General features: G+C 41.3%; 3 protein-coding genes across 4 annotated transcripts; 2 read left to right on the top strand and 1 right to left on the bottom strand.

Moving 5' to 3' along the window:
* The first annotated feature begins 584 nt into the window (after positions 1-584).
* Positions 585-15029, top strand: ndrg1a (N-myc downstream regulated 1a). 2 transcript variants are annotated; one of them, XM_012878897.3, is made up of 16 exons: positions 585-754; positions 5265-5339; positions 6027-6062; positions 9265-9370; positions 10405-10525; positions 10827-10889; positions 10992-11052; positions 11488-11574; positions 12255-12311; positions 12405-12508; positions 12587-12643; positions 12734-12785; positions 13165-13212; positions 13637-13672; positions 14006-14057; positions 14600-15029. In XM_012878897.3, exons 2-16 carry the CDS (start codon positions 5283-5285, stop codon positions 14830-14832), a joined length of 1170 nt encoding a protein of 389 aa, XP_012734351.2. In that variant the 5' UTR covers positions 585-754; positions 5265-5282; the 3' UTR covers positions 14833-15029. The 2 variants fall into 2 exon arrangements, with proteins under 2 accessions (XP_012734351.2, XP_036000948.1); XM_036145055.1 differs by lacking the exons at positions 585-754; positions 5265-5339; positions 6027-6062 and adding an exon at positions 8535-8960.
* A 4188-nt stretch (positions 15030-19217) lies between these two features.
* On the bottom strand, positions 19218-36779 carry ccn4a (cellular communication network factor 4a). The gene is made up of 5 exons (XM_012878920.3): positions 36506-36779; positions 33209-33497; positions 31402-31656; positions 19689-19882; positions 19218-19611 (listed from the first exon to the last, which is right to left on the bottom strand). Exons 1-5 carry the CDS (start codon positions 36551-36553, stop codon positions 19312-19314), a joined length of 1086 nt encoding a protein of 361 aa, XP_012734374.2. The 5' UTR covers positions 36554-36779; the 3' UTR covers positions 19218-19311.
* A 22759-nt stretch (positions 36780-59538) lies between these two features.
* On the top strand, positions 59539-69248 carry sla1a (Src like adaptor 1a). The gene is made up of 8 exons (XM_012878886.3): positions 59539-59706; positions 60159-60255; positions 60851-60950; positions 61122-61208; positions 61378-61481; positions 65544-65675; positions 66065-66194; positions 66718-69248. Exons 2-8 carry the CDS (start codon positions 60183-60185, stop codon positions 66917-66919), a joined length of 828 nt encoding a protein of 275 aa, XP_012734340.1. The 5' UTR covers positions 59539-59706; positions 60159-60182; the 3' UTR covers positions 66920-69248.
* The last annotated feature ends 2222 nt before the right edge of the window (positions 69249-71470 follow it).

The following is a 71470-nucleotide window of genomic DNA, read 5'->3' on the forward strand; positions in this document are numbered from 1 at the left end:
CTGTCCATGGAACATCTGTATACCTGAACTGTCTCTGCTGTGCAGCTGAAGAACGCTTCTCCTGGACAAGAACAACGGACTGACCCAAGAAAAGAGAAAACGACCTGAGGTGAGGGAAGGGCATTCCTTTGTACATTCCTTTTGAGACCAAGGACTTGCCTTGGCCTCAAACCAAGGTTGCCGTCCTGGCTGCATCCCTTACAGTCGGCCTCATGGAGCCAGTGTCTGAAGCACATTTTTTTTACAGTAGTCAGCTGCTGAGGAATGCACTTCTTGGGAGTTGGGTTGGGGTTAAATTTAGGCTGCAAGGGACTGGAATGCTAGAGGTGTGATATTTTAAAGAGAGAACTATTCAAAAGTGTAAACTCCTCACACTTGGCGATCCAACCAAGTGTGACTAGCGCACTTTAAATTACGCATCAGATTCCCAACATTCAGAGTCCAGCTTCTTTTTCATGCAAACCTCTGCTGCTGCTGCTGCTGCTGTTGCCCAATAAACACGCAGACGTGCGAGAAAGTGGGCAGGGCTGCACGCTCCCCACCCCACCCCCATCCCACCACCAGGCTGTATAAAATTCCCCCCCTTCACATCCGGCTTGCACGCGCCGATCGTTGTAAACAAAAGCGGATCTTCTGCAGCGCAACAGAGAAAACTGCTTTGCTCCGTTTAAAAAAAAAAAAAAAAAAGAAGAGTTTTTGTGGACTTTTTTTTGCTGGGTGTTTGACTCGGGACAATCAGAAGTTGAAGCAACAGGTAGGTTGGTGAAACCGAGTAGATTTGAACTCTTGGGACCTGGGCGCCTTTTCTCCTGTCTCGGGGTGGGCTCGCAGCATGTCTGCGCACATTGGGATTACTATAGTCTGCGCGTAAAAGTAAACGTGTTATTTTTAGGGCATATACAAAGATGTGTTGTTTGCTTTTTTTTCCCTCCCCTGCTTTATTCGTGTTTGTTTTGTAAATTGCACGCGCAATGCATGTCTGTGCATGCATTATTTAGGGGGCAAATAAACTATATATGTATTTATTTCTTTTTCTGCAGGCAACGAGTAATGAAATGCACGTTAGTTTGTTGCAGAATCGGCTAAAGCGGATAGGCCCGTTTCACACGTGTCACTGGAGGCATGCGCCCACCCAGAGTATACTTGAAGGTTTTGAAATATTAGGACCAAGAAGCATGGCCTCACTCACCCCCCTTCTTTCCTTCGGGGTTCATAGAAAAGGGGAGGAACTGGAGTGGGATCACTGTTCTAAAATAATAATATTTAAAAACAAAATGCATGGAAAATTGATGAATAAGCTGAGTTCTGACGCATTCCACGTCGCATTGTTTAGATTCCCAGCCACTTCAGATGTTGACATGAAGCTTAATCCAGTCTCTTCTCGTGTGTGTGTGTGAGAGAGATTATGTGACTGATCTCAGAAGGTCTGAGTTGTGGTAAATCATGAGAACAACCCCCCCCACCACCACCACTACAAAAAAAAAAAAAAAAACACACCAGCTGTTGCTGTCATGTTTTCCCATCCTGTCTGGTTATTTTTCCAGGCCCGGTCAACCCTTAAGTGACCCTATCGATAATAACGCTAAAGTCCTAAATGTTTTTGTTTTATTGTCTGAAATGTAGGTCTTGAACAGATTAATCTGACAGGCCCTGCTGCCGCCGCCCGTGCTGGTATTTCAGAACCTGGGATTTGACAGATTAAGGGAGTTCCCAAAGATTAGAGAAGCAATCATTGTCTCTGCAGATGGGTTTGTGGATGGCAAACAGTATGAAAGCCTTTCACTAGCCTTTGATTTTTGCCTCGCTCTAAAACTTGGTGTCACTTTTTCCTAATTTTCTCAGTACACGTTTGTCTTGCAGATAAAGGATTTGAGCCTGAATTGGTTTCAAACTTGGGTCATGGTTTAAATCTGTGAAGGAACATTTTTCTTGTAAGAAATTCCCACTTTTAAGGGTTCACATAAAACAAATTCCTGATAACTATGCCCGTTGTGAAAAGTTGCGAAAGTCTGTGGCGTGTCTTCCACCCCCAGCACAACGTTTGAGCTCACCCCAAACGCCTCCCACTGTTTCCTGCTCAGAATTGCATAAGTCACTTTTACTTCAGCCAGACCGGGGCCGTTTCACTGAAATATTCTTCTTCTCCTAAAGTTCAGTTTTTAAAATATGACTTGTGCCAGTCAGGACTTTCTTGGCCAGTACCAATTTCCGGTTTTCTTTTTAATTTTCAATTTTTTTTATGGCCATGTAAAATATTAGAGATACATTGATTGGACTTTTTTTTTTGCATCACACAAGTCAAGTGATCAACAATGGGATGTTATTGCTGGCGAAAAAGACGAAGTTTTGTATTCATAGCGCTTATGTAAAACTGCAGACAAGTTTCCCAAAAACGCCTCATATGTTGCCATTGCCAAGGATGAGGGGCTAGCTAAATTTGCACGCACAAAATTTCACGATCGGATTAAAACATATTTGGATTAAATAATCGGATTGTACCGTTTATATGTGCAAACAATCAAGTAATCTGATCATCATGTGTGTGTTTATGCACCTGGCTTTATTCAGAATAGAATCACTCTGACATGCATTATCAAATCACCCCAAAAACCCCCATAGAAGGACTTTGTCTTTGCTGAACGACAAGAAATGGTAAACAAAGTAGTATTGTACAAGTTTTGTTTGTCTTCCGAGCGCCCAGGATGAACTTGCATGATGTTTTAATTACGGTTGAAAAGTTACTGAGTAAGCGATAATTTTGAGCTCTCTTTATTTTTTTCGAATAGAAAAGTTTATTGGGAGCCCTGACTAGGGATGGGTACCTTTTTTTTTTTTTTTTCACAAGGTTTTTCATAAGGAAAAACATAGCAAGAATTAGTGCAATGTTTTAAAGAAACCAATAAATAAACAGCTCAGATCCTGAAAACAGTGAGGTTAGACTTTTGTTTTGCGAATTTGCAAGCATGTAGGTGAAATTCATGAAAATATTAAGGTCACACCAAAACGCTCAGTGCGTTCCCAGGAAAGGTTTCATTTCAAGATGACAAAAGGAACAAAGTGGATTGAGATTTGGGATATATTTGGTACTGAATTGCCATGCTTGCTTTGTTTACTGGACCAGCGGCAACTGACGTCATTGCGTCAAAATCGCCCACTCTTCCATTCCCTGAGTGTCATGGTGATGCGTTTAGGTACCGAAATATGGTACCGCTTGATTTTATGTGAAGTACCGACGGGATTCGGTCGGTGCCTATAAAAGTACCAAATTCAGTACCATCCCTAGCCCCGACAGTTCTGCTTCCTGACGTATTTCCGGCAATCACCAATGCAGAAATGCGTCACGTTTACGCTGGCTGCACATGCGCACTCAGATCAGTGTGCCTCATTCGGAACAACTTGAGCCTGACAAGTGTTTATGTACACATTGATTTATCAATCGACATAAACCACCCCTCTTATTCAGAATACAATGTCAGTCAGAGTTTAATCCGATCATAATATCCTGATTGGCCTGTTGACACGACCCATTTTTATACCAATCGACCCTTTTATTCCGATTACTTTTATCCACGTAAACGTGGCTAATAAGATGCTGACGTCTCATCTGATGGCTGATGAATGCTAGTGGCGTGGCTGAAATATGAATGTCTCATGTTTACATACCCTGCCACCATGTTTTTTAATACGTTAGTTTTAATGAATTAATTTTTCAGTAGTTGGCCTGTTGATCACCCATCAGTCCAAGTCATTATCCATTTGTTGCTTCTCTGAACCGACTGCTCGTTATCTTGGCCAGGTGAAATATGCGCTGAGCAAAGCTAGGAGGTCAACAGGTGGTGGAAGGAGGGAACGTGGCCCCGGTCTTAGCTAATAGGTTTCAGTTTAGATGGTAGTTCTTGTTTAATTTAGTTGTTCCTCTAATACCTCATCACTCAGAAAGGAGGCCCTGAACAGTTGTCGTTTCTTTCGCTGTGGCTTTTCTTTCTCACATGACTGAGGAATCTTGGCGGGGGCCGATCTCTTGCCCTCTTGAACAAAGCTCCTGCAGTGCAGCGGTGGTCCCGTTTTTAGGAGAGCTGCAGACAAATGAACCTGTTGTTCGATACATCTGGCTTTGGCGCAGTACTTTTTTTTTTTTTTTTTTTCGCGGTAGGAGCAGCAAACACTCCCGTGTGTGTGTGTGTGTGTGTGTGTGTGTGTGTGTGTGTGTATACACATGCAGACATGTGCTTTGAGGGCGTTTTCTGTCAGACGGCAGTATCTGTAAATGACACAGCTGCTTTGATGAGTTCCTGGTAGTTTTTTGGAGCTTGGCTAACTTTCTGAATGTTGAAACATGGAGCACGGGTTGTGCTGGGAACCAGGGTGTCGGTTGCTTCCTGTGGATGTTGATGCGTCCTGGTCAGTCGGTCCTGCCTCCCTTCAGCTGTAGAGAAAAGAGGGCCAACTTCTCTCTGGCTCTCAGGAGTGAGCGGAGCGCTGGACAAAGAGTCCTCTTTAAATGGCTAATTTGATTTGCATGCAGAGTCGCAGCCTGCATGTTCTCTGCTCCAACAAAGCGGCGTGATCCACATAGCTCGACTTCTCTTCTTCCTTCCTTTTTTAGTCTTCTTTTTTTTTTTTCATATTTGAAATACTCCAGATAAACACTTTTTTTTTTTTTTTGTGTTGTCTTGTGAAATGCACCCCCTCTTAAAAGTAATATCAAACTCAGCCACAAGTTCTTCCGACGATCTGCTTGCGTTCAATATGGGTTGGCCTCAAGCATGTTTGGAGGTGGGGGTTGGGGTGTGGAGGGGTCGCTGAGATCACGTTACCTCTTCCCCTTTCAACTAGATTTCCTTTTGTCTGCCAGTTGCCTGAGCGCCTTATCAGCCAGGCTTTATAGTCAGTCAGCCTGTGTTTGTGGTGTGGGCTGCTCTTAGGTGTGGCCCTCTACAGTCTACATGATCCACATGTTGGTGCAGGTCACAACTGCAAGTATTTACAGGGTGTCTTTTTTTTTTTTTGTATGAATTCCCACGTGAGGCTGTGAATGGCAGCACAAAAAAAGAACACAACAAAAATAAAAAAACCTGATCTTAAAGTATCAAATTGGCAGATAAAAGAGTGACTTATTGTGGAAGTTCAAAATGACAGGAAATTTCACCAGATATATGTATTATCCGTTCCAGAGCTGTGCTTTCTCATGAACTTTTTGGCCTCGGAAAACCTTGAAGTGAAGAGAAACTTGTCTGATTATTCTCTTCTCCCTGACTCCTCAGGCTTTGCAGCTTTCTGAAATGGATGAGATCCAAGTTGTTGAGTCCAGACCCCTGTTGGTTGACAGAGAACTACCGGTATGTATGCTGAAAGCCAGTAAATGTCTGTGAATGCACATTTGAAAAGTTGTATCTCCGCACGGGCCTGTGTGAGATTCTCCTGGTACGATCACCCAGATAAACCCGTTTCATGGCTCAAACTTTTATACCAAAGATGTGCACCGTCATCTTATTTAGGGTTCCGCTATTCGTTAAATCACAAATAGTGAATCATTATCAATGTTTGCAATGCTGCAAAAAAAAAGGGACTACTGACATGCAGTATTTGTAAAGCTATTAAATCGTTTTGTTTTTTGCAACAATCATCACTTAGATGTATCTGTATTTTCTCCATAATTGTGGTGATAGAAAAATGTTAAAGCAATGTTTTTTAATTTCAACTGCCATCATCAACGTAGCATTTAAAAAAATAAAATTAAAAAAATACAATTTTCATTTAAAACTAAGACAATTATTTCTTTGGCTGCTTACACAATATAGGATTAATTTGTGCTTTTGAGTCAGTTAAATTGATTTAGTGTGTTTTTTAAATTGCAAAGCTAACCTCATGTTATCTTTTTATTATGAGAATAGCCTTTTTTCTGTCATTATTCACATTAAAAGTCCCAACTGCATTCAGTGCACCGGGTTAGGCCCTTGCAATACTCTACTTGATCATGTATTGCATTAAGCGTGCGCTTTCATTACTCTGTTCTCTCCTTGCAGGGCCTGAGAGAGGCTGTGCAGCAGCTTGTTGTCAAGGTATGGCTTCACAAACACTGATTTATGGCATTATTGCTCCCACCGGCTGAAGCTTTAGTTGAGCACCGGTTGTTTGCATGTTTAGGTTACACTTTACATGTTTAGGTTACACTTTACATGTTTAGGTTACACTTTACATGTTTAGGTTACACTTTATTACTCGCCTTTTTCTTATACCATCTAGTGGCTGTCACGAAGGGTTATAATTCCAGGCCACTGGACCAGAATAGCAGTCGTGAGGTCTCGTCAGAACTTCTGCATAGTTTTGTTTGGAGATGCAATTAATTGAGATAAATCTAATAGACTTGTTCAGTCTGGTAGGTGAAAAGAGGAAGCTTTTTTTTTTTTTTTTTGTAATAAAAGGGCCCAGACGTGCAGGCATGCACTTGTGGGCACCTGTCCTGTGGTGTCAAAGGTTAGAGCTTATAGGTTAGAGCTTCTAAAGTTAGATTTCTTTCTGATTTAAAAACAAATACTTAAATTCCGGTTGTATGTGCAGAGTTTGGTCTTCAGTCCCGTTGCCGTTATTTTAAGCCATTTGAAAAGAACAAAGTTGCCTAAAATCAAAAATTTATTCTGGACGCTTGCAAAAGTATTCACATCCCTTGAACCTTTTCACATCACAGCCGCAAGATTCTATGGATTTTACTGAATTGTATATAGCTAAACAACAAAACTCATCTTAAAGAGGAGGGGAATATTGCCTGTGGCTTTAAATACATAATTTTTTCTTTCAAATATAAACCTGGCAAACTGTTGTGCTCATTTATACTAAGGCCAGTCTTACTCCAATCACCCTAAATGAAATCCAGTGCTTATTAGGCAGAGTTCATGCAGTGTGCATTTTATTTACTGTACAATTGTGTAAAGAAATCCCATAAAAAGTCAGATCTACCATTTAGCAAAAGCCTCGCAGGGGAAGACGGCGAACATTTTTAAGAAGGCGTTGATGACAAATGAAACACAGACTGGCCTTTTGTTGTGGCCCATGTGGTGGAAACCAAACCCTGCGCTTCACCCCGAACGCACCATGACTACGGTCTGGTGCTGACAGCATGATGGCGTTCTACAGCAGGGGACAGGAAAGCTGGTCGCAGTTGATGGGAACATTTTTGGAGCCAAGTAGCCGACAGTCGTAGACAAAAATTTTTTTGGATTGTTTGAATGGTTTAAATCAAAGCATATTCACATATCAAAATGGCCCAGTTAAAGACCAGACACACACACAATGATCTTTTCTTATTTAAAAAAAAGACAAAAAACAATTGAAATCCACGCGTCCGTTTTTCCTGTTCTATCGCACAAAAGTCCTGATAAAGATAATCGAGCTATTAATCTGTAATGTGACTCAAAATGAAAAGGTTCAGGGGTTGGGAACTTTTTACAAGGCACTGTCTTGAAATTTGTGAGAAGAGAAAAGTTCAGATAACTGTAACAGCTTGTGCCGTCAGTCGGCTCTGAGGGTTGATTTAATGAGACATAACGGCTCCCTGCAGTTATTAAGCGACGAAGGAATGCTGCTCATGCAAGTTTTTTTTTCTTTTTTTTTTTTTTTCTTCCTTTTAAATCTGAAACAAGATCACCTTCAGTCCTTTTCCCTTTAGCTTAATGCTGAGTCACAACATTCTCCAGCCATCCACTTAGGCCACTCCCATGTTTAAGGGTCTCAGGGGTCAGTGTGAGGAAACCCCCCCCCCCCCTTTTTTTTTTTTTTGAGGGAAGAAATTCTTTCACATTGAATTCCTCTGACTTGGTTCTAGTTGGTTGGATCACTTAAAGTATCTAGGACATACATCTGTGGTGTCCTGCTTGCGATAATTGGTGACCTATAGGATTAGCGAGGGGGGGACGGCATCCTGCTGTTTGGCTCTGCTATCAACGTCACATGCATTCGCACAAATCGCTGTCGTGCAGTTTTTATCTTACTGCCTTTTTGATTTAATAGATATGTCTGGGTGTGCATGTGAATTTACAGGTGTGCAGTTAACACACCCTGACATGCAGTGGGATTATCCCGCCTTTGTCGCCTACGTGCCCGAGCCAGCCCTGCAGAAAGGGGCGGGAGGAACAAGACGGGAGGATTGTTGTCTGTCACGTCCTGTGACTGGGATGTACTTGTCTTTTGGAAATTCCTCCTATGGAACATGCAATTTAGTTTAAAAAAACCAAAACAAAACGGATCTATAAAGTTCCTTTTGTACAATTTATTTTTCCATTCACATTAGAATTTTCCAGTATATCAATTATTGTGGATGTTTTTTTTTTTTTTTTTTTAGATGCAGAAAGTCTTGATCCCTTTTTTTTATAGATGCATCATTGTTAAAAAGGAATTATAACAGTAGGGTACGCATCAGTTTATATGGGCTTTTTTTTAAATATATATCACTTTTTTGGCTTTTACATTAAGACAGTTTTCTCCTCTTACTTTAGTTCTGTAGCTAATGGTCACTTTTTTCTTGATTTCTAAGACTACATTGTTTTGCTGAATAATGGCAGCAGCCTTGCCCTCATTTATCCCTAATTTTTTCCCTTCTGATCATACACGCATCCTTACTCATGTTCCGGTCTCTGACGGATGCCCCTTTCAGCACGGCAGGGGCTGATCCAATTTAGGGATGTCTTCATCTAGAATTAGCTTGTTTTGACCAGCCTGCAAGGCACCCTGGGAGGCCGGGGAGCTTAAGGCCGACCGTTAAGCAGTGAGGGTATAAAAGGCAGCTCATGGCACGGGGCTGAGCAACTTTTTTAGAGGCTTAATCGGTGTGGAGATCTGTAGCTCGGGAAGGAGCCAACGTGATTTGCGGTTTTCCAAACGCGAGCGTTGCTTGAGCTTGTCCTGCAAACATGGTTCTGGAGGACTCCGACGTTGAAATGATCGTTGCTGAGATTGAAGTCAGCGTAAGTAAAGATATATAAATTTTTCTTTTTTAGATTGGGCTTTCAAAGGTTGCCAGTGGAGGGTCTTGGATCACCAAGTTCTTGTAGTTCTACACATCTGAGTGTTTGCTGGGAAGAATGGATACCCTTAATTTTAACAAGCGGGAAAACTTTAAAGCCGGGTGGTCGTCGTAGCCGATGCCAGCGTTGGATCTCTAGAAACATTTGCTTTTCTGTACACCTTGCTTTCAAAGCCACTTTTAGGAACTTCTTATCACAATTTATCACAATATATAATTTTTTTAATCTTTTTTTTTATTTATAGGAGCACGATGTTGAGACTCCTCACGGAAGACTCCATTGCACCATGAAGGGAGCTCCCAAAGGGGACAGACCGGTCATCCTTACCTTCCATGACATTGGCCTGAACCGTAAGCCCTGCGTCTTCTTCAGCTGCGTCTGAGTGAAACATCTGTTGTCCCTCAAGCCTGCGGGGTTTTTAACGACTGCGCCACGTGTGATCAGATTATCTAGGCATGGTAGTCATGGGCGGGCCAGTATCGGATTCTCACGGTATGATGACCTTGAGTAAAAGAACACCAAGGTTTCATGATATTGGCATTAAATATTTAAGCAAAAATAAAGTAAATATTTACTTTTTTTATATTGCTAAAAATAGACTATCTGTACTCATGCAAATTATCCAACTTTCTGTTCTGCTTTTTACGAGTAATACTGAGAGTCTAAACAAGCTGATATTACCTGAATAGTTGGTTGGCATCTGCACTCTTGACTAACATGGGGCTGTTGGTTTTCCAAATCCACATTTAAACCGATATCTGTCTTAAATATGTGCAGAATTCTTCATCGTAGGTTGCAATTAACATTTTTTTTTTTTTTTTAAAGATGCTCAAGTTGGATAGCTTGCATGCAAAGCTACCCAAGTTATTTTTAACTCAAGTTACCAGAATTAACAAGTTAAGGAAATTACATTATTTATTTTTTTCTTTAAGTAATTCATGTAGCTTTTAAAGTTAAATGCTAACTCTTAGTGGGATTCAAATTTAACCTGAAACTCTCAAAAACCACGTGTTGTAAGAAAGGGTACCGTTGAGGAGTTGCCTGTAGTGTGAAGCAACGAGCGTGAGAGGAGTGTGGCATTACTTTGTGCTTCAGAAAGGCAGAGAAAACTGTTCATTTCTCGCTGATGGCTCACAAAAATCAGTTTAAACCTTAGGAATGGTGTGATTAAAAAACTTTTTAGGCACTTCTGAAACCGTAACCGTTGAAAACCTTGGTGTGCCTCGATAACGGGCCTAATAAGCTTGTATTCATTTCTAGTCCGTCGCTTTAAAGAATCTGAACTTTTCGTCGTTGCTGATTGTGTAACCGTCTACACCGTGCTATATTTCTTCAAGACACCTGTTCCAACCCCCCCCTCCTAATTTGCCTTTTTTGCCTCCAGACAAAACCTGCTGGGACCCGCTCTTCGACCATGAGGACATGGCAGAAATAATGCAGCACTTTGCCGTGTGCCACGTCGACGCCCTGGGCCAACATGAAGGAGCCAACACCTTTTCCACTGGGTGAGTCGACACTCTCTGCGCTTTACCTGGGCCAGGCGGTCTGTGACCTTTGACTGGGCACAGGTAGATGGCTAGATTCCTGCGGATGTTCTTGGGACAACCAGATTTAACGAGTGTCGCTGGGGCAGGGCTTTATCACTGTAATCTCTTGCTTTGAAGTTGGTACTTTGGCTCTTGGTAATGCTGCCTTGGCATAAAACTAAAACCCTGATAGTGGGTCCATTCTGATAAGGTGCAATATTATGGTGATAAGCATAACTATAGACATTTTTAAAGGTTTTAACTATGTTCTGCTTTCAAGGTATGAGTACCCGTCCATGGACCAGCTGGCTGAGAGCCTTCCTTTGGTGCTGAAGCATTTTGGGTAAGTGGAGCTTCAGTTTCCCAACGCACCGCTCACTGTTGCACTTCAGGAAGCCTCTAACCCGTTGTTCTAACAGTATCCCCGTATCTTTGTGCACCGCAGCCTGAAGAGCGTCATTGGGATGGGCATCGGGGCCGGCGCCTACGTGCTGACTCGATTTGCTGTAAATTCACACCTTGCACTCCCGTTCACACATCATAATTCTGATTTTAATTAATCCAGGATTAAAACTTTGTTTCTTTTTTTTTTTTTTTTTTTCTTTTGTTGCTTATTTTGGTCTCTAAAGGCCGCTTATTGCCTAAGCCCTCTGAGCTACAAAAGCCTGAGGAATGCACTCAATCAGCTCAAGGCTACCACTTTGCTCAATGGGAAGTCTCCTGTTGAGGCGCCTTACTGTAGAGAATATCTCAGATTATGGCATAGGTTAATTTACCACACATGCAAGGCTGACATTTCTAAAATTGAAGGGTTGAAATGGATCTTCACTGAATTTAAGCAGCACCATAGATTGCATTTAACCCCCCCCCCCCTCCAAAAAAAGACAAAATATAGATGGAATCACTCACTTTCACTTTTTAACTGTGTCTTTTCTCTTTAGCTGGACTTTCCAAACATGATGGAAGGCGTTATGCTCATCAACATCAACCCATGTGCTGAAGGGTGGATGGACTGGGCTGCCCACAAGGTAACGTTTTCAAGAATGCCAAAAAAATATGATGCACAATATAAAATTGTTTGAGGTGTTAACCTTTGCATAAATTAAACATCATTTTCACAAATCACAAGCTATGTTCAGAATCTGTAATCGGTGTAGAGTACTCCAATTGCCGTCTTACTAGTCCATGCAGCACCAGTTTAACAATTATCTGGGTCGAAGAAAGTCCCAACACTAAAAGAACATTGAAAATACACTTTTGTGCTTTTAACATATAGGAAATCTATTTTGGTTCAAAACAATGTTTTGAACCATGTTTAAATCTCCATTCAGTCTAGAATTATACCTGAAATAATTGATTTTTGGCTCCTTGCATGTCAGTGTAACTGAGTGTTGTCAGAGGGCCTTTAACGCAACAGGACAACTTGAGAAATACTTCCTGTCGTATTTCAGTGTAAGGGTCTCCACCAATAATGCAGGGTGTCAAATTTAAAACACTCGCCTTTACATCCTGGGATCCTAATTTATAACTTGAGGGTTCTTCAGAAGAGAAGGTTGCATCGAACTAGACGGCCCTTATTTTGATGAGAAACCGTAGTGTTTCCTCATCAAAATGATAAAATCTCATCGCATATCTATGAATGGAAGCTCTTTATTTTTATTTTTTCACTTGGTTTGCTATTTACAATGCTCTTTATATCCAAATTTAGATCAGTGGCTGGACCCACGCTGAGCCGGACATGATTATCAGTCACCTCTTCGGGAAGGTACGTTTCACGTTTCTACATCCTTCGGTCTTTTAAAACCGCCGTCAACGTGGACTCTTGAGTGTAAAATGTGTGATCCTTTCCCTTCTGTAGGAGGAAATCCACCACAACCATGACCTGATCGCTAGATACCGCCACTACATCATGAACAACATGAATCAGTTCAACCTTCACCTCTTCGTCAAGGCCTATGAGAGGTAATGGCGACAGAATAAGACTACAAGCGTTTCTAAGGAGTCATGATGCCAATTTTTAATTCTTTTCTCTCGCTTCAGCCGGAGGGATCTGGATATTGAGAGGCCCGTCCCTGGAATCAATGCCAGAACTCTCAAGTAAGTACAGGCAGCCCCCCCCCCCTTACGTGTGTTGAAGAGCGCGATCGTTTGCCAAACTGATCGACTAAACGCATCTGCTTCCTCTAGGTGTCCTTCTCTGCTGGTGGTCGGCGACAGCTCTCCTGCTGTGGATGCCGTGGTGAGTTCAGGCTCTTCACACACCGGTAATGCAGATGACGGTCCTGAACTTGCTTTCCATCCACTCCAGTCTTCTGGTTGATGGAAGAAGAAATGCCAGCTTACGTGGGTTATGGCAGCATTTAAACTTGACCCGAGCACAAGAAAAAGGGCTCTAGGAATCAAGTGACTCAGATTAGATTTAATCTCCTAAAGTCAAGAGATTTGTGTAGCTGGCTTTATTTGTATCTTAGGAATTCTCTCAAATCCCGTAACAGTTTATTGAGGTCTTTATTTGTACAAGTGCTAAAACCCACTGTCTCTTTAGCGTGATGGTCATAATGCCTAGGGTGTCTTTATTTTTATTTTTTTCTTAAAATTGGACTTGTCTGTTCTTGCAGGTGGAGTGCAACACAAAACTGGACCCAACAAAAACCACCCTCCTGAAGGTGAGACTCCTGTCCCGTACCCTTTGTTCCACCCCGTGCCCCCAGTTCGGACCTCGCTGTCCCGTATTCTCGTTAAGATTATAATAGCCTTGGTGGAAACGCTTTAGCTGATAAGTTTCCAGCGGGTCAGCACTTACTTGGTGACATATTAACCCGAGCCGCCACAGCTGAGCATGTCTGTGCATACGCGGTTTTTGCCTGCGCAATCGCCATCAGCTGGCCTACTTTTGCCCGCCGTTGGCAACCTTTTTATTTTATTTTTTGTCGGTCGCACCAAAATTTAAATGGCCACTGAACTGAAAAATAAGCTCACCGTGGAGACTCGAAAGTAGCGCAAGGGGGGCGAAACGGGTCAGGTTTTGGTGGGATTTACTCTGGCAAGCAATGGTTGATTCCGTTTTTTTTTTTCTGTTTCCTCTCCTAGATGGCTGACTGCGGAGGCATGCCCCAGGTCGACCAGGTGTGTTCTCCTGTCTTATTTTTCCAGATGGACATAGTGTTTGCAGGGCAAGCAGGATGTAGCTGGATAAGGAGTGCAGAACAGTGTGTGTGTGTGGGGGGGGGGGGGGGTGGATGGTAGAGTAAGAAGGTGGCACATAAGAGCATTAAGACGCAGCAGAGATGGACCGCAGTTGTCAGGTTTTAATCCTGCACCCTGAGCCGCACCTGCTTGTGGCAGCTGTCATATCTCAGTAAGCTGCTGCATGGAGAGGAGTGTGTTGATGTCACGTAATACCGAGCGATTATTTATGACACGGACCCTGATTACCTGTGTTTGTGCTCCTCCCTGCAGCCTGGAAAGCTGACGGAGGCTTTCAAGTACTTCATTCAGGGAATGGGATACAGTAAGTAATCGACACTTTTTGGGTGACAAGACTGGATGTAGTTGTGAAAGCTTACCTTGTTTAAGGCGTTTCTACCACCTTGTGGTCAGATGAAGTTTTTTGCCAACAGGTGCACTCATTCTTTCTAAACAGTTTGCAAAGCCAATTGGGTAAACCTAGTCCTAAAAATTATTATTTTTTAATAAAAAAAAAATAACTTTAGTGTATAGCTCAACTACTTTATGTATAGCTCTGCTTCAAACTGACCTAGAGAAATCTGAAAAGGCTTGACTTCATTACATTATTCATGACAAAAAGCAGAATTACCATCCAGCAGTCGCTCCTTTTTTTTCCTTTCTACTTTGACACAGCTTTCCCAAATTCTTAGTGTTCAGACTTGTAAGTAAATCGGACTACAGCAAGAGAGATGATTACGCTATCAAACACTAGAAAAACCATAAATGCAATTTATGCAATTACTTCTTTAGTTCGAATGACTTTTTTAAGTTGCAAAAAACCGCCATGGTCGACTCCCATGTACTGACCAACTCCTCCTTCCTCAGTGCCAGCCGCCAGCATGACCCGCCTGGCCCGCTCCCGCACTGCCTCCGGCTCCAGCATCACCTCTGACGGCAACCGCTCGCGCTCCCACACCCACGACGGGAACCGCTCGCGCTCGCACACCAACGAGGGGAGCCGCAGTCGCAGCCACACGAACGAGCACAGCCGCGCGGACGGCACGGCCAACAGCAACGCGGACCAGTCTGTGCCCAAGTCCACCGAAGTCTCTTGCTAAAGTGATCCCCCCCCACCCCGCCCTTCGCCTGCCGCTGCAGACAACACGAACCTCTCAAGGTCCCATCTTGTTGTGCTGCGCTGCCTCTTAATTATACACCCACACGCAGACAAATGTATTCCTACACACTTAAAGCAGAGAGGGACACTAAGATTGCTTAGCCAGATGTTTAAACATAAACAAAAAAAAAAAAAAAACGCACAAAGGACTCTTCCCTGCAGAACTTCCACTGCAGCAGAGATGCCTAAATTAAAAAAAACAACTTTAGAGTAGAAGGTTATGGTCAACTGTTTGTCATTCAGGGACTCGCATGCACACACACACATCTGCACTCTTTAGGGGAGCAAATGGAGGCAACGCAGCATTCGGGGACACTGAAACAGAGAAAGCTGTGGCTAAAAGTACTCCATCTTGTAAACTGTCTCATGCATTTAAAGCAGAATTAAAATCCAGCATTCCTTCTGTTTTTTTTTTTTTTTTTTTTTTCCTGTACTTTTACCCCATTTTAACACAGCTTTCTCGAATGTACCCCACTGTACATGTCCTGTTCTCACTGCAATTGTCTGACCCTTTTTAGTCTTACTTTCCTTCCACGTGGTGTCGTTTGTGCATAGCAGTAGACTTGTAGTCGTGAGGGGAGAGTGAGGAGGCACTCGGATGGATGAATCATAAAGGGCTCGTATCTGTAGCTTCACAAATTTAAGGGAGAAAGTTTCAGAATATACTGTAAATAATTCTGATTTTTCTTCAGCGGGTGTTTTATCTCTGAGGTGTTGGGTTTTATTTTTTATTTTTTTTTCTAAACCCCCTTAAGGTTTTCTGGCAAACTTTCGGTTTGCGCGTGAATCACAACTTAAGACTGAGCGACTTTTCTGAGAACATTTCACTAAGAATTTGCTTTATAATGAATTAAAATGCAAATTCACCCATGCTTTTGCATTATATGCTTTACTTATTTCAGCCCCCTCTCCCCCAACCGATATGTATGCTGATGTCTATGCAATCAAGCACAAAGGAACAAAAAGAAGTGCCATGAAATTGTTCTCTTTTTGAGATGTGACGCTCCTACGTGGGTTTTTTTTGTTGGGTGAGTGCAGACGGAGGGGTCCACATGTTAACATGAGGATAGCCATAGAACTTACCCGATACAATTTCCTGTATTCTACTTTGCACTACAGCAACATATTACTTTGCAAAACGATATAACCGCAGCTTTGTAAAGATGCAATGCAACAAACCATCTATTGCTGTAGGGGAAAAAAATAGCATTAAAATGACATAACGGTTTGTATTTATTAAAAAATGCCAATAAAAAAATAACTTGTAACAGATTCCCTTTTTCTGTCATTATTGCATGTTTCAAGATGTAGCAATGAGCTTGGGATTCAGTCTCTCTACTTCATACCTGCAAAGAATTGCCAGAAAATTTGCTCGGACATCATTAGAAAATGGAAGGGGCATGCACAGCTTTACACCTACGATGAAAAAAGGGGGGGGGGGGTCCACCTAAAGTGACAGGCAAGAGATCTACATCTTAGATGGGAGAAAATCTGGTCAGGCCAATTATTAGTCATGCATGCCACAAATCTGGCCAGGAGGATGTTGCAGTTAAAAGCCATAAGTCAGTTTGCACGTCAAAAACAATGTAGGGTCAGATGAGACAAATGTGTTTGGCCTATTTTCAGAATGTGTGTGTGTGTGTGTGTGTGGGGAGGGGAGGGGAGGGGGACTATTAAAGCTGCACATCACCTTGAACATGGCATCTACTACTGTGAAACAGTGGTGGCATCATGCTGTCGTCATGCTTCAGCATAGAAAGGAAACTGAGCGGAACTAAATGCACCGTAATCTTGGAAGACCACGACGACCCTAAACGTGCACTACAGCCAGAGCTATGATGGAAAGGTTTTGATGATAGCTTATTTGTGCATTAGAACACCTCAGTCAAAGACCTGTATCTGACAATCTGTGGGCAGCAGCGTTTTGGATCAGCTACAGCTGTCTGATCAACTTTTTTTGGCAGACCTGTGAAAACACCGTTGCAGTTAATTCTACTAAAGATAAATACATTGATTCGTTTTTCCAGATCCTGCAGAGACATTAGTCCTTTAATCCTGGAAATATTCCTCAGGTGATAGCCAACTTTGTAATTGTCTTTAGATGCTTTTGGAGATTCAGGTCTGAGTCCACCAGTGAACCCAGATTTCAGGTCTGGTCTAATTTCTAGCTGAAGCTGTGCGCTAACTGTTGCTCGCTCCTCTACCGGTCCAGGAATAATTACTTCAGTTTTGTTTTTATTTAATTGGAGAAAATTTTGGCACATCCGTGCATTGATTTCTTCTAAGCATTTACTCAGAGCTTGATCTGGTTCATAGTCACGTGGTGACATGGTGATGTAGAGTTGTGTGTCGTCTGCATAGTTATGGTAGCTGATGATGTTTTTCATGATCTGAGCTAAGAGGAGCATTTAGATATTGAATAGGAGGGGACCCAGGATGGACCCTTGGGGAACCCCACATGTGATTTTTGTCATCTCTGATGTAAAGTTACCTACTGAGACAGAAAAGTCCCTGTCCTTTAAGTAGGATTTAAACCAGTTAAGAGCTGTACCAGAGAGGCCGACCCAGTTCTCCAGGCGTTCTAACAGAATGGAGTGATCGACAGTATCAAATGCTGCACTAAGGTCCAATAGAACCAGCACGGTGGTTCTTCCACAGTCTGTATTTATATGGATGTCATTAAACACCTTGATAAGGGCGGTCTCTGTACTATGGTGAGCACAGAAGCCAGACTGGAATACGTCAAATCGGCTGGTCGTTGTTAAGAAGGTGTTTAATTGTTGAAATACAACTTTTTCAATAATCTTACTGATAAAGGGGAGGTTTGAGATGGGCCTGTAGTTCTGCAGCAGTAATTTGACTAAATTGTTCTTTTTCAACGGTGGTTTGATAATTGCTGTTTTTAGAGACTGGGGTAAAACACCTGACAGAAGGGACGTGTTTATTATCTGAGTCAAATCAGATGCTATGACAGGCAAAACTTTCTTAAAGAAAGCTGAGGGTAGAACATCAAGACAGCAGGAGGAACTTAGTGTACAATTTCTTCTAAGCTTTTGTAGTTTATTTGTCTGAATTGGGAAAATTTTGTTGAGATCAGTTCTAGTTGGAGACAGCTTTGGTTCTGAACTTGATATGGATGTACAAACTGATCCTCTAATGAAAAAGTTAGCAAATTCGTTGCTTGCTCTGGTGGAGTGGAGTTCAAATGCCACGGACACAGGAGGATTTGTTAACCCGTCGACCGTGACAAATAAAGCACGAGTATTATTAATGTTTTTGCTGATAATATCAAATAAGAAAGATTCCCTTGTATTTTTCAGTTGTAAGTTATATCTGTAAAGTCTCTCTTTATAGATGTCATAGTGAACCTGTAGTCTTTCTCCACCTGCGTTCAGCTTTTTGACACTCCCTTTTTCACTTCTAACTACTGGAGCACTTCTCCATGGAGAGTTCTTCCTTCCAGATACAGCCTTCATTTTAATTTGAGCAATGCAGTCAATGACGTCTGAGACTTTAGACTGAAAGTTATCTACTAGCTCATCTACTGAGTTGCAGCATAAAGTTGAAGTGCTTCATCAAGTTCATGTAACCACGTTTCTGTTAAAAACATAACATCAAGATTATTGTCAGTAATGAAGTCATTGATAAAAAGGGATTTTCCTGGCGGAGATCTAATGTTTAGTAAAGTCAGTTTATATGACTTAATAGTTGTATCTGGCAATTTATGACTTCTAAGTAAAATTATTTATTTCTGTTTTTTACCCTTTTAGCTTTGTTCTTTCTGCCACGTGTCATCAGATATATTGCAGCAACATCTGCGCCCTAGATTGGCGAAGCTGGTAGGGATACACCGGAAAACATTTGTAGCTTTCTTTTTTTAAATATTGACCAGGGGGCTGAATACAAATGCACACCACACCTTTTTATTTTTACATGAAACAGAAAAAAACGTGCACCTTTCCTTTCACTTCAGTTATTTATCGTATGCATTCCCAGTAGAATACAATTAGGTCTGTGATTGTACCCTGATAAAAATGTGAAGCGGCTAAAGGGGACTGAATACTTTTCCAAGGCGGTGGGTATTACCTGTTACTTGCAAACAAACTAGCATAAAATACATGAGGAAAACATGTACTCCCCCGTTAAAAAAAAGTTTAGTTTAGAGAGCAATCCAAGTTGGTGGCATGCAAAACATGCTGCTAAGCAGTAAATCTACATCAATAAATTAAACATTAAATATAGGCTTTTAGTTGTCTTACCTCTTCAAATATTCTTGCTACATGAATCCATGTGGGAGGTATATTTCATATTTACACATTTTTCATATAGTAAAAATATAGAGCGCACATTAAAAACGGAAAATATCTCTTTTAAAAAAATTTAAAACAGGCATAGGCCTAGTTTGCCATGATGCTGAGCTTTAGTTCAGGACCTCTGGGTAACCATAGTAGCTCTCAAGCTCTGCAAAGATGTCGTTGGGATTTCTGCAGCTGAGGTTGCAGAAGCACGCCTGGACCCACATCATCTTCCAGGTGAAGCCGGTCATGTCCGGACACTGAAACTCCACTTCGACTGTCTTCGACTTGTACGGGATGCAGCAGCGCTCGTCGGTGCAAACGCCGCAGTATTTGGGCCGGTACCGTTTCTTGCTGGTGCAGCCAGAGATGGTGAGGTTTGAGGGCTGATCCTCCCTGTAGATATTCAGACACTTCTTTCCTGGCTGTGGAATAACAGACACTTTTAGAATGAAGTTTTTTTTTTGAAACCTTTCATGAGCCTAAAGGTGCACATGTCTACCTTGATATGTTTGGTGATGTCTGCCTCACATGGCCTCAGATTGCAGAGACGGGACTCTTGGACGAGCTCACACTGATCGTTGGCGTTGGAGATCCTCAACGACAGGCCACGCCCGCAGGTCTTGGAGCAGGGGCTCCATGAAGTGGTCTGGGCGATGCAGTTCTTGTGCCAGTTCCCGCTCTCAGTTGGGAAAACTAGATCAGCGTGAACAGAAAGTAAAGAATGATGTAGCATGTTAAACATTTGTTTTCACATTTTTAGCCCGCTTTGTACTACTTTGCAATAGCAGGTAAGGAGCAGATTTTCAAATTAAATCCTAAGGAAATAGTCACCATCAAATCTATCGTGTTATCACGATATCATGCAACATGACCTTGACCTGTCAAACATTTACCAAAATGAAGTTAATGACTGATTTAGACAAGTTCAAGGTTTTTAACCGACTGGTCAATTCTCATCACGGTTTCCTCTGAAACGCCCATCTCGCGTTCGTGAGTGGTAGAAAATTTCTCACTACAGTGAGGACAAGCTATTTGCTCCTGTGGAACCAATTCACACGATGCAGACTCCTTGCTAGTTTTTCCTACTGCTCTCCATACATGAATTATTTGAAGTTATTGCTTCCATTGCCATGTGTTTTCTGTCTGGTTATCCTTCTCATTGAAAGGACACCTTTTTCTTAAGGACTGGAGTCATTGACAGAGGTATTACTGCCATTTTTAGGTGTACTCTGACATTCACAGAAAGTACTCCTTGTTCTGTAAATTTATGTTTAGCTGTCTTTCTCCTGGATAAAACTATTGACAAAGCTTTTACTGAAAATAACTTTATTTACTCTTTTTTCTTCCTGTAGAAAGTGTTCCTGGCCCCATGTATTTATGTTTAGCTATGTCTCCAAAGCTATTGACAGTTGTACAGAGCTATTTGCGTACTCTCTTTTCACTCCATCTCCAACCCTAATCTGTCAACCCTATTCCATTTAACATGGGGGCTGTGAAATGTTTACCAGTTGGCATTATGCAGTCCTGGGGTCCGTTCTTCGTACGTTGCTTAAAACATCCGAGATCAAATGACACATCCAAGATGATTTCATCCGGCTAATCATGATCCGGCTAACTGGGTTCTTCGAACACACCTCTTGTTTACGATTAGTATCACTGGATTGAGTTATCTGAGACAACTGCGCGTTCATGCGTTTGTTTAAAAGGGGAAATGTATCGATAGTAGAAACATTGATCAGCAGCGCTGCTATTGGCTGTTCAGCATGGCCAAAGAACGCCCACAGTTTTTCTCCCAAGCAGAACAAGAGCTTTTAATGGAAGGTTATGCCGAATTTGAGTCATTAATTAAAACACCTCAAAATCTGTTAAAGCCAGGAGAGAAGGCTGGCAAAAAGCAGCAGATAAATTAATGCATAAATACTGTCCATGGTAGATGTTTCTATCACATTCTACAGTATGAATTTTTGCATTTTAATAATTTCATATTTACTTTGTTCTTTTATATCAGAGCCTCCACGGGACCCACTAGAACATGGGGACAAGTAAAAGTGAAATACAAGAATATTCTACAAAATGGTAGCCTTTAATTATTATACTTTATTTTAAAAAGGCACTTGTTATGTCAAGAGATCCAAATTTCAGTGTCATTCCTTAGACACTGGGAGTAAAGGACATGTGCAAACTGGGAATTTTACCAAAAAAAATCTTTATTCATAAAAAACGAAAATTTTCCTTTTCCAAGTCATCCACAGTTTACACGGTAAAACTGTATTGCTCCGTGTCTAGATAATCCATCCATAGTTTTTTTCTAATACAGTATACGGCTCGACAGGAAGTAAGCCTTTCAGAGTAAACTAAACTTCACAATAAAATAGCCTGAACAAATCTTCTTACTGATTATGATAAAAATAAAAAGCAAACCATCATACAAATAACTTAAATATTTTAGATTTATGGCTCCAACACCACTTTTTCCTCTTTAAAAGCCACTGTTAAATTATGTGTTTGTCTGTTTATAACAGCCACCAAGAAAATCTCTCTACAATTACACTGTTGCGCTGCGCTAAAGGATCCTGTCTATTGCGCAATACGCGATTAATTCGAAAAACTCTGCAAATTATTCTTGCACCTTCCGCAACAGGTTGCTGTTGTAAAAATGGACATGGCTACGACAGACTTCCCATCTCCTCCGCTTATACAGCCGTGATCTAATCTTGTTTACATAAAATAAGCCTGCTCTCGAGCAGGTTTAAGCTGGCGCACATGTTGCTATGACAACAAGTGCAGGAAGTCTTTCGAAGAACCAAACGATCCAAGATCATGCCAAATCGTCAACAATGAAATCCTGCTAACTGAGTTAGCGACGTACGAAGAACGGACCCCTGCTCACCATTATTGGCACCCATTCATGTTTTGCATAATTGAGTGAATATCTTCAGAAATAAATGGAAATGCACCAAAGATATATCAGGAGGATGTTTCAAATGGAGGTCCAAAGTAATTTAACAAAGACAATCGTCATGTCAACGTGTAGATATTGTAATTCCAAAGGAAAAAAAAACAGAAAACCAGCATGTGCACGAATATTGACACCCCTCCTTAAGATTTGGTTGCACACCCCTTGGCAGTGATAACAGCCTCCAAAATGCTTCTTATATCCATCTATAATATTCTTGCACTTCTCGGGTGGTATTTTCTCCAACATCTCCTTTACAATATGCTCAAGCTCTTAAACATTTGCGGGGGTTCCTTTCTCCAATTGCACATTTAAGCTGAAGACTGCTCCAGGTTGGTCTTCAGGTCTTTAGATGTCTTCTACGGGTCCGCTGTTGGGGGTGAGATGCCTGGAAAACTTCTTAGTAATATTACGCACCATTGAAACAGGGATACCAAGGTTTTTGCAAAAAAATAGCATTTATGGTGTCCTCAGACAGCTCCTTTGTCTTTACAATTGTCACACATGAATAACAGGTAGCTTTTTAAAACACCAAAGTGATCATTTATTGGATAATCCATGTCGCATGGGTGGAGGTAATTCATCACAGGTGATCCGTATTTGTGATTTGCAACCTGTGAGGCAAATTGGGTTTCCATACTGATTTGCAGCAAAGGGTGCCAATACCATTGACACGGTAAACATTATGTTTTTCTATGTTTTCCTCATGATGTTTATCTTTTTAAATGTTCTCTATCATTTGCTGTTTTGTATCAAACACAAGCTCTATGTAGTGAAATGTTGTTTAACTTGATGAATTTCCTGCAGTAGATATTCCATAATCTAAACTTAAACTTCATGGGTGCCAATAATGGTGAGCAGGACTGTATAATATAGTCTAATCTAATAAATTTGATTGTGCTGTGGTTTATTGACAACATTATTTCAGAATAGTGCACAGAGGGTAGTGCTGTTGCCTTCCAGCAAGAAGGTCCAGCACCCCTTACGACCCCAACAGGGATAAAGCGTGTAAGAAAATTCATGGATTTCAATTGAACATGAATCAAATTAGATTTATGGAGGTACATGAACACACACACCCAAATCTTGTGATCATCTTGGATCAAGAACAGTGTCCGCAAAAGTCCAGTGAGAGAACCAAAACACAGGTGTTTGTGTTTTTGCTTTGTGAATGTAATCCTATGTACTGAAGGGATGCAGATATATCAGTAATAACGTACACAACAATGCAAAAGTTTTAAACTGCTACTAATTTCCTTTGCTTCCATACTTTCCAGTCACATTTTTAATTGGATCTTTATTAATAGTTCTCCAGACCTTCTGAAGGCCTTTTTAATTGTTTTTTCTTTTGCCGCTGTTGTACTTTTGTACACCAGCACTGTGCAAAGGTTTTTACATGATACCACACAACCAGACTTTTGATAAGATTGAAACTGTTATATTTATCACCTCAACTTTATTATTTGTTATTGTCATGGTAGGCGACTTGATGTGTTTAGCCCACATGCAGAAAACCACTCGGGGAAAACAGGCAGATTCGTAAACAAGGATTTATTTAACAACGAGCTAGTGATGAAACAGTCTCTGGAGAAGAGGACACGGGCAGGAACCAGGAGGACACGGTACCGGGAAACACTAAGGGAACGAGAGGAGTGATTAGATGCGGTAAGGACACGGGGAACCGTATGATGGAACGTAAGCTTACCACTGGTCAGACGACCTAAGCCGGGGAGATGGAGTGGACTCAGTGTGATGACGGAGCTACAGGTGTCCGAGTGACCAGAGGGTGGGACTTTCGCAGGTCCGAGCAGCACTGGGGAATCCAGGGATCCAAGACAGCAGGAGGGACCAGTAGTATACCCAACAGAGAGGGGTGTCCGGGACGGATGGATTGGCTCGGGAGGAACCAGATGGTGCTCACAAGGCGGCCCTGAGGACTTAGCTTGGAGGATGCACGTAGGTGGTTCTCAGGGGGACAATTCGAGAGGGAGCACAAGGTAAACCTGGGAGACACAAAGGTAAGGACGTTAGTTCTTCTTCTTCTATAAGAATCTAGGGTGGCCAAGGCTAAATGCATACCAATACTGATAACACTCTGGCGCCTTCCTGCTGTCTGCGTGCAGTTCTTATAGTGCTGCCAGTGCCGCTCAACCACCTGCAGGTGTGTGGGCTCCACCCCCTAGTCAACTCAGCGTACCTGTGGAAAAGAAATGACAACAGGACCGGCAGCAAGCTGCGTGGCCCTGCTGACTGAGTCCTGACACCACCCCCCCCTCAAGGGTCGCCACCCGGCGACACAGAGGAAGACGAGGAAGGACGGGAGGCAAGGAAGGCATCAACAAGGGACTGGTCCGGGATGGAGGAGCCAGGAAGCCACGAACGCTCCTCCGAACCGCAGCCAACCCAATCCACGAGGTATTGGAAACCTCTACCCCGTGGACGGGAGGCCACGATCCGTCGGATCTGACGTCCCTGATGGTCCTGGGTGGGTGGAGGGGGTTCGGCCGGAGGGCACAGGGGACTGGACAGGACGGGTTTGATTTGGGAGACGTGGAAGGTCGGGTGTACACGGGAGTGGGACGGGAGACGAAGACGGACAGCGGTGGGGTTGACGATGGCGGTGATCTCATATGGGCCGGAGAAACGGGGAGACAATTTTCGTGCGGCTGCTCGGGAGGGGAGATCACGGGTGGAGAGCCAGACCCGCTGGCCAGGGCGGTAAACGGGGGCCGGAACTCGCCGCTGGTCAGCGAATCGGCGATTGCGTTCGGCAGTCTCGTGGAGGGCTTGGTTAGTCTGGTTCCAGACTTGACGACAGCGAGTGATGTGTTCATGTACCGAGGGAACTGTGATCTGCGTGTTGTCTTCAGGGAGTAGTGGGGGCTGATAACCAAGGGATACTTCAAAGGGGGAGTGACCAGTTGCAGAGGAGATGTGGCTGTTGTGTGCGTACTCAACCCAGGGGAGGTACTTGCTCCACTCGGATGGATTCTTGGATGTGAGGCATCGTAGGGTGGTCTCCAGCTCCTGGTTCATCCTCTCCGTCTGACCATTAGTCTGAGGATGATAACCGGAGGTTAGTGTGTAGCGAGCCCCAAGTGCTGCAGCAAACTCCTTCCATACTCGGGACGTGAACTGGGGACCACGGTCGGACAGGATCTCAGTTGGTATGCCATGGAGTCTGAAGACGTGACGAACCAGGAGCTGGGCCGTGAGGAGGGCTGACGGGAGCTTACGGAGAGGGATGAGGTGGCAGGCTTTGGAGAAACGATCTATGATGGTGAGTATGACAGTCATCCCTTGTGATGACGGGAGTCCGGTAACGAAGTCGAGGGCGATATGGGACCAGGGACGCTCGGGAACAGGCAGTGGCTGAAGAAGGCCGGCAGGAGGTCTATTGGTGGGTTTATTTTGAGCACAGGTGGGACAGGAGAGAACGAACTGTTTGACGTCCTGAAACATGGAAGGCCACCAGAAGGTACGGGCAAGGAAGGTCTGGGTGCGATGTATTCCGGGGTGGGCTGAGAATTTCTCAGCATGAGCCCATTTGAGGACTTGAGGTCTGACAGCAGAGGGGACGTAAGTGCGGTTTGGTGGACCGGTTCCGGGATCGGGATCAGTGGGTAGGGCACGGGCGATGAGATCTTGTACCTCCCACTGGAGAGCGCCTAACACACAGGAGGGAGGCAGGATGGTTGCTGGTTCCTCAACCGAGTCGGGGGAGGAGTGCAGGCGGGACAGGGCATCAGGCTTGATGTTCTTGGTTCCGGGTCGATAGGAGATTGAGAGGTTAAAGCGGGAAAAGAACAGGGACCAGCGGGCTTGACGGGGGTTGAGTCTCTTGGCTGTTTGGATGTACTCCAGGTTCTTGTGGTCAGTCCAAATAAGTACTGGCTGCTCGGACCCCTCCAGCCAGTGACGCCACTCCTCCAGGGCGAGCTTGATGGCTAACAGCTCTCTGTCCCCGACGTCGTAATTCTTCTCCGCCGGGGACAAGCGCCTGGAGAAGTAGGCGCACGGGTGGAGTTTCTGGTCAGCAGCGGACACCTGGGAGAGAACGGCCCCGACCCCTGTGTCGGAGGCGTCGATCTCGACGACAAACTGCTTGGAAGGGTCTGGGTAGATGAGAATGGGGGCCTGAGCAAAACGGTTCTTGAGACTGGTGAAGGCTGATTGTGCATCGGGGGACCAGGAGAATGGAACCTTGACTGAGGTGAGGGCGTGAAGGGGGGCAGCGATCTGACTATACCCCCGGATAAAGCGACGGTAAAAGTTGGCAAATCCTAAAAATCGTTGAAGGTCTCGTCTAGTCTTGGGCGTGGGCCATTCTAGAACTGCACGGATCTTTTCTGGGTCGGATCGCACCTGCCCCCCCTCTAGGATGAGGCCAAGGAAGGAGACGGTGGATTGATGGAACTCACACTTTTCTGCCTTAACGAATAGTTTGTTCTCACGGAGACGTTGAAGGACTTGACGGACATGCTGATAGTGTTCTGATGGGTTGCTGGAGTAAATAAGGATGTCGTCGAGATAAACAAAAACAAAAACGTTGAGGAAATCACGTAGAACATCATTCACCAGAGCTTGAAAGACTGCTGGGGCGTTGCACAAACCAAAAGGCATGACTAGGTATTCAAAGTGTCCAAGCGGGGTCTTAAAGGCCGTTTTCCACTCATCTCCCCGGCGAATCCGTACCAAGTGGTAAGCATTACGAAGATCTAACTTAGTGAAGATGGTGGCGGATCGTACTGGTTCTAGTGCGGAGGAGAGTAGGGGAAGTGGATACTTATTCTTAACAGTGATGGCGTTCAGCCCACGGTAATCGATGCAGGGCCGAAGGGAACCGTCCTTTTTGCCCACAAAGAAAAATCCTGCTCCTAGGGGCGAAGACGAGGCGCGGATAAGCCCAGCAGCTAAAGACTCCTTAATGTATTTTTCTAGAGCCTGTCGTTCGTTCTGCGAGATGTTGTAAAGTCTGCTAGAGGGCAAAGGGGCTCCAGGCAGGAGATCGATTGCGCAATCGTAGGGGCGATGCGGCGGAAGAGAGCTGGCCTGCTCCTTACTAAAAACCTCGCCTAGATCGCGATATTGTTCCGGTATCAGTTTTAACAACTCGGGATCGATTTGCGCGGAAGGAGGTGCAGAACCACTAGAGGGAGGAACGGCCGAACTTAAACAAACAGAATGACAGGAAGCAGACCAGGCGTCAATTCTGCGGTCGGCCCAATTTATCTTTGGATTGTGATGTTGCAACCACGGGAAACCTAAAACTACTGATGCCTGATTAACAGGAAAAATGAGGAAAGACAGACGTTCCCTGTGGTTACCGGAGACCACTAGTTCCAATGGAACCGTTTTATGAGTTATAGGGGGCAGCTTCATCCCGTCCAGAGCAGTTACCTGAAGAGGAGCCTCTAATTTCACTAGAGCAATCCCTGCCTGTTTAACAAAATTCCCGTCAATAAGATTGAAATCACATCCCGAGTCGACCAAAGCGGACATTTGATAAGTCTCTCGACCGGACATGAGTACAGCAGGCAAACAGAGACGCGGGGGTGAGGAAGGAGATAACTGCCGTTGGTCCGCCGATCTCTCCTTTACAACCGACGGACCTGCCCTTTTGGCCGATCCGGGCAATTGTTTACAAAGTGAGCGGGAGAGGCGCAGTAGAAGCACAAACGAGAATTCAGGCGCTGCTGCTTCTCATCAGGTGTCAGTTTAACACGACCCAATTGCATCGGCTCAGGGGGAGAGGGCGGAGCCGCCTCAGTTCTGGCGGAGGTCCGCTCGTTGCCCTCTGAGCGGAAAACTGGTGTTCGCTCGAGACGGCTCTTGCCACGGGCTCGCAGACGGGTATCTAACCTGACTGCCAGCGCGATACATTCATTCAAAGACTCGGGTGTTTGAACTCGGGCAAATTCATCCTTAAGGGACTCGTCTAAGGATTGTAAAAACACTGATTTAAGTGCCCGCTGTTCCCACCCGGCTGCTGCCGCCACGGTGCGGAATTCAACGGCATAGTCAGCGACTCGTCTGCCCCGCTGCCGCAGGGTAAGTAAGCGCTGGGAATCGTGAGTCTCATCAGCCTCGGCGGCGAAAACAGTCTTAAACTCGGCGATAAATTCACTGAAAGAGCAGTCGAACTGCTGGCAGTCGGGAAAACGTGATTCTGCCCATCTAAGAGCACGGCCCGTTAACAGCCGCAAAATGTAAGAGATCCTGGCATAATCAGGGGCGAAGGTATGTGGCGCTCGATTGAAAACTAGAGCGCATTGAAACAAGAAGCCACCGCAACTTTCAGCATCCCCGGCAAATTTCTCGGGGGGCGGCGAGGAGGACTCCGCGACCGGTGGGGGCGCACCCTCAGGCAGAGGCTCGGGAGCGGTGCTCGATGACCCGGAAGTGGTTGGCTGAGAGTTAGCACTGGCTATGTTTACTAGCTGTGCTAGTTGAGCAGCCATACCCTGAAGCTGGCTCTGCAATCCACCAACGGCAGCTTCTAACCCACGAATCTGTTCCTGTTGCGCTGTGATGGTTCGACCGAGTGCTTCTGTTTGGCCAGAGTGTTCTTCTGTCATGGTAGGCGACTTGATGTGTTTAGCCCACATGCAGAAAACCACTCGGGGAAAACAGGCAGATTCGTAAACAAGGATTTATTTAACAACGAGCTAGTGATGAAACAGTCTCTGGAGAAGAGGACACGGGCAGGAACCAGGAGGACACGGTACCGGGAAACACTAAGGGAACGAGAGAAGTGATTAGATGCGGTAAGGACACGGGGAACCGTATGATGGAACGTAAGCTTACCACTGGTCAGACGACCTAAGCCGGGGAGATGGAGTGGACTCAGTGTGATGACGGAGCTACAGGTGTCCGAGTGACCAGAGGGTGGGACTTTCGCAGGTCCGAGCAGCACTGGGGAATCCAGGGATCCAAGACAGCAGGAGGGACCAGTAGTATACCCAACAGAGAGGGGTGTCCGGGACGGATGGATTGGCTCGGGAGGAACCAGATGGTGCTCACAAGGCGGCCCTGAGGACTTAGCTTGGAGGATGCACGTAGGTGGTTCTCAGGGGGACAATTCGAGAGGGAGCACAAGGTAAACCTGGGAGACACAAAGGTAAGGACGTTAGTTCTTCTTCTTCTATAAGAATCTAGGGTGGCCAAGGCTAAATGCATACCAATACTGATAACACTCTGGCGCCTTCCTGCTGTCTGCGTGCAGTTCTTATAGTGCTGCCAGTACCGCTCAACCACCCGCAGGTGTGTGGGCTCCACCCCCTAGTCAACTCAGCGTACCTGTGGAAAAGAAATGACAACAGGACCGGCAGCAAGCTGCGTGGCCCTGCTGACTGAGTCCTGACAGTTATTATTTCTTGTTCTTTACTATACATTCAACCGTAGAAGTCTTCTTTTCTAGACATGCTAATTTTAACACGTCCTCAATGCTTTAAATCTGGCTGTTAAGTAAAACAACCAAATTAATTTAAAAATCTGGGTTTTTATGCATTTTTTTGTTAAAAAATTTCAATATCTTTTCCTGTTTGTCAAGTTTGTCCTATTTTGACAGTATGAATAAAAAAAATGCATTAGAATCATCAGACATAATATTTAAACTGCAAATTTCACAGGAAAACGCTGACTTTATGTAAGGAATTAAATTCAACTTAAATTCAAAAATACTTTATGAATCCCAAAAAGGAACATAAATTAAATACAATAGGACTAAAATAAAATGGAAATTAAATTAAATAGAACAGCAAGGAACAACACTCTGTTGATTATTGCCTGAACACCCCAGGGTTCACCCTTATTATCTGTTTAACATCTGTCCACCAACCACTAGGATCTGCAAAGACTAAAATGTTCAACTCAAAAGAAACAGAGTGGACAGTATGTCCAAGGTGGAAACAAGGCTAACAAGTTTCTGGTTGGATAAATTTATTTTTGGGAAAATAGTGAATTTTCTTAAGATAGGAGTAAAGTGTTTTCATCTGAAAATAGTTTTTTTGGACCACTGAGCAGTGATCAAGTCCTTTTTCTACTTAGCCCTGGAAAGACGCTAAGTGACTTAGCACAAGGGATGTGACGGTTGCAGCTCATGCCCTAGATACGTCTGTGTGTGTGTAGGCTTTGGAGCTACGAAAGCTGCTTGAACGCTGAACAAGGCATGTGCTGAGTCCGCCTCTAAACCCTGCGGCGAGTTTGCTATATGCCCCCTATTTTGTGACTTTAACCGCCAAGCAGGAAATATCTATCGCTCACAGGCTAAAAGAAACAAGTGCTAGCCCTAGACCGGGTATTTAGAAGGAAACGAAGATGCACGTGATACTATACTGGTCTCTGCGTAAAACAGTATGTGTCTATTGGCTGACAAAAGTAATGCACAGAGCAGACTGGAAGTTGAAGTTTATGCAGCATGCAATACACACAAATGGGTTTTGTGAATGGTGCATCTTGTGCAGCATTCGGCGTTCAAGCCCCATTAATCCAGCTCTGGTCTAAACCTGGTAAATCTTCACCAAACTCTTTACTTGGTTTTGCTTCACAACCCTCCTCTCAGTAAAGGGGTTACCCCTGTTGCTGTTTTTCCTTCCATTCAACCTGTCTTTGATATATTTTAGTGTTGCACCGATACCGATACCAGTATCGGCCGGAGCGCCGATCCAGTACTAAAATGGTGGTATCGGTATCGGCAAGTACCAACAAATAGGTCACATATACCATTTTGATGTTTGTATGTCACTTGAACGCAGCCTTCTCTCTCCCGACACTCACTAGTTCTACTGGATTCACTTTGTATTAGTCTTTTTTCTGCTTTAATAAGGTCGCAGCTTGACAAAGTCATGATAGCAATTATTTTGCATCCAAGTAGTATGCTGTTCTTCATATATACACACACACATACATTTCAAAGTAATGGTATCGGTATGGTATCGGTATCGGCCGATACTGCACAGCCAGGTATCGGGTATCGGTATCGGGGCCAAAAAATGGCATCGGTGCATCTCTAATATATTTGGACACGGTACTCTGCGAAGAGCCTGCTTCTTTAGGAATGACTATTTGTAGCTAAAACGTCATTATCATCAAAACATCTGACCCTGATTAACAACCCCCATCTGAAAAGTGTTCATTTTAATATTCTTTGCATCACAATTCCTGGTTGGTTTTCAAACATTAAATTCATTTTTCTGACGGTGTTTCTTTTGGTAAATTGCAAACAAACATGACCACTGGCCAGTTTGCGTCCTACCGTCCACTGCGTGCCGCGGCGCTGCCTTGCGCCCTCTCCTTGGCTCGTCGCAGATCCACTGCTCACAACACTGCCCCCGCACTTTGACTCTCCGTGAGCTCTGGCACCAAACCCTGGGAGGCTGGGACTCCGTGCACTGGGACACACAGCCGATGGCGCCGTTCACGCACACACACTGGTATTTGCAGCTGGGCTTGAAGCTCTGGCCATTACGGTAGATCACACCGTCGTACACGCAGCCCGTTCCCGTCATGTCTGACAGAGACAACAAGTGGACACGTTTTGAATAGATAAACAGCTCATCTGTTAAAGCAAGGTGTTTGTGGTGCTGGAAAGCACAAGCAGATGTCTCTGTTAGAACAGGGATGAACCTTGTTGTTATAAATACCAATAATATCAATAGAGTAGGATCACAGTAGGGCCTTCCCATGCTGCAAAACTGACCAGTCAGGAAACAGAAAAAGAAAAAAAAAAACATCCAGGATGTGGGGATCCTGGAGAGTCTACAGGGAGAAAACTCTCAAAGTTCTGTGGATAGTTGGGTGGAGTTTCCGTGGATCAGTTTTCTTCTCACAGCCCCATCAGATCCTGTCAATTTAGCATGAAGGTTGGGGCGTATCTTATTGAAGGGGCAGGCTTGTGTCATGGCTACTAATGGGTTGTCATTTATAGAGGGTTCGACTGCCCTCCAAATATATTATAGAAGCACCCAACAACACCAGGATGGAGGAGTTTCTAAGAAAACACATCTGGCAGAAATCATTTACGCTCTGTACAAATACATTCCTGTTAATATCTCGTGCTTCCCATGCATCGTGTAAGCGTTGCGTGAGACTTCGTTCCCAGCCTATCTCACATCATATATTTAATTTACATAATATATTCCTTTCAGTCCTTTTTAAAAAGCTTGTATTCTAGGCTCTTTTTGAACAATTTTTATATCTTTGATAGATTTTTTTTAAATGAGACTGATGTAAAGTCTAATACATATGCATAATTAAATAACTTATCAATTACTGCCCTCATTGAGCCACCATTGGTCAGACTTATCCCTTCACTTTATTTTGGTGATTCAGACTGACCTAAAAAAGGATAAGTGTAGTCTGATTTAATTACTCAGTTAATTAATATATGTTTTAAAGTTTCTTCTAAAACCACAGTTGTACTCATTGGCTTTTAAAACAGCATAAGAATAGATTTTCTGGGCTCCCTTTATGTAATTTAGATTGTTTCGACATTTGAATTATGGTTAGAATGTGTTGCTTTTGTGTGCAGCACTTTGGCCAATTGCAATTGCCATTAAATTTGCTACATAAATGCATTTGATTGATAAAGATGCCATTAAAACAGTCTGTCTTTTTATGCAGGGTATGTGATTATCTGGCTTCAGCTGTATTTTTCTACAGAGATTGTTTCAGTCAAAGATTATGGTATTGTAGTAAGAGTTTGCTTTAAGGCTTTTTATATATCTTTATCACCGTTGTCAATAATGAGAAGTACACTTTAGGTGACATTTAGTGTTTTGAGGTAATCTAGTCTTGTTAAAAATGGTTTGTAACTATTTATGATAATGATACTTCTTTACGCTGTTTGTTTAAGAACATTTAAATTTAAAAAGTGCTAAATAGGGTCATAACTCACACATTCTCTGAAAGCTATAACTTTGTGAAAACTGGGATTCTGTAAATACTGCAATCTGTGACAATATTAAAATGCTTTGACAAAATAACATGCAGTGTTAAAATGCGACCAGAGAGGTCCCCGTTTTTATAAAAACCAAATGATTACTGCAGTGAGTCACACTTACATGCACACAGTCCTTTTTCGTACCTAGGCTTGTCCGAGCTGTAGTCACAATACAGCCCCTTGTGGTAGTCGCAGGTGTCGGCCTCGTTGCACTCCTCCCCAACCTGCCTGGCACAGGCCTTGCAGCAGTCGCAGCCGTCCATGAGGAGGCTCACACCTGCTGGGCACTTGGGAGCCACCTCGGGACACTCGCAGGGCCACTTGCAGTACCGCGTTAGGTTGTACGGGTCCGCTGTTGGGAAAGTGAGGGCCGTGGCTGGCGGCATGGCAGAGGAATTCAAGGTGTAGGCCTGCAGGAAGAAAAGAAAGTAAAATTAATCTTAAAATGTTTGAAAATAATTCTAATCATGATGAACAACCGTTTTCAAATGTATTTGAGTGAAAAAAATATTTTCTAAATATGTATATACAAGAACGTTGAGGTCATGATTTTATTTCCTCACCGAAAAAAAATAAAATAATCATGAATGAGTCGTAAATTGCAGTCCCAGGTTCTGTGTTGTTTTGTTTGCTTAAAATTAAATCTGTTATTCCATAAAGGAAATTCGATCTGTTGTGCCAAGTAATACATGTAATATCCTTAATCCTGCCTTTCTTCATATCCAGCCCTCTTTGACAACACACTGATTGATGTGAAAGTTCTCACATCCCTAGTTGGGGTGCCTGCCTGATCACTAGTATGTGGTCACACTGCAATAAATCAAATAAACGCCCAGTGGAGATGATTCCTGTTAAATAGGCATCAGGGCCTATTTATGCATATGGTTGTGCTGAAAGGCTGCAAAATACATTGACATCCAATATGGCGCCGTGGACGGCAGCTTCTGTGCTTTGCTCTCTTTTGCTTTGAGTGTTTTTGTTGTTTAATCTTCCACTCTAGGGTCACTATCACTAGAGGGTAACTCCTGAACATCTGACAGTCCTCTTCAGTCATTTTTCTTTCTCCCAACTTAACCAAAATCTAGGGTAGCGGTGCCTTTTTAGTAAATCTCTTCGAGATTTACAGGAGATGCGAAAGAAGGAAATGGGCAGGCGGGTTTGTAAAGTTACGCATACAAAACTCAGACTTCCATAGCTCAACAAGCTGAAAAAAACATCTTGTTGAGCTAATAACAGGCATGGAGGAAAAACAGACAGACTCGCTTATTGCTCTTATTGAGGGTCTTAACTGTGCAAGTCTCTCCAATTGACCACCTAAATACAGACAGCATTTTAAGAGTCTCACCAAGGATAAAAACACAGGACCACTGTTGAACAGCTTTAAAAGATTCATATCGCGCTGTCACGAGGGCAACTTTGTGACTTTCGGATCACTGTCCGCTTCATCTCATGCCAACCTATTGGCCGAGGTGAAAATCTTCAAAGCCTGATGTTCCGACTGTCAAAGCAGATGTTACAGGCATGCTTCAACTGATCGATTGGAGTATCTTTGAACCTTCATCCACTGACCTGAATGAGCTTGCTGAAACCGTCACTTCTCACGTCTGTTTTTTGGTTTTGTTTTGAGGATGTGTGTGCAGACCAAGACCTTTTGCACTTTCAACAACAGTAAACCATGGAAGCTGTAATGGCTACAGCAGTGGGGACCGAGCTCTGTATGTATTCATGCAGGGCAGGAACACCCTGACCAAGGAGATCAGAGAAGCTGCAGCGAGAAGCTAAAAACAGCTTCCCAGCAGATGGCCTAACATCAGCTCGGAAAGGTCAACACTGTGCCCAGACCGATACCCTGCCTAATTGCATTAAATCAACCCTGTCCTCCTCATCTGTAAAAAAAAAAAAAAAAAAACACTATACATACATATTTGAACAAACTTCTATTCTTTCATTTTCCTTTTGTATATACTTATATCTAAAATGTCTTCATTGACAGCAAAGTGAAACCAAATTCGAATTCCCTCTTTGTTTGAAGACACTTGGCAAATAAAGCTGATTCTGAATCAGTTTCTCTTCCACAGTGTGGTTTTTCACAAGTAGCTCCGTGCAGCCATAATCAGACTCTGAAAAGCAGATCTTAAGCCTGATGGATTAATAGCCCCAGAATCAGAGACTACTTGTTTTTTAGATTTATATTTGTAAATGGAATAGTTGCAAAAGACGTCCCTGACCATGAAGATAAACGACAATGTAACAAAGTTTAGACAACAAGAGACATATTTCTATCATTGCCATAAATTACAGATGAGCTCCTCTGCTCTAAGCAATAGAGCACTTCAAATCTTTAAAAGACACACGCACACACACAAGCATGCATGCTTAATCCCCATTTAATTATGGTAAAACATATTTAATCATCTTAAGCTTATTGGTCATTTTTCTAAGCCTGTTCTCAGCACTTCAGTGGAATTAGAGTCATATTATTAATAATAACTCAGTGTGATGTTGTCAGCTAATGCTGATTAATTAGTTTTAATCAAAGCTGGGCCACTAAACCAACCCTTTGAGGAGTTAATTTAGCAGCAGTCACTCTGCTTATTTACAAAAGAGATAGTGATTTACGGTTGAGCACAATATTATTCATACGACTTGCAGATAATCTTTTGAATGAACTGAAATTAGGGTAATGGCAAGGAGACCTTCTAACTTCAAAACTTGTAAAATACTATTACTAAAAATAAAAAAAAATAATTTCTGATCAAAATACCGTGCAAAACATGTGAAAAGCTGGTCAGCAAATATAAGAAAGACTGGACTGATGTAATGTCAATAAAGATTTATGCACTGATTATTGAAATGGATTTCAAATAGGTTCCAACATGCAATGTTTTAAGAAAATTTAATAAAAATGGTATATTATTTTATTCAAAATCAATAAAGTTGACCTGTACTGTTTGGACCCTGTCTCTCGCCATGGAGATAGGCACCAGCACTCGATGGAGATGGGTACCAGAGAAAAGGAGATAAGGTTTTTGACAAGTAACAAAAATATCATAAACAAAGAGACTCAAATAAAAAGCATTTCTTGGACTAACCACAAGAGGACACTAAAATCTAACACAAGTAAACAGGCAAGGTGAAAGCTGTCAGCAGCAGCTCACATTGCAAGTCTATCTATTCATGGCCTTATGGGAGACGATGAGAAAATATCTTCAGGTGTGCTGAAGTGAATTAAAACTTTCAGCAATTGTTTTATTTATCAAACATGATCAATTAAAAGAAAACACCTGAACAATGGAAGTTAGATCCTTTCTCTTAAGATGTAATAAAAAACACACATTGATGTGATAGATTAATTTACTGTACCATGTTCATTCAGCAAACAAAAGAAGTAAAAAAAAAAAAAAAACCTTTAGCCCACCTGTTGAATCCCAGCTGCTGTCAGAATCCACAACAGGAGCCAACTCATCACTGGTGAGGAAGTGCCTGTGCATTAAATCGGGAACTCGGTTCCGTTCTGTTTACACTACAGAAACACAGGTCCGCTCCGCAGGTGAGCTACATCCTCCTGCTCGGGCTGTCATTCTCTGCAGCTTCCCTCCCTCTGATCTCTCTCCACAGCCCAACGGAAGGTCTGAGAAGACGGGAACAGCATACTGTGGAAATTTCTTCTCCTTTCCTCCGCTCCACTTTCACCCGAAAATCCTCCTCCTCCTCCTCCTCCTCCTCCTTTTCCTCCTCCTCATCTTCTCCTCCTCGTGTCGCGGGCAGCCCCGGTGGTTAGGGCGTGTCTGGGAGACAGCTGTTCTCTCTGGCCTTTCTGGAACTTGCTTAGTTTAAGATTAAAGGATAGAGATCCAGTCACTTTCAGCTTTAAAACAGATGACACGAGCAGCTTAATAACAACCTTGTTTTCAACATTGACCATAGTTAAACGCACTCCTGTATATAAATTGACAAATACAAGACTAAATGTTGATTAAAAATAGGCAGTGAAATCTGTCATGAATAACACTTGCCTTTCCCTCTTATATAAAATTATTAATGACAATTAGTACCATAAACAGTGGCTCTCAAAACTATTCAAACACCGGTTAAAACTGCAGGATTTTAAACACGTCATTAATCTAAAACAGACACGTCCAAATTGCTGTCCGGGGGCCATTTGCGGCCCCTGTACTGATTCTGTGCGGCCCAATTTTTGAACGTGATTCTGTGATGTGTGAAAATGTTATTTATTTTCCCCTTCTACCAGATTTGTTTGATTCTCATACAAACTGTAAAGCATAAACATTGCATTACATTTGACAAACGTTCTGAAGTAATTTATTATGGTTTCATTTGTTTGTATCACAAAAACCTGGGGTGTGCACAATTTTGAGAATCACTGTAGTTTTTAGATCAATTGCTGAAAGCATTAAAGCAAGAGTGGGCTTCTGGTCAGTGAAGAGCCTTTTGGTCACAGCCAATGAAATAGGACAACCAAATGGGGAGAAGCGCACACTCCTCCAAATTGTGCACAGGCTTGTAGACAGGATAAATGTTGTGAGTTTTTGATAGGCTGCAGTTCAAATGCAAAATGTCACACTGTTATCCCGAAGCCTGACCTCATATTCAAGGATGATGGAGTAGGATGAGCATGTGGAGAAAGAGGAGGTAAGCGTGCAAGGAATGAGCGACTGGGTTTGTAAGATGGCAATCATTGCAACAAGCCTCTTAAAAAAATTGTGGCTTAAAGCCTTGGTGTTTTTGTAGCTCACAATAAATTAGAGGAAAGCAGAGCTTTTGAAGTTGCTTCTTTGTGCTTGCACACAGCAAAAAAATGCTCACAGAGAGAGTAGCGTGCAAGGTAAAAAAATATGCAGATATGCAGACAGACAGACCTTGACCAACCCCCCAACTTCTGCAATTTCCCACAGGGTTGCATTGAATGCACAGTCTGCTGAACAAACAGTCAGCAGATTGTGGAGGGCAGAATCACATTTCTTCAGTTTTAGCATAAATAAAATAGTTTCCACCATGATTTTCAAATCCTTTTACGTTGAATGGTCTCGCGCCCAGCTACTCTACTAAACTGTGTTTTTAAGGGGCAGCCATTAGACTCTGGAACAACCTCCACTGAGTAGTTACAGTCTTCAAGCCACCTGAAAACTGACTTTTTTACATTGACTTTTAATTGGAGGTCAGCCTGAATACTTTCAGGTCTTTTATGTTGTGGTGTCGACTTCTTCTACTTTATTTATTTTTATTTATTTATTTAATTTGTACACTGTCATAATTTAGGTTTTTGTTTGTCTATTTTGGATTTTTCTGGACTTTTCTCGGATCAGCCTTCACCTCTAAGCCATCATCCAATCAGCTCCACTCTGCTTTAGACCAGCTCCACCTGTTGCCAATAATGACAGACAACTTGGCTCACCTGTTCACCTGTCTACATATAGTGGCCTCAGCCAACTCGACTCTGCCAGAATGTCTCGTCTCATCTCATCTAGTCTAGTGTGATGTGCTCTGCCTTTACCGGTTCCTATGTGCTCAGCCAGCTGGACTCTTCCCATAAACGTTGCCGTGTCTGCGTGCTGCACAAGTTGGGTATTTTCCTATGAGTTCCTCCTGCTCGCTCTGCCAGTTCTGGCGGTTCCTCGGTCCACATTGCCTGTTCTGCTCGTCCCTGCCCGCCTGCACCATCAGCCGTTACGCACCTGGTCAAGTCTGGTTCTGCATGCCTGCCTCACCTGCCACTATTCATCCATTTCAATAAACCTTTTAAAACATAACTCAGTGTTTGGCCGAATATCGGGTTCACCAGCGTTATCCATTGCATACTTATTTTATAAGTTGTCATAGCTTGTAAATCATGTTGGTCGACTTTGTTGTTTTAAATGTGCTGTATGAATAAAATTGACGTTGACAGTCATGTCATTATTGTTAATAAATCAATTACCTTGACACAAAAATAAGGTTTCCCACATTTTCTACAACCTAACTGTTTGAATGAAGTTCTATAGATCTCAGGTCATTCGAATCTAGGCGTTGGTGGACTTTTAGAGGTTTTCAGACCCGTCTCTTGAAAACTCAAACAAATGTCAAAGGACGTGCTGAGAAAAGGCATGCATGAAATCTGAAATGTAAATTATGGTTGGGAAAAAAAGCCCCTATGAGTATCTTTGTTTTCAATTCTCCAGCCAAACCATTTTAATGTCAAAACAGCCAGTTAAACCTCTTGTTAAAAATATTGTTACTTCAAGTCCTGGCTTTAATTTAGTCAAGAAGGAAACGTGGATAAGATTAGGAAACAAATAATCACAGATTGGTATGTGGGAACTTGCCATAGGTATTTTACTAAAGAGTTGTCTCAGACCTGTGCAATTTATTCAACCCTGATTAAATCTATATTGTTAGACAAAGGGTTTTGTACGCGTGGTTTACGTGTTTACTGCTGGACTACAGCCAGTGTTGTTGGCTCTCTTGAACTGTTAGTGCTGACCTGTTTCCATGCTGTAACCAAAACCCCCCAAGGAGCAGCTGATGTGTCACCTAACCACACAAGTCACAGGTCGCTCGCTGCATCTATATTAGGCCTCAGAATATGTCTGGCTTCCAGATGTTCGCTTTAAATCAATGAGGTCATCACAGCATGCTCCTTTCCCTTTTTCCTTCAGTGTTTCTGGAAATCTGGATGTCTCAGTTTGAGAGGAGACAGACGAGGGACCAAAAGTATTCCACTTATCGAAGCCATTTCCCCCCAGTAGGAAAATACCGAACGCATTGCTGCTCGACTCCTGATGAAAATATCACTCAGCAAAACCAACAAGTGTCTGAGAATGTTTGGCTCCCGGAGGAGACAGAATAGGGAAGAGTGATGGATGAGAAATGAGCACTTTGCAGAGGAGCTGGCTGCCCCAGGTCTGAACCCCTATTATTTACAGACAGTCCTCTAATCCCTGTCAGAGAGCTGTCAGCCGCTGAGCTGATGTGAGCAGCATTTCCGTCTCTGCTCTGGCCTCCGTGACCCGACCCCTCCGCAGCACCGTGTGTCCACTTTCACTCCTTCACGCTCTCTGTCATTTTCTGTCTCTCAAGCTGCTCTCGCTCGTTGTCATTTTTGAGGCAGGTTTTGTTTACCGTATCTTTAAGAAAACACCTAAAAATGCTGAACCTGTTAAACTTGTACACAGGCGCCAGATCAAGATACTGTCTCTAAAATGGTTCCAGGGCTTCTGGTGTAATTCTGGCTGGATGTTTGACATTTTGACTTGGCAGAATTGATTAAAAGCAACTTGAATTGTTTCTTTTCCTACCACAGGCCTGAGATTTAAACACATTCCACACATTTTCAGTAAGGTTGAAGACAGGGTTTTGGAAAAAAATTTTTTTCCAGAAGCTTAATGTGACTTAATGTTTAGACAGAAAGAACTAACAAATGGTTTTGTGAAGAACTAAAGGTATCTTTATGGATGAAATATGGTATGACGTCACTCACCATCTCTCTGTGCTTTTCTGCAGGCTGCATCTGAAAACGTCTTTTGGGTAAGGACTCGTTAGCCAAAGCAGAAGCGCATCAGCGGTCGCCATGATAAGGGCTGTCCGAATAGTGCAGTCAGTAAGGAAGGAGGTAGGAAAAGGAGCCTGTATGCTTCCATTCACAGCTCCTTTAGCATAGGAACTTCACAATAGAATAGAGCAATAGAAGCCCAGATCTACCATACCAGGATCGTTTTTGGATGGATTTTTGGAGCCGTGGCTTGTCACGCATCTTGTTTTGGTTTACAGACAATGCTCAATAGCCCACCTAGTGGTGAAACGTCACTCATTACTCCTTTAAGAATTTGGAGATAGTTTGCAGTCTTTATTGTTTCTTCCACTTTGTACTTGTAGATTCTCAGCTTGATGGAAGCCGGTACAGTGTTAAGGGTTAATGCCTCATATTGACTGCTGCAAACATAGTTCTTGCCCTTGTGTCCTCGTGGTCGGATGAATATTTTATTTTTAAAACCTTTCCCCAGACGGCATTTAGCTTGTCCATGAGAGAAGCTACAAATTTCAGTGTTGATTTTAGAGCACAGTTTACAGTTTTTATTTTACGATTGCAAAAACACTAAAACAAAAGAATGACATAATTATAAACACGTTAAACTCAAGGAGCAAAATGTTTTCACTAGATTCTCACCACTATAAGCACAAAGTCAGCCTCAGACTTTTTGCACAACAATGCACGCAGTGATTTGCGAAACACTAAACACACTTTGTCTATGTTTGACACAGAAGTACATCATGATGTCTCCTCCTTACAATTCCAGGAGCACTCACCGACAAATCTCCACACCAATGAGCCAGCTGATTAAACACGCACATCTGGTGTGCAAACATGTGATTGCTTTATTGCAGACACAGAAATCAGGTTTGGGCTCTACAAAAATGCGGCAGGGGAGTTCAGCTGCTTTCAAACCTAATTGGAAGAAGAGTTAGGGTGAGAGGGAGAATCCGTGGCGGACAAGCTGAAGGTGGAAGTGGAGGTTGTGGAAGAGGAAGACATGGAACAGGAGGAGAACATTATCAAAGAAGAAGAAGAACCTAAGTTGTCAAATGGTTCCTTCATTCAAGGCGGTTCTTCCCATGTTTTCTTGTCTTCGATGTTGATGAAATTCTCTGGCCAGATCCAGCGAGGCGAAGAGATGTGTAGTATTTACTGTCATTTGTGTTACTCAAATTTTTTTCTTGTTTTAGTTTCAGTACTTTTAACTTGTGCTGATAGTACAGTATTTTTTTTGTCTATTTCCTGGGCTTGGAGTGTTCGGGTATGTTTTGTTGCGATTGTCTCTGTTGACTGATTTTAGTTATACGAAGAGAAATTAATCCTCTTTTAAATAGTCTGCAGCATTGGTTTTGTGTTGCGTTTGGTGAATTTACCATGTTGTATATTTTCCCTGTCTCTGTATGCTTCGCTTACAGTAATCCAATCACTGAGAGGTAAAATTGTTCAAAGTGTTTTACGTAAGGTAAACACAGCAGTGTGTACAGACTTAATCTTATGAAATGTGTTTCATATGGTGACATGATATGGTTTTTATAAATGTCTCTATAGTTTTCACAAGTGTTTCCTTTTTCACAGGATCTGAGATGTTCTGCATACTGTGTGCTAATTGTGCGCAGTGTTTTGAAATTTTGAGCCCTGCTTTCAAAATCGTGCTTAAGCAATCATAAAAAAGTGTAACAAAAACTCCCATGACTCTGGATGGTGACTCTGGTGTTCCAAAAGTTTCTAGTTCATGGCATAGTTGAGTCTTTACGGTTCTGTGCCTGTTCCTGACCGTCCAAACCAATGTCTTTTGTTCTAGTGGTGACAGTTTGGGTTAATGGGCAAATGCATAAAAGCCAGGTTTCTGTCCGGAAACCAGTCAGTTGAAATGTGTGCCACCAAATCTTATAAGAGTCGTCAAATATGTAGACAGACTTATACAAGAAGCTCGTAGTTGGCTATCAAAAACACAAATTGGGGTGCAACTGGTTGATGCACATTTATCCAAATATTAATAGGGCTGCATAACACTGACCCTGTGTGGATTTAAGGAAATCAGCAGCAGCCCACTGCTCCCTATGGGATGGGTTAAATAGGTTTCAATGAAAAATAGAGATTGTTATTAAATACTAGTATAGATTATTTAAATCAGAGTTTCTCAGATTTCAAATAAATTATCTTTAAAAAAATGTGTATACTTTAATTAAAAAGAAGCTATTCTTGCATAGATATGATTTCTGAAACAAAATAGCTCTCAAACATTTCTGCAGTTTGCCAAATGTGTTACAAAATGTTAATATTAAGAAGAATTGATTTTGCCTGGCCTCAAATGAAGATAGAACACAGAATAAAGTTCTAAATAAATAGCTAAACAAACCATATTAACCGATATAAATGAGGTTTTAACAGTTTTAACTAGCCCTTTTTTCTTCTTCTTTTTTAAATGACAGTGGCACCACAGCCAACCCCTTGTTTCTGTCGATTCAGCCAAGATAAGCTCCCTGTGTGCTAGTTAATGCAATACACCTATGGACTGAAAAATGCAGAAATGCAAAACAAAAATATAAAATCTATAGGTTTCAGAAGGTAATATGCATCTTCTGTTGATTTGTAAAGGAAGATCTGAAACATGTGAAGTGCTCACACAGGTTGGATCAAACCAGACGTTAAAAGTGATCATCTACCATGAAAGCTGTAAAACCCTGGGGTACAACAGTTAAAAGGATGAGAGCCAGAATCCAACAAAGCATGAATGGGGGTATGTGGGTGGGTGGGTGGGTGAAAGAAGGCCTGATTAACGGAGCTTATCATTTATGAATTTAGTCCTGCATCACTGCTCAAACTGAAAATCCCCTCATTAAAACCCACTCAACTGAACGGGAAGTCGTTAAGTCAACCCGTGTTTTGGAAACCTTGGAGCTTCTGAGTCAAGTGAAGGCGAAAATCCCTCTTTGATTGTTAATATAACTTTGAAACACCTTTAGGGGACCAGAAACCGGCGAGGTGATGCAATTGAATTTCCTGGGTGGGAACGTTTTCTGATATCAAATCATCTGCTTGCAGCTTCAGGGAAACAGCAAAGAGCGTTAATTAGCAGAAACAATATTTTTCGACTTTATATCAGCAATCCTACTGGGAATCAGGCTGTGTTTGCAGCTCACATAGTTAGAAAGTTTAGAGTGTCTTACAAAATCCTTTTGGCTGTTTGCAACTTTTTGAAATGTTGCCATGTTGCATCCACAAAGGACGCATGTTTACAAGAGTGACATTCATTTGTATTCAGCTGCTTTTACTGGAATACCCTAGAACAAACTCCAGTCCAACAAGTCACCTAATTTTGCTTTTTCAAGGCCACAGTAAGCGGACAAGTTTAAAATTGGCAAGGAAAAGTAAACTGCATTGAAATATGCAAAGCAAACAGTCATTATCACATAGGAATTTTAAAAAGTTAAATCCTATATGTTTGGTGATCTAGGCTTTTGGCAGGTTGAGACTTCTCTCATATATAAACTTGAATATAAAGTGCCTGTACCATTCTGTGGAATTAGAACCTGGAAGCCATGAGCCATATGTTGGTAGCGCTTAAATTACATGTAAGCTATGTGTGTGTGTGTGTGTGTGTGTGTGTGTGTGTGTGTAAGGGCATGGCTGACTTTGCTCTAGCTGGTGCAGTAATTATATTGTCCCTATATAGCTGTGGTCTGAGACTTCTGGACCCAAGAACACATCTGCTGGCTTCGCCAGATGCAAGAATGCAACATGAACTCAACAGACTTCGATGCAGCTTGATGGTCATTTTTTTCCTGATGAAGGAGATTGGTGCTTCTCAGAGGTACCGAGCTGTCTCATTCTTCTCTAATGGCACACATTAACAGGTCATACCCATATGCACCACTTTGCATGCTCTGTAGCACAACAACAGATAACCCTGTTTTCCCAGAATTTAGAGGTTACTCAGCATAGCCTTCCTAGAAAGTACCAGCCACTTATTGGAGCTTTGATGCAACTCATTAGATGAGTCACAGCCTGGAACATAGTGTTTATTGTCATGCTGTCAATATCTCATATTTTACGGACTACAAGGCGCACTTAAATCCCTAAATCTTCTCAAGAATTGAAGGTGTGCCTTATTTATGATTACCGTTGTGCTTACTGGCCGTTTCTATGTGTTACAATGTGCTCAAAAACCTGTTAAAATGCTTAAGTATGACTTTAGCCCAATTTCCACTACCCTTGTTAAACCGATCCGAGCCGAGACCAGTCCGAGCTTGGATCAGTTAACCAAGCCGAGCCTCGTTCCGACGACTGTTTACACATCACGCTATCCCGGTTCCTTGGTTGCTCCTCGCCTCCTAGTGATGATCTGCGGTACTGCTGCTCTCAGGGATTGAAGGCGGGACGAAGCAAATCAAAACCGCGGCGCCCGTAACATTCAGGATGTTATGCTTGAGTATTATTGTGATGTTTCGGTGTTTGCGGAGAGTCAGGGGAAGAAGGAAACTTTTGGTGAATTTACTTGAGAGAGTCAGCTTTTGGGAAGTGGATGAGACAAACGAACGTCTACTCCGGGTTTACAGACGCCGGAAACGACAGACGCTGAGGTTCATCACGCTGCTAAGCAGAATCATCACTGGAAATCGTGTGGCATGGTAAGGAAGCTAGTATTATTATGAATGTCTGAAATTTGTCTGAATGGAGTGTGAATCGGGACGTGCAGCCAGACACGGTGGAAAAAACGCGGACAGCCGGCTGACTGTAAGGGGATGACGCGGTCTGCTCATGCGCTCTTCGTTATCAGATAACCGGGCCAGAAAAAAACAGGCCGAGACCACATCTGGAACTGGTCTGCATTTAGCGCAGTCCGGTTATGTCTAGCTCGGTCCAGTTCAGTCTGCTGACCATTTACACTCCAGAGTTATCTCGGTTACCGAGCTCGGACTGGTCTCGGCTCGGTTAAAAAAGGGTAGCGTAAACGGGGTTTTTGTTAGCAACAAAGCTGCTCCACCCAATGGATATTTGAAGCATTACGGTACACTGTGTCACTACCTGATCGGACCTCTGAGCTGTCTACAAGACTGCCTGACTGTAATGATGAAAATAGAAGTGCATTTATGTAAAGATGTAGGCGTAGTTCACTCCGTGGAGGTACGAGCATACAGGTACGTGCAGGGCTCAATTTTTACGACTTCACAGCGGCAAGAAGTCTTAACATCGAACTGTTTTATATGTGACACCGAGCTTGATACACTGAGCTGCTCCAAGCAGGCGGTCGTAAGGACGCGCAGCATCACAGTCCCTCTCTGTTCTCACTGACAGGTGTGCGGTGGGAGCCTGCTGGAAAAGAAACAGCTCTAGGTGCTCGGCTAGCTAATCACACATTTTACCATCAGTTTCGCCGCCGCTTCATCCCATTTGCAGAAAGAGTGGGAATTGTAGGAGTTTGCCACAAGAAATGTAGGCAATAGTACGCTCAATTATGAAGGGTAAAACGTCTGCGAAGAGTCAGTGCGGACTTCGAGCAGCTCACAGTTTGCACACAGTACACCGAGTATGTGGGAGCCTTTAGGCATCCCGCGCCCAGAGTATGAGCTAGCAACAACAAAACATACCAAGTTAACCCAATAGAAACGTTTATTTTGACCTTATGTTAGAAACATGGTGGTGTAGTCCAATTACTCTGTCCTTCCCTACTCTGAGAGGGAGACGGATAGCTCTCTCTCTCAGGAGAGAGATGTGTACATGAAGGGGCGGAGTGATATTACACAGTTGGAAAGAATATTTAGTGTGCCTTATAATCCGGTGTGCCTTATAGTCCAAAAAATACGGTATCAAGTACTTTCCTGGAACTTTCATGGGACTCACCTGCAACTCTTCAGGAACTTTCATCAAACTCACGCCGTACTTTTATGAAACTCTGAAGTCATTGTTCTTGGCAAGGTTTTATATAAAAGCCTTGTCTCCACTAATGTCTATATATTTAGCTGTTTTACACCTTTTTGTTAAGAGTAATATGTTGCTTTTGCTTGCAGAAGTTTACTCACCTATCAGTTTTATGACACATCCTAACCAGTAATTTGCTTGAGAATAAAATGATTTATACTATGGGGTTTATGTTCTTTCTAAGCAGATGCTATTTTTCCCCCCTGTATGGACATGTTGGAGCAAATCCAAAGCTCTTTTGCTTTATGATCACCTCTTTAGGTGTCTTGAGCAGCTTAACTACACTCTAACAGATCAAACAGCTTTCAGGCCCATTTCAGATAATTCTAGGTTTTAAAGGAAAGTATTTCATGAATGATATATCTGTTTATCGCTGTTTCTATTTGTTTCTTCCAACGTTTTCCCCACAACAAAAACTGACTGTTGAATTTTAATGAGGTCCTGTTACTGACTCGTTAAAAGTCTCCTTACTGTTACTGACTCCTGTTACTGTATTTCACATGTTGGTACCTTGCCAGCCTGTACATGCTTTAACTCTTTACATGTCAAAGTGGCTGATGATTGAAGGGTGTGAATGAACTGTAGTCATTTTCGGTAGATAACTTCAAAAGGGATCCAGGGCACTCCTCTGCAGGTCAAGATATGTTTTTCGCGCCCCGAGGAAGGAGGCAGCCGTAATGGCGCTTCTGGAGAGCTCATTGCATCACGTGTTTGTACAGATTCTTTGTAGAGATTTCTCTTTTTTAACTTCTCCAACAGGTGACATGCAGTGAGTAAGATGGCTTTGGGATGCTGCAAGATCCTGCCTGCATGACATGACACTAAAGTTGTCTTTTAGTGTCTGCGTTTGTGTCGACAAAGATCAAGAAGGGGCGAGGGAGATTAATTTCAGTCCAGTGTTTTTTTAAAGTAATTTTTTTAGCTGAAATTCAAACAAAACTGTAGTTTTATTTCCTTTCAGTTCTGTGGGGACCCTGAATTGTGTGTCTAAACAAACATAAACTGTTTCAGGACGTGGAATTGGCCCCAATGTAGAGATCTGTGGGCTTTTTTTATGGACTAGACCAGCCCAGAGTAGGAATGTTAGTCTTAGGAATGCTTGATTCTTGTCTCCGAAGGGCTTTGACCTCAGGATATGCAATACTTGAACCATCCCCATCTGTTGGTTGGAGCGGGTTCACGGTCCATTTACAGTGAAAATCGTACACACAACACATATTTTAGCAAAAATAAATAAAGAAAGAAAGAAAAAAATTGAAGAGATCTATGGTATATAATTTAATGGTTTTTTTTGCACATAATGCGCTTCAACCAGCAGAGGCTTACAAAGGCTTCATGTATAATTTTGAAGTGGAACAAGAACCTGCATTTCTTGGCTAGTTTTCTCAGTTTTTCCAAGTCTAACGCAGGATGTGTTTTTGTTTTTCTTTCAAACATTTGTTCTCATTGGCTGTTTTGCAAATGTTGACTTAGAATAAAACATTAAAAGCTGTGTGCACGTTCCTCATGAAGCCTCGCTGTGTGGAGAAAAAGGAACATAAAGTCCTCGTTTGAGAGATTTGCCAGAACATCAATTTAAAATGAACTATTAGGGGGAGATGGAACCAAAAAAAGAATGAAAAGTACATTAATGTGTCTAACATGTTCCCTAGAGCTGCTGTTCCTCGGTGCACACTGTAGCTTCATCATTCAGTAATCTTAATAGATATATTTAATAATGTATTTACATATTTTAGAAGATGAGGGCTGTAAATGCACTCTTCATACTGGAAAAAATGTGCTGAGGAAGGATGCCTGGACCTATGACCTCTTCAAAATTTGACCGAGATTACATGTAAGTATTTTTTTAATAAATAATTTTTTTTATTACCTGTCAGCTTAGAAATATGGTTTAAAAACACATTAATCAATTGAATAGTATAAGCTGGTAAGTGGTACCAAGACTGAATTTCTCATGAGACTTTTCAGCAACTCTCTCACGGTTTAGTCTCATAAACCCTAAACTTTGGATTAAACCTTTCATCAAATTAGTAATACACTGAAATAAAATAACTTAGCCAATATCTGCCAAAGGATAACAAAAGTGTGTACAGGTCTACATCAAATTCTTACCATGCATTCCGATGAAGGAGCATGACCTGATATCTGGAGATCAGATAACAAGATGGATTCTATACTTGTAAAAACATCAAGGAGTAATCCCAGGAATGAGGAAAATGAGAGGAATTACATTACCTGACGTCAGAAGAATGAACATCATGAAGATTTTTGACCTTATTCTGAGGGCCAATGTTTTTCACACTATTTTTATTTTTAAAACTATCCACATCTGTATTCAAAAATTACAGCAAAAGCAGTTTTATTTTGTATTTTTTTTTATAAGTTACGGTCATAAATTTTGATGTATTCTATTTAAAATTTATATGATAGACCAACACAAAATAGTTCATGTATGTGAAGTAGGAAGAAAATGATACATAGTTTTCAATATTTTGTACAAATGGCAATCTGAAAAGTGTGGCATACACTTCTAAGCAGCCCTGCCTTTGCTCTGGTGCCCTAAATAATATCCTGTACAAATAAACCCCCTTCAGAAGTCACTTTATTAGTCAACAGAGTCCACGTAAGCCTAATTCAATCTCAGTATAAATCCAGCTGTTCTGTGAAGACATCAGAGGTTTGTTAAGAAGATTAGTGAACAAACAGCATCAAGAACACCAAGGAACACAGCGCAGGTCAGGGATAAAGTTGTGGAAAAGTAGGGTTGGAGCAGGGTTAGGTAATAAGACAAAACTTATGTTTACATGGACATAAGTAATCAGAATAAAGAGCCAATCGGAATAAAAAAGTGTCACGTAAACATGCCAAAGGGATTATTGTAATGGGAATAAATCAGAATGTTCTTAAAGTCAAACGTGTGTCACCAGTATGATAGTGGAGCACCTGTTAGTTATGTTTACCAGAGATACATGAATGTGTCGTTCATGGACCTATGAAAATATACCCATCTGTCATCTTACTCAACAAAAAAATAACACCTCAGTCTGCTCTAAATCACTCACAAGATGTTATCAGCTGGCAAATACGTGTTAACTCCGATGCTAGGGAGACCATTAACGTCTTCATCGGATTTCTGAGACTTAAATACCTTAGCAACAGCAGTTTTCCTGTACCTCTGCAGGTGGGTGAGTTTCACAGGTGCACAGTGAATCCATACATGATGAAAATAACTCCCTGGCCCATAATGAGCGGGTTACAGATGGTGACGCAGCAATATGCAGTCAACTCCCATCTGGATTGTTGAAGGGAGTGAGAGAAACCGCTGATGCAAACTCTCATTATGGGCTCCACGAGGCTGACTGCCAGTGTAACTGAGGGTTACACAACCCCGGACGTGAAAGCAGGCATTATCCTTGAGGTGTGCATGTGTGAGAGAAGGTTGAGGGTGGAGTTGTCATGATACGCAGGTAGCACACTATTTGTTGTGTTTGAACTGAAGCCTGCTCGACCCTATGAACCCTTTCACTTTTAGTAGCCCACACCACAGCGGGCCATAATGCGGGGGTATTTATTTAATGGCATCCGCATGGTAAAGTTATATTTCCTTTCATCTTGCCCAAAGTGGAGGAGCTCAAGTATCTCAGCGTCTTGTTCAAGAGTGAGGGGAGAATGGATCTGAAGATCGGCAGATGTATGGCAGTAATGCGTCTGAGGCACCAACTACTTGTGGTGAAGAGAGACGGTCTGATTTACTGATCTGTCTGTGTTCATCCCCTCACCTATGGTCATGAAATTTGGGACAGGACCAAAAGAACCAGAACACATGCAGCTGAAATGAGCTTCCTCCGCAGGGTGGCCCGCCACGCCCTTAGGCTCGGAGCAGAGCCGCTGCTCCTCAATATCCAGAGGAGTCCGCTTAGGTGCATCCTTCGAAGGCCGTATTTTTAGGCCGATTACGCCAAAGCGTGGCGACAAAGGCTGTTCCAATTCAGAAATCCCTCCAAGAATCCTTAAAATGTGGTGGACGAACGTGTCCTGCTTCTCCCCGATTTGAAGGAGGGTCCGGTGTATCCTTCATGGCTAATCCTATCCCATGATTCATTGCGCGTTGAAGAGAATTGTTCACACGGAAACAACAATAGTGAGGAAGAGTGAAAGGCTGTGAATAAGGTTGGCTTTACTAGGCTTTCTGTGTCATGAAGGTAGTTTTTAAAAGGTTTTTATATGAGAGTTTAGCAATATTAACCTGAAATATCTGCTTGCTGTGTTGACATAACACTTTTAAAAATGCTCGGACTACAACTGGCTCACCTCGACCGGGCAGCGGAGGCCAACCATTGCTTTGAAGCTCCCGCTGGCTTTCTGCAATGAGTTCAAAGCAGAAATGATTCAGATATCTAACGTCAATGTTTGGTTAGTTCATCATTATTATTCTCTGCAAATAAATAGGTTTAAACTTTGCTCAGAAGGTATAGGGTTAGTGTTTGAGTTGTAAAAATGTTTTACTACTAAATTACACAAATGGTATTTGTCATCAGTGAATTTTATTTAGTGATATATTTCTATATCAACATAAATTATATTTTATAAATCACATTTGGCTAATTAATGAATGAGAATAAAATGAAAGATAATAAAGCAACATTGCAAAAGATTGTGAGTCATCATGAATATGTAAAGGGGGGTAAAATAAAACTGTGTACAATTATTTACAGAGGAGACAGCGGGATACATTTTTAAGCTCAATCTGTTTGGCTTCACAGCTGCTTCACGCTGTCTCGGTTGTTTGCAACATGAGTATTGCTAAGGTGAGGGCAGAGACTTCTCCTGCCGACGAAGGACCCAGTCTGTGTGGGCAGGATGCAGCCCCTGAATGTCGCTCGGCTGGCCTGGGAACGTCTCGGGCTTCTCCCGGAACAGCTGGAGGAAGAAAGTCTGGGCATCTCCGCTGAGTCTGCTGCTCCCGTTCCTGATAAGCAGGAGACTACGAGTACCAGAGATAAAGAAAAGTATAAACCCTATCCAAATTTACACTCCATTATTCACGGGGATGTCTCTTGTAGAGAACTTCTGCTTAACCTTTGACAGCTTTGCTATCTCATGAACAGTGGCACAATGGCTTTCAAATGCCAACATTACAGCATAAGTCAATCTGCTAAAACCATTATCACACGGCAAATGTCAGGAAATACATCTGAATAAATCCTAAGATTTTTGAAGCTTTGTCTTGCTGGAGTTTTATACAGGGACGTTTCTAGCTTCCTGTAATGTATGCGCTGCAGAGCAAACGTTAGCTTGCACATGAACAGATACTACAAATGGAGATTTAGTTGCAGCTGTTTCTACTGTGTTTGTGTCCTCTTGTTACAATCACTTGGTGTTTTTTTTCTTTTTCTGTCTGTGTTTTGATCATTTCGTTGTCGCTTGGGTTTATCCTGTTTGTCTCTCTATGTCCATTAAGTCTCTAAATCGTTGCAATATTAGTTCATTCCTTTGTGTTTAGGTTCTTTTATGTTTCTTGTGTTCTATTTTTTTGTGCACATTTGGATCTGCCAGTCTTTCCCCCTTGCTTTAGTGGTTTGTTTTTATATTAGTTCAGCTCCAATCATGGTAATCTTCCTCCCTCAGTCTCTCTGCTTTCATTCTGCCTCACCTGCTCCCCACATTCCCCTGATTAACTCACCTGCTCTCCACTCTTGCATGCTCACTGGTTCTCATCGCTTATTGCCCTATCCTTCAGTCACGCTGTTACACTACCTGCTTCTCTGTTGCCCCGTTATGGTGTTATTCTGCTCATGTTCCGTGTCCAGTTTCCCGTTGTGCAACTTCTTTAAACTTTGTGTTTTATTGTTAAACCGTCTCAAAGCTCAAGCCAAGTTCCTGTCTGCAGTGTGGAACAACTCAAAGCACCAGTTCAAAGCACACAAATATATGCACATTATATGCAAAAACACAGGATCAAATCAGGCCTATCATACAGAAAAATGAGTTACATGCATTTCCATTTAGTCTTAGTTATAGTACAATACAGTCAGGTTCAGTTTATCATACCAGTGGTTAAAAGGTTTCCTATCTAAGGAAAACTCAGCAGAAACCCTAGCATCAAGTCACTAATTCTGTAGCATTTCCTCCTATATAAGACATGTGGCGTCAGTGGACGGTTAATTGAAAGTTTTACCGCAGTGTATTCTCTAATATGCACAATGGTGACTTTCCGTGATTTCTTTGGTCGTCTCTTTGTTTTATTCTAACCTGTAATTATCAGAATTGTAGTGTGGCAGTAGCAGATAGCCACTTTACTGCCTTTTGTCCTAAGATTGGAATTGGAAACATAAAACCACCTTTCCATGACTGAAACTTTTCTTCAACATGATTATTTTCCCCGGATGTCCTGAAACTTTTAATGACCTCCACTTGAGGGCCGTCACAAGACCCAGAATGAAATGTTTGCAATTGTGTTCACAGTTCACAATAAAGCGAGTGATGTCATTCTTTCCCAGACTTATTAGCTCTCATGCTAGTTACTGTGGCTGGCAGCAATGAACGTTTCTGGTCTGGAAATTGTTGTTGTTGACTCCGTGAGGAACTGCACTTCTCCAGCTGAGCTGACGGGAAACTTGAAAGAAAAGGACAACTTCACAGTTCTGCTGTATTCCTCATCTCAGACTGCGTTAACGATGCCGTCATTTACAGGGACATATGTTTTTTTTTTCTGTGTAATTATGTCTAATTATTCTACCAGAATGATTCCACTTAGGATCGAGGGTAAAATGCGCTGTCGTTATGGTTCATTTAAGTAACAGAGTAACCAAAAAGAAATAACGAAGCTGCTTTCTTGAGTTCGCATCAAAGGACGTGAAGCAGAGAGAGCTGATTACCTTCGCAAATAATTTCATGGATTAAGGTTTTCCAGATGGCTGAATTACCCCCAGACAGTGACCAGGCGGGGCCGGCAGGCTAACAGAGGAGCTACTGGTACATTTGCCTGCAAATATTTTAGGAGGACAAAAACGTTACGAAAACATTTACTGCAGAAACATTCCTCTGTGTTTGTCATGTGGTTTTGAGTCCAGTGGGGTCAGCCTGGCTGCAGACACAGCCAATTACTGTGTGAGAACAACCACATAAAATCGAACTCCATGCGTTTTGTCCACTGTTTTGTTTTTTTTGTGGAAGAGGGGAACAATGCAGAGCTTCAGCGCAACGACTTTCACTTCTTGGTTCCAATCTTAACAGAGGGCAAAGTAATATGAATGTCTCTATTTATACCAAAGGGGAAATCATGATGAGAACTCCTTACACTCGGTAATTTAGTAATTTTAGACAGAGGGGTGTGGAGAGCACTTCTTTAAATGTTCAAACACATCCAGACTGCGCCACAGAAGCCTCTGGCAAGCAGCCATTGTCAACCACTGTCAGAAAGACATCTTTGTGTCTTCTATAAGAAAACACACAAAGACTCAGTTGCCCAGGAACAATTCTAAAAATCTTCTGAGAGGAGGCAGACATCTTCCCCGGCAAGTGTTTCGTGCCAGCCCTGGGGACATTAATCATTTTCCAGGTCTTTCAAAGGGTCTGTGTGAGAAAAGCTCCTGGCAGCATAATATCATCCTTACAGTCAGTGTAATGCCTTCAAACACCTGCTGGGGAACTTTTAGTGGAGAGATTCACAATAAAAACATGATATTTTGTGTACCTCATAACAGTGAAAATATAAATAAACTCTTTGTACATTTTTTTGACTTATGACATCAGTTTATATGTGGAATTCTATCAACTCTTTTAATTGGTGGCGCAGTGAGGCCTCTTTACCGCAACTGAACAAATAAACATTTAGATAATCTAGTTTAAGTCAAACATTTTGATAAAACATATTTCAGTAGAGAGTCATCCAAATTATTTAGCCAATAGAGAATAGAATAGAATAGAATAGAATATGTTTCAAATCTCCATCTAATAAAGCGTCTATTGAGCTGGAGGTTAAGGTAGATGGCCCAGTGGGTCACTTGTGTTATGTCTACTGGTGACTCATTAAAACAGCCCTGGCAGTGTCAGACACTGGAGTCAGATCCTGGCTGGAAAAAGGAAAATAAACTAAGCTTCACGGCCTGCCTTGTGAATTCCCCCCCACTCGCACTTTGTCTTGTTTTCTTGTTTTTATGATGTCATACCAACACAGGTCAGTCAACGATGGTAATAACAGGGCAATATGTGTACCTGTTTTTTGAATTTCTTCAGAAAATCGCATGTTTCATTATTATTTGTAAGGAAACATGCAGGACAGTCGGTCCTGAGGACCAGGACTGAAAACCACTGACCTGGAGGCTCAGGAAACCTTGTTGCTGAGTAGCTGTTTTTCCTAATTGCCTCAACTTTGTTATAAAAACGCTAACTGTTGAGTCTGGAATATTTAGTGCAGAGGAGAATCCACGATTGGACAGGTGGCATCACACCCTGATACCACACTCAAACTCACTAGGCTCCCATTCTTTCTCAAATGTTTCTCAAAAGTTCTGCATTTTCAACACCTGTGGCCATGGAAGTGAATGTCTTACATCCGATATTTTGAGGGGTGACCCAATACATTTGGCGAAATGTGTTGCAAACATTTTCATTAGAAATTGTAATCTACGTATGAATAAAACATTTTTCAGCATATAAAATTTTATCTTTTTGTTGTTGTTGTTGTTGTTTTTGCTTCGGTATGCCATGCAAAGACAAGCTGCACACATACATGTATGATATAGTACAAGTAAATGATGTACATGTTAAATGCGTTGTTGTTTTTTTTAAACAGGAAACTTACTAAATACCACAGGAGCTACAAGTTGACTGTGAATTTATTTTAATCTGAACCAAGTGACAACTTCCTTCCTGCCAGCCACACATTCAGTCCTGGCATTTGAAACTGGCCACCAGCAGTCAAACCACAGTGACTTCTTCTATAGCTTAAAGTGTTAACCTCTTTAGCTTATCAATAATGTGATGCACAACTCTGTCAAGTATGTCTGGGTAATATTTAGATCTCAGAATGAATTCTCAACTCTCTGTCTGCCACAGACCCACACAGAAACACACACGGACACACATAAGCTCACCATCATGCCAACAAACGGAACTGCTATCTTAGGGTTCTCTGGAACCAAGTTCACAATAAGATTCTAACACTTGCTTCACTGTTTTATGCATGTTTGATGTCTCAATTCTGGTTTTTACAAGGAGTGAGACAAAGTACAAAGAAATGTTTTGTCTACAAAAATGAATCAAGGTTTTATTAGGCTGAATACATAAGATGACATCGAATTACTAATTAATTTGTTTGATTTTAGTGCATTTAACACTGAAGCACACTCAGACCTGCGTCCAGTTGAGTAATAAAGTGTTCACAAGTGCTTTCTCCTTGTAATCTCATTGAGTTTGATCAATTTTCTCCAGGGAATGGGCGTGGATTTCAGTCTCCAGGTGTGCCAAGCTGGTAGAAACATAACCTGAAAGGCGTGCAGTTGTGATTGTGATATTTAAAAGCCATGTATAATTTTATCATTCATGTCAAGCCCAAGTTCTACTTTGTGTCGTTTTATCGCTTAAAACCCGAAACAAATACGATGAAGTTTATGATGAGATGTGAAAAAGATGTGAATACTTCTGCAAGATACTCTAATTGTTATTTGAAGAAGTAACAGAATTTGGAATTGACTCAAACGCTCGAACCCTTTGACGTAGGCTACTTATTTTTACATTCTGACTAAATGTCCTAAAGGTAATCTTGGATACAGTTTAAACAGGAAATGATGTCACATCATGTTTATCCTCTGATGCTAAACTTGAAACGGACTTAAAGCTATTGCTGGTAATCCTGTTCAGAAACACTTTCTTTTATACTGGGTAAAATCGTCCTTCCATCCTCATTGTTAATATGACCATTTTCAGTTTCCATGATGTCTGTGTAGAGATACAAGTTAATTTTTTACCTGAAGGAACATATTTAATAATATTTTTTCTGGTAAGAAAGGAGGTGGTGAGATAACAAAATTCAGTAGACCGAACAATAAGGGTGATTACTACAGGTGCTTTATGATGAACCTTTGATATTTATTTTATACTCATCACTTAAAGCTGCAGTAACTTAAAAAGAAAAAAGAAAAAAATTGAACAAGCACATTTTGCAAGAGTTTTTTTTAACACATGTAAAAAATATATTTATACAAATAAGCTTTAAATACCTTTGCTTACAAAAAGCAAATGGTCTACCTCATTACTGCTAATATGCTGCTGCTGTATTTAGGCATCTAGACATGGTGGAGGTAACTTACTGAAGTTCTCACCAAGTTTAAACATGGGGAAGAAAGGGGCTTTAACAGACTTTGGAAGTAGCATGGATGATGGTGCCATACAAGCTGTTCTCTCCTCTCTGTTCACTAATGACTGCACATCTGTGGAACCGCCTGGGAAACTCCTGAAGATTACAGATGACCCCACTGTCATCAGTCTGATCCAGGATGGCTGGTTGAAAATGTAACAGGTCCAAACTGCAACGAATGTTTAGAGCTGCAGAGAAGGTCATCAGGCCTGACTTTCCATCCTTCCATGACCTGTACAGGTCCATAGCCAGTAAAAGGGCAGCTAATACAGCTGTCGGCCCAACTCACACTGGTCACAGATTATTCAGACTTTCACCTTTAGGCCGGCGCTACAGAACACTAAAGGCTAAACGAGCCAACACAGAGCCAGTTTATACCCCCAGGCTGTGTCTCTGATGAACACTGTACAGCAAGCGTAGCCTGTTATTCTGCAGGAAACAGTAAGCAAGTTTGCAATAACGCTGCATTTGTTTTACCCCTTGTATGTATATATGTACAGATACATAAATAAACATTAAAAAACCCAACTGTTGGACATATTGACTCTATTATGACCTTTTCCCTGAAAAGAGGATCCAAAGATTCCTTTGTACCCTCAAACTTGGCGAATAAAATTCATTCTGATTCGGAATTATGGACAGACTGGCAAGAAATAATAGAAAGAAAGGTTTAATTGAAATAATAACAGAAAGTCAGAGTTAAGTGAAATAACTAAGCTATCCATTTAGCTAAGAATGGATAGCTTAGTAATCCATGAAGCTAAGACTATCCATTCAGCTAAGAACAGACAACTAAGGTGCTGGTATAATGTACGTTTTCTTGGCCCACTGGGCCCATCGGTACCACTTGAGCATATAACCTATTACCTGCCAGGGTATTTTTCTTGATCATTCCCATCCCTTTTTGACTGCAGTGTACTCATCTACTGATAGCTACTTCCAAGAATATAATGCGCCATATCACAAATCTCAAATCCTTTCTTGACCAGTTTACCAAACAACAATGGTCCTCACAGTCATCAGAAATCAATCCTATCAACCTTTGGGATGTGATGGAAGCGGAGAGTCACAGCCAACAAATGAGCAGCAACTGCAGATGGTGTGTCAATAATGAATGTTTGCCATTTTTTGTTGAATCGATGAAAAAGAATTAGGGCATTTCCTAAGACAAAAGGGGTCCATCGCTGTACTAATAAAAGTGTACCCATATGTAGGGGCCAGCGAGTGTAAATCTGTATTTCAGAGATTCGTTTCACTTTAAGATAAGATAAGATAGGCTTTATTGATCTCACATTGGAGAAATTCACTTGCCACATCGGCTCATAAGAGAAGGTGCAAAAGTAGGAAAGGTGCATCAGTTATATACAGCGAATCTTCATATATACAGTGGATCAAAGAAAAAGAGAAAAATAAGAATAAAAATACTAAAAGAAATAGGAATGGGCATATGGCAAGGCAAGGCAAATTCATTTATATAGCACAATTCAGTACTAAGACAATGCAAAGTGCTTTACATGATTAAAATATAGCAAAATAAAACAGAATAAAAGCAAGTAGGAATAAAATGTAGATAGAAAATAGAACAAAAAAAGTGGTGTTTCAGTTAACTAGAACAGTAAAAAGCCAATCCTAAACAAATGTATTTTTAATCGTGATTTAAAGGAACTCAGGCTCTCCGCACCTTTACAGTTTTCTGGAAGTTTGTTCCAGATAAGTGGAGCATAGGAACTAAATGCTGCTTCTCCTTGTTTAGTTCTGGTTCTAGGTATGCAGAGCAGGCTGGAGCCAGAAGACCTTAGTGGTCTGGAGGGTTGATACACTGATAACAAGTCTGTGATGTATTTAGGTGCTAAGCCATTTAGGGATTTATAGACTAACAGAAGTATTTTAAAGTCTATTCTCTGAGATACAGGGAGCCAGTGTAAGGACTTTAGAACTGGGGTGATGTTCTCTACTTTCTTAGTCTTAGTGAGGACGCGGGCAGCAGCGTTCTGGATCAGCTGCAGCTGTATGATCCACTTTTTAGGCAGACCTGTGAAAACACTGTTGCAGTAATCAATTCGACTAAAAATAAAGGCATGAATTAGTTTTTCCAGATCCTGCTGAGACATTAGTCCTTTAATCCTAGAAATGTGATAAGACATATGATGATAAGTCTTATTTTACATACATCACACAACTTTGCAGTTGTGTGATGGAAAAGCAGGTCCCCATGAGCAGATGACACAATAGATAATGCTGCACAAGTTGTCAAAATTATTGAAGAAAAGGGGAAATTCTCTAGAAATCATAACGCGTCAAACAAACTCATGTACGAGGCCATTTCAAAATTAGTCAGATTATACTTCAACTAAAACTTAAATTAAAGTAATGACACATTTTGATTCAATTTAACATTAGTTAACATTAGTAATTAGCCTGTTTACATTTGTGATCAGTTACAAAAACCTTACATCAAACTTAATTTAAGGGGGAAAATTAGAAAATGTTAAAAGCAGTAAACATGTTTTTCATCTACTCCTAACATCCACACCAGGGCGACTGCTGTCAACTCCACACTTACATGGTGTCTGGTGCGTCTTTACAAAACCCATTTGACGTCTCTCTTCCTCATTTCATTACAGGAAGTCGGTTTGCAGTATGATGCAGGGCTGTCACCGCACTCTGCATGTTTTTCTGGTGAAGTCGAGCTAACATGACAGAGCTCTAGACCCAGATTCTTCGGCTGCCGCCACCGTGGCCCTGTTCGGACGATGGATTTTCTCGCCGCATTGGAAACGGCTGCAATGAACTGCTAATTCTATGGGTAGGGCGTCTCTTTTCACTCTTACTGTCAAGTTTGTGCAGAGACGGAGCAGTTACTTCGTCATACGAGATAGAGGAACACAGGTGTAGCGTAACTATTGATCGAATATACAGGAGCTGGCGAGAGTTTTACATGGACAGATAGAATTTCAATTCTGCCTCAGGTGAATTGCATTGACCATGTTGAATTTGAGCACTGAAAAAGTTGGGTTTTGTAAAATGTTACTTCACCCTGCCACAGATAGTTGACTCTACACCAAACTGGATGCCGCAATGGAAAATTCTGCTTGATAGCATCTAGCCTCAGCTTCCCCATTCTGTACTGAGACTGTCAGATGAGATTGCTCAATGGTCAACCCGTAGTGAGATGCAGTATTCAAAATGCATGACTCCAGAAAGACTTTAAGCTGCAGAAAAGAAGAAAATTGTTGCTCGTCTTTCTGTTGACTTCAGGCTGGAGTCTGGTCCCCCTGGAGGATGGGGAATGTCATACGAGGCGGGAGTGCCAGCAACAAGGTCAACGCTGAAAACCCTGACAGTGCTATGAAGGGTAAGGTCACCCCTTAAATACCTCAGGATGTGGGATTGTGCCTTTAAGGTCAATTTAGTGAAGCCCCTTTGTGCTGTTATAAGTTATTAAGTTTGTGCAATTAAAATTAGGATGAAACAATAAGAGTTCTGTTTTTAGTAATTGGTTGTTCTTATCAGTGACCAAACGTGCTTTAGAATACAACGAAGTGCAAGCTGCTTTCACAGAATTTGCTGTCTGTCTAGAAAAATGCAACAAAATGAAAAAATAAAAAGAGTCCACCCGCTTCTTTTTCTCTCTGTTGGTGAGGTTTTATCTTGATTCTTTTAAACATGAAAACAACACCTAGATTTAAATCTGTACTCCTCTGTTTTAGCAGCAAAAAGGCAAAACTGTTTATATTTAATAGAACTTTTATAGATAACATCTACAAACCAACCCTGAAAACATTGTGCATTTATTTTATTTGTTAGGGTGCCTCTGACTAATTCATTTTTCAATAAAAGTAAAATGCTTTAGGGTAATTTTGGTGATCTTTTTATTCAGACTGCCTGTGCAAAGGCATTAAACTGTGGGCTCTTTTGTAACGTCCATAAATATCCTCACTTTTTGTCAGGTTCTGATGATGACATAGTGGTTGTGATCGATGATTACCCGGCTATGGAAATCAGCGAGCCCATCTACAGAATGGGGGAGAAGCTCAGAGTCATTGCACAGTATGTTTTTTTTTCTTTGTTTTCTTTATTTCAAATTCTCAAGACATTTCGTATGGTTAAGGGAAAACAAGAAACAAAAGCAGTCGTGTTATGGTGTAAGATCTCGTTAAGGAGAGCTGCTCACCCCAAAGGTCAGCGGTTAATTCCTCTTTCTGTCTTCGTGGCGAACAGGGAAGCTTATTGGTGGAGAGTTCGCTCCGTTGAGACAGGGAAGGAGAACTATATCCCCAACAGCCACGTGGTGAGAGTTTACCATGGGTGAGTCAAACTGCATGTTCTTTCTAAACCTAGTTAGTACAACAATGGCTGTAAGAAGTTCTTCCTTTTTCACCATGACACTTCCATAAATGTCTACTTCTGTGTAACGTCAGTCACGGCCGGAAACAGTTTTGTGTTGTTTTGTTGATCATGATTGTTGTGTTGCCAGGTGGCTATTTGAGGGGGTGGGGAGGCAGAAAGCTGAAGAGCTGCTTCTTCTCCCAGGGAACAGAGTGGGCTCGTTTCTGGTGCGTGAAAGCACCAGTGAGAGAGGTAGGAACACGGGTTGCTATGGAACCAACGTTGGTGTTTTGTACGGGCAGTATGGCTCACCACCCAGGGTGGCATGATTGAGCGCCCTCTGCTTATTTGCTCTCTACTGCTTACCTGTATGTCCAATCAATAGGGAAGCAGTGCCCTGCAGCAGGACTTTGTGTGCATGTGAGCCAAAGCTATTGCACCTCTTACTTGGCCCTCAACCTCAAGCATTTCAGGCACATCAACTAGCTTTAAGCGCACGCTCTTAAAGTCTTCTTGCTTTTCGGCGCGGTTCCGTTGCTGCATTACCTTACCACAGACAGGCCTGGTGTGGTTAAAAAAATATGTTGGGTCATCTACTGGTGTAACGAGGTTTCTCAAAATATGGGGTTGTTTTTGTGCGTTATTTTTTTTTCCCCCAGAATTGACAGTTTTCATAGAAAAACTTCAGGAACCTCATTCAGTACTGAAATGAAACACTAAAGAAGGAAATAACTGAAAAAAGACAGTTCCTTGAAAAAAAACAAAAAACTTCAGAGTTTCTTTTCTACCTATAACAGTAAAATTATTTGAAAAAAATTGTTTTTGGTTGTTTTTGTAAGGGGTTACAGAGTGCCTCCATGGACATTGAAGGAAACATGTAAAAAAACAAACAAAAAAAAAAACCAACAATAAATAAATATATATGTGAAAAAATAAATGAAATAAATACTTTTTCATGCGCACCAGATAGTTAGTTTCGTTGATATTAAAGATGGCAACTGAAGAAGATCTATTAAACTTTTGTAAATGCGAAATATTCCTAATACCATTACCCCAAAAACTGAAGGAAGACAAGGTTAGTTAATTCTTTTATGAATTTTGTTATTCCATTGACATATTATCTTAAAGTTGCAAACCTTTTTCAATATGCAAATTAGCAATCTGGTGAGAAGAAGAAAGTTTTTTTTTCTCTTCAATGTTCCTTTAGGGGCTTTCTAAGTGGTTGCCTAGCGAAGAGTCTGCATCTTCTCCACACGCATGTGTGGGTTTCCTCCAGCTACTAAGTCTAGAACCAAAAACATGCAAGTTATTTTTATTTTTCCCTCTAAATTCCTCTCAGACTTAAGCATGCAAAAACCTGCAAGGATTAATTAGATGTAGGAAATGAGTTAATGGAACGAAATACTAAAATACTTTTGAAACAAATAAATATATTTACCATGTGGTAGTAATGATTAGTGTTGCGCCAATACCGATACCAGTTCGGACGGGGCTCCAATCCAGCACTAAAATGGTGGTATCGGTATCGGCGAGTACCAACAAATAGGGCACGATACCATTTTGATGTTTGTATGTCACTTGAACGCAGCCTTCTCTCTCCCAACTAGTATTATACATGTTATATAAGTTCATGAAAGTTGCATTATTTTGGCCTTTGAGAGCCAAAACTCAGGGTTTAAAAGAGATTATTCAATTATTAATGAAATTTTACTGTCTTACTGTTGCTCTACTATTATACATGTTATAATTTCACGAATGTTGCACTATTTAAATATATATGGCCTTTGAGAGCCAAAAGTTTATTCAACTATTGTCACCCGTTCCAGGTAGGCAATAAAAAGTTCTACTACCCTAAGTAGTATGCAGTTCTTCATATATACACACACATGAATTTCAAATATCGGTATTGGCTAATACTGCACAGCCAGGTATCGGTATCGGGGCCAAAAAATGTCATCGCCGTAACACTAGTAATGATAATGAAGTAATAATTATGAGAGGAAAATGTGTTTAAAATTACTGTAGACTTATTTTAGATTGAGGAAAAGTTATTTTATTTCTCTCTTCTGTGTCTTATTGACAAGATTTAGATTTATTTTCCTAAGAGCTGCAAACAAGGTGGCAACATATGGGTGTTTTTTGAATATCCTCAAAAAGTGCAGTGCTGCGACAAATTAAATGAAATGTAAAAAAAAAAATTTGGTACTAGCATACTTAATACCAAAGTAAATACAAGGGCTGAACTAGCATGGCATAATTCAGCATAATTAATACAGTTGTCAAGGGGAATAGAACCCTTTATTTGAGTGAGGAAGTGTGGGAAATTCAACAAATTAAGCTGCATTAAAGAAATAGTTCAGGATTTTTAAAACAAAGTTCTGTTTGAAGGTTGTAAGCAGATAATTTAATCCTGCTGATGTCTTCATTTAGCATAGATTCGGACTGGTTGGTTCCAGAGACCATAGGTAACAGCTGGATCTGAGGCGCCAAAACCAAAGTAGACTTCCAGAATCTTGAAACAACACGCCAATCTCAAAAGCATCACAAAAATGTATGAGAATGTTATTTTACAGAAGCCCATGGTGGCTTACACGAGCTATGGAAGTATGAAGCAGGTGCGCCACCAATTATCATCTGTTGTGATCCTTAGAAAAGAACGTGTAGAGTGTTTCCATTCAGAGTTACTGTCTGATATGAAAGAAATGTATAAAAAAGAGATTTAATTGTTAAAGCAAACACCGCTTTATGATTTTTAAGCCGCCCTGCTTTTCCGTTTGGCAAGTTTGCAAACTAGAAACAGGGTTTGGTTTGCAAGATGTTTCACACAGGAAGACCATTGGTGGCCAGAGGTCGGCCGAATAGCCAAAAACTGTATTCAAGCAAAGAGGAAGACTACTTCAATATATTTTCTTTTTACTTGTACTCAAGTACAAGTCAAAAGCAAGCAACCAAAAACATCACTCCAAAGTAAAAAAAAGTACTCGGTAAGAAGGATACTCAAGTACTGGGTGTCTAATCATAACGACTGATTTAACATTTGAGAATGATGTAATATAAATATAATATTTATATTAATATAAAGATACATTTATGAGCAAATTCTCGTATTTTAAAGACTAAAATAAAATAATACAAAGAAAATAACATTATTACAAAATAACAAATTCAGGCAGAAGAAACATTTCCTAAATATTTTTTAACATAACACTTAACATAAAACGAGTACTTACAGCAGTAAATGTATATACAGTATGTTAGAACAATGCAAAGTATTGCCAATGACAATGTCTATTGTTTACTGTATGTTTAAATGGCTCAATGAGCTCAGAAGACAGAGAATGGCACTAAAACAACAAAGCTTGCGTACAAACAGAAAGTCTCATTTTAACATAAACTGTTTTTAACGAAGTCACTCGCGGTGGGTAGAGTAGCCTGAAACTTTAATCAGTTAAGATACTTCTTAATAATGTGGCTCAAGTAAAAGTAAAAACTACAATGCAGCAAAATGAATCCCAAAAGTGCATTTTGTTCAAAAAGTTACTCAAGTAAATGTAACTCAATAAATGTAACTAGTTACTACCCACCTCTGCTGGTGGCACACCATCTTCTACCTCCATTGAACGTGTAAATAATCACTGGCTTCCATGTAAAAATGGGCCAATTAAAACTTAATGCCGCATTATTTTAGAGACTGGAGCTGTTTCATGACAGTAGAAGCATGTTTTGGTATTGGATCTTGGAAATACAAATAGGTTCAGCCTCCAGGCCAAACTGGTCTTGATTTAAATGAAGATAACAAGAAAGTTGCTGTATTAACAGCAGCTACGGACAGAGATGGCTGGGTCATTGATTTGTATCTGACTTGGAATGCACCTAGGAAGATGGGCCTCCATGTGCTTAAAAACAGCAGCGCACCAACTGCAGGTTGCTCAAGTGCAAACCCCCAAAATTAAAGACTCCTGTATAGGTATTGAAACGTTTTCAGAAAAAAAACTGAGCGAAGGTCCGGTTCGCTCCGATTTAAGCCTGTTTGCTGTTGTGATAATGCGGATAACTGAGAATTTGTACAGGCAAGCAGCTAAAATATTAACAGCTCAAAACTTTTTAATAGAACATTCCTTTAAAAATCCTGCGATATCCCTTCAAGCTGTTGCTTCATACTTTTTTTTATTTGATTGCGAGCTGTTGAACCGGAAATCAACACATCAAATAATCTCTTTGCATTAACATTGTACACAATGTAATTTCTTGTTATTTTTGTCATACTTATCTTCTCTATCTGTATAACTATCTAACTCTGCGTGATGTCCTCAGGTCTGTATTCGCTCTCAGTGAAGCACAGGGCAGTGAAGCACTATCGGATCTTCAGACTGGACAACAGCTGGTACTACATCACCCCGAAGCTCACTTTCCAGTGCCTTGAAGATATGATCAATCATTACTCTGGTAGGCAGATGCAATGGAAACTCATGTAGCCACATGTGATAAAACAGGGTCACTGAAGATATTAACCGTGCTCTCGAAATAGAAGCATTTCTTATCAGTCCTAACTTTATAAATATACTTCCTGCACCAAATGAACATTTTTGGAACAAACAGGAAGCAAGATAAATTCTGTTTGATAATCACCAGCCATGCACACGCTAGTAAATTAAATGCTAATAGCCGAAACAGCAATCTCCAGGAGCAGCACGAGTCCCCAGTGCTTCACAGTTTGGTTTGAATGGTATCTGGTTGAGCAGTGGAGTGTGTGAAGACAGAATGCAAATCATACAACCTAAAATTGGTTTGCATGTAAATGCTGCATTTTATTTCCCCTCTCTGTTCCTCTTCAGATTGTGCAGATGGACTGTGCTGCACGTTAACCACCCCTTGTCTGTCGGGAAAAACTGAGACGCCAGATCTGAACCCTGGACCGCCACCCGTGGTCATGCGACACAACTTTGATTGGAATAAAGTGGACAGGTACAGACGACACATCAAAATTGCATTGAACTAGTTAATTCGTGTTCGGAGGAACAAAAACTCGGACCAATGGTTTGATGCGGAAATAAGCTGAGGTGCAAGAAGGAACCCAAAATGGACACATAACCAAAATTGAGAACCTAAATTACGTAACACATTTTTAATATACCACAAGCTTATGACAAAAAGATGGCAGCGATTAAAAACGCGAGACCTGCAAAGTAAAGAAGGTTGTGCAAAACTGAACTCAGAGTAGCATAAAATAACTGTATAGAGTAAAATCAAATGAAATGCAAATATATTTAAGAAATAACATAATGTGCAGGAAATGCAAACTTATAGAGATACAAGTTGGTGCAAGAAAATGTAGCAACTGACATAACGGGAAACTCTGGGTTTAAATTTAGTTCAAGAAAGACAAAAGGCAATATATTCTCAAAAGGCATAAAATAGGATTACTGGAGTAGTTTTTCAAAAAAAATTCAATAAGTGTTGTTGCACTCTTTGTTCACGGGTTTGATAGGACACAGCTGGTCAGCACAGACAGCCACAGTGACAACATGGTGAGCTACGGCGTGAGGAACAGCATCGCTGCCTACCTGTCCTTTTCTGGCCAAGAAGACCCTAATCAGCCGCGAGCCGATCGCAGGAAGAAGAAATCTAGATCTGTGTATGCGATTCCTGAACATCGCAATGCAAACACTGAGTATGAGGAAGACTTCTAGAGGAAAAAGAAGTTCAGTTTGAGAGAATTAAAGGACTTACGAGCGGAGACCCGCAGAGACTCCCTGGTATCTACTACAGCTCCTGAGCGTCGGCTGAGGAATGCTCTCGCCCAGCTCTGGTCAGAGTACCTTAATCATGAAAGTGAGTTCAAATTACAGCACTTTGACATCTTTTAACAGTAAATTACATGAGTGCTCATGCTTCAACGCGAATATGAAGATTAAATATGTTTTGTGTGAACTGAGAGAGTGTGTGAATGGGACTGGTGTGTGGCTGCTGCACAAGGCTGCAACAATAAAGCTGAGCATTATTCAAATACAAAGAAGGCTATGTATGTTGTTGGGATAAATTATGTACAATACAAGTACTACTGGATCAAACTATTTCCTTTTGTTAGTTAGGCTTGAGTGTTAATTGTTCAAGGTATGTGTAATATGTATATGTATGTATGTATGTATGTATATATATATATATATATATATATATACATATATACACATATATATATATATATGTGTGTGTGTGTGTATTTTTTTTGCTACGTTTATTTTTTACCTCATGAAGCTGATGTTTTCGCTCACAACAGTTCATCCAGTGATGTTGCTACGTGTTTTCTATAGAATATGAAGAGTGCTGTTTTTAAGAAAATAATGTTCCTACCTTGGTCTAATGCTTAGTAGTTTGCTACTGATATTTTCTTTTTCTTTTGGAAATGTGAAAAAAATGATGTGGCCTTGGTGTTGCAACTAAGAGACCCTGCGTAAAACATTGTTTTAACGTATCAATGTATGGTATTTGTAGCATAAGGTAAAATAAAAATGGCTAACAGGATGTAGTTGCATTTGTCTAAAAAACGAGACAACTATCATACCTACTACTGCAAAAATAATATCATATATTGAGGATTGCAGATAAAGTAAAGTTATATAATACAGAATAAACATCCACTTAATTTAGTAGTTGTTTTCAAATAAATGCACTTAGTCTGCATAAGTTTAAATTTTTTTTACTTGCAAGTTCAAAACATTACTAGAGTGGAATTTTGCTCTCCTCTGGGTTCACCACCGTGGCTGTCTGTGTTTTTTTTGCAAATAGAAATATTTCTAAACCTCTAAGTGAGGAACATATTGAGGCCTTCTTGCAGCCAGCTGATGAGCAGTCATAGCAGCAGGTGGAGGAGGGGCAGCCCTCCAAGAACCATACAAACAGGAAAATAGGAGACTCTTGGAAACTATCTAAGAACTGTCGGAATCGTATGGTAGAATCTTTTTTTTCTTCTAAACTGTTTTGAAAGTACGACCTAAAAAAATATCATACTTTTAGCGGCCATTGCCTAACAGCTCATACACATGTCTGTTATCAAAATTAAAAAAGGGGCAACTGAAATATTGCATCAATGACAAAAAAGAATTACCTTTCTTTATGTCATGTTATGACATCCATACACTTTGTCTGCACTGATGAAGATTCCATTATCCTGGCATCCCAAGCGCGTGAAGTGGCTTCAACTAAAGGGCTGTTTGACCTATTTTCTGAATAACTGGAAGGCATACAATATTAGTCTGATATGCTTAAGTGCTAATTGCAGGAAAAGAAAAATTAAAACGCAAAAGTGGCATGAAACAAACTTCGTGGGCTTCGTTAGTAGCGCACAGCTAATTGTTAACCCTTTAACCCAGCATGCATGCTACATATTTAATGGGGATGCTAAAAAAAAAGCAGACTTCATATATGGAACAAGACATACTGGTTCTTCAGATTTATGTATTTTTTTTAATTTTTGGGTGCACAAAACAAAAAAGGCCAATTGCAAGATAAGAAATGGGAATATTTATCTTTTTTGGCAAATAAGATGCTACAAAATCTGTAACATTATGATTGAGCATGTTTTACATCATACAAAATATTTAACCAGATCTTAGAAAACTCCTGAATGGGTCCCAAAATGTCATTTAAATTTGTTTGTCATTACTGATATCTTTCCAACAGATTCAAACATTATGTTGTTCATGATTGCACCTGTTTTTTTTTCTTCTGGTATGATGAAATGGGATTTTTATCACACCATATTAGCATTTATGTCTGGTTTAGTTATTTGTTAAAGAACTACCTTTGTATAGTCATTCATATATTGAGTTGCAATATTGTATGGAAAGGTTTTTCCACAGTCCACAGCTTTCACCACAATCGTTTTAAAATGTATTTATGTTTTCATATATTTCATCCTATATGTATAAATTATATAGTTTAGGTAGTGGGGTCGAATCAAAAGAGATATGTTATGTCTGTGCTGCCATTGTGTGAAGATTAAAAAGTGCCTTGAAATTGTGCTGTGTCATTTTTATTTTGCTACAAACTTTCCACTAAAATGTTTTCACTTTAAATCCTGTTTTATCAGATGAATATGAAATGGGCTCTGGATATATCAGTGAATAGGCATCAACTGTTAAAAGAGTGGAAGGAGTTGTGATGGTAAAAAAACAAACTAACTAAAATCCGCCATTTAGCAGCGTGATCATACTTTGTGGTAAAGCAATTTCCTCTTCAGCATTTTAAACCTACTTGGCCATTAATGTCGAGAATCACCGGCACCGAAGAGGCAACTACGGATGAAAGAGTACATTTAGGTGTAAAAATAGATGTGGTGTACTCACAGCTTTAAATTGTTTTCATTCTGAGGTTATCTACATTTATCTGCGGCTCTTTGCTCTTTGGTGGTGCACAGGTCAAAGTGTAAAGGCGGAACAAACGCCAAAAAATGTATGGTGAAATCGAACTGGATCAGACGTCAAACAGTCGTGGAGAAAAAGGTCAAGTTAATTACATGGTAGACATGTTGAAACACAAGTGATATCGGTACTGGGTTTCACAATCATTTCAGTTACAAAATGAACACAAAACACAAATTTTGTAACATGGAATTATCCCTAAATCATGTTTCCCATTTCTAATCTTTGCAACTGTGCGCAATATTCCACTGATTGTCTTGTCATGCATCAAAAGTTGCAAGTATGAAAACAGAAAAATAAATGGCTAAAGCAGACAAGCATCTGTGGATACGGTTAAAAACCACCTGCTGTTTTTTTTAGGCTTATGTCCAGTGTTTTCAAAGTGGAGGTTTTTGTTGTCAAGACTCAACAGAGGTCCAGAAATCTTATTAAAAATCCTTATTTAGAATAGAATTTAGCAATCACAAACACTTTAGTCATAAATACAGCAAACAAGCCTACATCATTCAACTTAAATCACCTAGCCTTTCAAGGGCATACAATATTTCCAACAGTTTCAAAACCTTTTCTTTTCAATTGCGGTTAATGATACTTACATTCCTTTTAATGTCTAATGTTGAGAAATATATTAAAAGCATAAAAGGGAGAAACTGACCACAAGGCAGACAATACCACAGACGAAAGTGCTCAAAGAGTGATTCGATTACAAACAAAATCCCCATCTTAAGTATGTGTACATAAAGTAAAGATTTACACCACTCAACAGCACAAAGTAAATTTATCGATCAAAATGTTTTTCCGAACAAGTTGTGTGTAATTCTTATAAAACCACAGGTTTGTCTACAGTGATTTTTCTCACTACAAAATATCCCTGGCAATAAACACATACACATGATGTGGTTGTAAGTAAAATCAATACATTGATGAATGACATTCTGCCATTCATTTGGCTCAGACACCAAGGAACAAAACTGTCCCTCCTGCAGCTATTATCATGGATAAACACGCAGGGCGAATGTTTGATGAGAGCAGTTATTTATCTGATCTGTAACAAAAGAAATGCCTGGATGTCAGCCGATATATGGCACCGATGCATGACACAGAAAGCAAAAACCACAAAAAAAAACGATCCCGTTTCTTACATGAGAAACTTTAGGCCGACAAGCAACACAAGAGGGCGCTTTGCTGGTCTGACTCCACTACAGCTATGCCTCATCTTTGGATTTTTCCTTTTCCTGAAGCCAAAATTCCACTTGCTTAATAGTCCTGGGACACACATTTTTTAAACAGTGAAACTTTTTTCTGGCGGGTAATAAAAAACTATCCTGTTCACCTTTTACAATCAGAAATTTCCACCATTTGCCCTTCATAGCTGGATCTTTGGGTAAAGTGAGAGCAATTACTTACTGTAATGCATCCATACAGCATAATCCCTTCAATGTCAAGAAAACATTTTTTCTTGACATTGGAAACATGACCTTACATTTTTTTCAGAATTGTGTGTTTGAAAATTACTTATTGTTAAACCCAGATTAACAGAGAATCCAATATTTAAACCAGGCACGGTGTTGTGCTTAAAAGGTCTCTTAAAAGCCTTCAAGAGAAAGGTGTTAGGGTAAAATCTCACCTAACTGCGTGTTCTTTTATTCTGTAATTTGCGGACACATTTTACATTAATAAATCACATAGACGAGGGTAAAAGTTTAAACCCAAGTTTATTGAAAGAGTTGTATAGTATGAGGAAGGGACCTCCTGTGTGAACTGAATTCATACAACCTAAGTGTCCCGCATGCGCAGTTAAGCACGCGATGATGCCACATT

The sequence above is a fragment of the Fundulus heteroclitus genome, chromosome 13 (assembly GCF_011125445.2).
Source record: "Fundulus heteroclitus isolate FHET01 chromosome 13, MU-UCD_Fhet_4.1, whole genome shotgun sequence".
Classification (NCBI taxonomy): domain Eukaryota; kingdom Metazoa; phylum Chordata; class Actinopteri; order Cyprinodontiformes; family Fundulidae; genus Fundulus; species Fundulus heteroclitus.

What these genes read in the sequence shown, in the direction of transcription:
- ndrg1a (XM_012878897.3), top strand. Translation starts at nt 5,283, where the DNA reads ATGGATGAGATCCAAGTTGTTGAGTCCAGACCCCTGTTGGTTGACAGA. An exon ending in TGGTTGACAGAGAACTACCG is followed by an intron (nt 5,340 to 6,026) that starts GTATGTATGCTG and finishes CTCTCCTTGCAG; the next exon opens with GGCCTGAGAGAGGCTGTGCA. An exon ending in GCCAACACCTTTTCCACTGG is followed by an intron (nt 10,526 to 10,826) that starts GTGAGTCGACAC and finishes TCTGCTTTCAAG; the next exon opens with GTATGAGTACCCGTCCATGG.
- ccn4a (XM_012878920.3), bottom strand. Translation starts at nt 36,553, where the DNA reads ATGAGTTGGCTCCTGTTGTGGATTCTGACAGCAGCTGGGATTCAACAG. An exon ending in CGAAAAAGGACTGTGTGCAT is followed by an intron (nt 31,657 to 33,208) that starts GTAAGTGTGACT and finishes TGTCTCTGTCAG; the next exon opens with ACATGACGGGAACGGGCTGC. An exon ending in GCCGCGGCACGCAGTGGACG is followed by an intron (nt 19,883 to 31,401) that starts GTAGGACGCAAA and finishes ACGCTGATCTAG; the next exon opens with TTTTCCCAACTGAGAGCGGG.
- sla1a (XM_012878886.3), top strand. Translation starts at nt 60,183, where the DNA reads ATGGGGAATGTCATACGAGGCGGGAGTGCCAGCAACAAGGTCAACGCT. An exon ending in CCCTGACAGTGCTATGAAGG is followed by an intron (nt 60,256 to 60,850) that starts GTAAGGTCACCC and finishes ACTTTTTGTCAG; the next exon opens with GTTCTGATGATGACATAGTG. An exon ending in AAGCTCAGAGTCATTGCACA is followed by an intron (nt 60,951 to 61,121) that starts GTATGTTTTTTT and finishes CGTGGCGAACAG; the next exon opens with GGAAGCTTATTGGTGGAGAG.